The 69,677-nt window shown below is 36.9% G+C and overlaps 8 protein-coding genes across 9 annotated transcripts; 2 read left to right on the top strand and 6 right to left on the bottom strand.

Moving 5' to 3' along the window:
- Positions 1-400: 400 nt before the first annotated feature.
- On the bottom strand, positions 401-2,299 carry LOC21398660 (chlorophyll a-b binding protein CP29.2, chloroplastic). Its single transcript, XM_010111315.2, has 2 exons — positions 1,703-2,299; positions 401-1,006 (listed from the first exon to the last, which is right to left on the bottom strand). The coding sequence occupies exons 1-2, from the start codon at positions 2,201-2,203 to the stop codon at positions 644-646; spliced, it is 864 nt and encodes a 287-aa protein (XP_010109617.1). The 5' UTR covers positions 2,204-2,299; the 3' UTR covers positions 401-643.
- A 6,823-nt stretch (positions 2,300-9,122) lies between these two features.
- Positions 9,123-12,261, top strand: LOC21398659 (high mobility group B protein 1). The gene is made up of 8 exons (XM_010111314.2): positions 9,123-9,192; positions 10,442-10,527; positions 10,772-10,900; positions 10,984-11,041; positions 11,133-11,177; positions 11,485-11,565; positions 11,664-11,747; positions 11,953-12,261. Exons 2-8 carry the CDS (start codon positions 10,460-10,462, stop codon positions 12,013-12,015), a joined length of 528 nt encoding a protein of 175 aa, XP_010109616.1. The 5' UTR covers positions 9,123-9,192; positions 10,442-10,459; the 3' UTR covers positions 12,016-12,261.
- Positions 12,262-16,719: 4,458 nt separating this feature from the next.
- Positions 16,720-20,365, bottom strand: LOC21398658. The gene is made up of 5 exons (XM_024174258.1): positions 20,009-20,365; positions 18,678-18,828; positions 18,465-18,531; positions 17,699-17,936; positions 16,720-17,161 (listed from the first exon to the last, which is right to left on the bottom strand). The coding sequence occupies exons 1-5, from the start codon at positions 20,071-20,073 to the stop codon at positions 16,954-16,956; spliced, it is 729 nt and encodes a 242-aa protein (XP_024030026.1). The 5' UTR covers positions 20,074-20,365; the 3' UTR covers positions 16,720-16,953.
- A 9,533-nt stretch (positions 20,366-29,898) lies between these two features.
- LOC21398657 (dehydrodolichyl diphosphate synthase 2) lies at positions 29,899-32,025 on the bottom strand. The gene is made up of 4 exons (XM_024174249.1): positions 31,525-32,025; positions 31,168-31,235; positions 31,052-31,064; positions 29,899-30,942 (listed from the first exon to the last, which is right to left on the bottom strand). Exons 1-4 carry the CDS (start codon positions 32,002-32,004, stop codon positions 30,403-30,405), a joined length of 1,101 nt encoding a protein of 366 aa, XP_024030017.1. The 5' UTR covers positions 32,005-32,025; the 3' UTR covers positions 29,899-30,402.
- Positions 32,026-32,878: 853 nt separating this feature from the next.
- LOC21398656 (protein root UVB sensitive 5) lies at positions 32,879-49,261 on the bottom strand. Of its 2 annotated transcripts, none has more exons than XM_010111311.2 (15): positions 49,131-49,261; positions 48,964-49,035; positions 48,692-48,849; positions 47,972-48,072; positions 47,720-47,778; positions 47,431-47,477; positions 47,277-47,355; positions 47,113-47,185; positions 46,856-46,945; positions 40,695-40,754; positions 40,469-40,582; positions 34,281-34,341; positions 34,073-34,197; positions 33,649-33,741; positions 32,879-33,565 (listed from the first exon to the last, which is right to left on the bottom strand). In XM_010111311.2, exons 1-15 carry the CDS (start codon positions 49,259-49,261, stop codon positions 33,335-33,337), a joined length of 1,494 nt encoding a protein of 497 aa, XP_010109613.2. In that variant the 3' UTR covers positions 32,879-33,334. The 2 variants fall into 2 exon arrangements, with proteins under 2 accessions (XP_010109613.2, XP_024030029.1); XM_024174261.1 differs by having other exon boundaries at positions 48,964-49,023.
- Positions 49,262-51,112: 1,851 nt separating this feature from the next.
- On the bottom strand, positions 51,113-53,173 carry LOC112094120. The gene has a single exon (XM_024174248.1). It carries the CDS (start codon positions 53,171-53,173, stop codon positions 51,113-51,115), a length of 2,061 nt encoding a protein of 686 aa, XP_024030016.1.
- A 2,369-nt stretch (positions 53,174-55,542) lies between these two features.
- LOC21398654 (probable envelope ADP,ATP carrier protein, chloroplastic) lies at positions 55,543-60,431 on the bottom strand. The gene is made up of 10 exons (XM_024174257.1): positions 59,981-60,431; positions 58,855-58,911; positions 57,830-57,892; positions 57,673-57,729; positions 57,506-57,589; positions 57,248-57,316; positions 56,913-57,025; positions 56,642-56,811; positions 56,179-56,257; positions 55,543-55,973 (listed from the first exon to the last, which is right to left on the bottom strand). The coding sequence occupies exons 1-10, from the start codon at positions 60,353-60,355 to the stop codon at positions 55,859-55,861; spliced, it is 1,182 nt and encodes a 393-aa protein (XP_024030025.1). The 5' UTR covers positions 60,356-60,431; the 3' UTR covers positions 55,543-55,858.
- Positions 60,432-62,161: 1,730 nt separating this feature from the next.
- On the top strand, positions 62,162-64,382 carry LOC21398653 (60S ribosomal protein L27). Its single transcript, XM_024174247.1, has 3 exons — positions 62,162-62,167; positions 62,803-62,937; positions 64,257-64,382. Exons 1-3 carry the CDS (start codon positions 62,162-62,164, stop codon positions 64,380-64,382), a joined length of 267 nt encoding a protein of 88 aa, XP_024030015.1.
- The last annotated feature ends 5,295 nt before the right edge of the window (positions 64,383-69,677 follow it).

The raw sequence follows: 69,677 nt of genomic DNA, 5'->3' as shown, positions 1-69,677 counted from the left end.
CTATGAACCAAGCGCTCACTTATTGTCTGATCACGATCGCATTTCACAGTTTGACTAGGCTCATTCTATTATCATGCTAGTCTACAGCCTAATGCAATCTGCTCCTTCCCTACCGACTCCTCAGGTTTAACAATATTGTTCTTCTTTTGTCCCCTTTTGTGTTTCATGGTGTGTCATCATCTTAAAAAAAAATAAAAAGTATATTTCATCGAGACTTAATTTTCACTTCTCATGTCTCTATTATTGCCCCTTGAAATCAAATTATATTGTGTTTTAATGAAATCCTTGAATGAAAGTTAACATAACCAAGTTTATAAAATAAAAAAAAGGTAAGGTTGTGCATTGTTTTGCTAAATATGTCATATTCTCCTAAATTGTAGTATCAAATTTGGTGGTGGACTTTTGTAATTATACCTTATATATTTTTCTCCCGATTTATGTCCAATTTCAAAGTGGCCAAGAGAGGCTTCAAGTACCCACCACCTCTGTCCCATAATCCCATTAACAAGTAGGCAAGCTCACATGTTGTCCCATAGTCGATAGTTCTCCTTTCATCATCTTTACAAGACAAATGGAGATAGTAATTCAGCTAAATATTGTTTACATTCTTAAAAAAAGGGTTACAAAGATTCGCAATAGTAGCTCAAGAGGAGGTGAATGTATCGATAATAGTGGTGTGGAGAGGGTCACTCAAGTGGGTGGCCCAGTTGTTGAGTGGGCCTTTTCCAGTGACGGCGGCCTGGACGGCAAAGCCCAAGAAGGCAACCATGGCCAGACGGGCGTGCTTGATCTCAGCCAGTTGAAGGGTGGCCTTCTTCTCTGGGTCAGAGGCTAGGCCCAATGGGTCAAAGAACTTGCCACCAGGGTAAAGCCTCTTCTCAGGGTCAAGCTCAGCGTTCCTCTGGAACTCAATGTATCCAATCACTAGAACCTCAATCCAAATGAGTGTGGTGATGGAGAATGGGAGTGGTTGTCCGAGGTATGATGATCCTTCCACTAGCTCCACCTATAATATATTCATTAACGAAAAGGGGGAAATCTCATTTTAGCCTTTTTTAATTAAAAAAAAAAAATTACTTTTTTTTTTTGTTTTTCATTTTTTATTGGTTGGGTCCCACAACATAATGCGACCTTCTCAACTGTGGGTAAATGTAAGATCCACGTCAAGTTAATTTCTTGACTCAATTGGTTGGCGCCTTAAGAAATCAAGCGAAAAAATCTAATACTATCATGTGATGTGACACACTTTCTAACAAAAATCTAGGCCCTATAGTTAGCTGATGAACATCAACAACAACGTCAAATTATGTAAACAATTTATAACATATAGGAAAATTTTTTGTACATTTAACTGGTAAAAAATAAGTTTTTTTTTTTGAACTTATTTCACAGTAATTCTCGATCAATATAAGATACTTTTAAGACAACTCTTTCATAAAGGACCAAAAAAAAAATCAACTTTTAGATTCTGATCAAATTCCGGTTAGTACTGTTGCTGATCTGATCTTTTGTGTAGGTGACTAGAGATACATTACCAATAACACCAACCAAATTAACACTGATAATTATCATGTTATTTTCTTGCACAATCATTTTCAAAAATATGCAAATCCACAATTTATATCTATTTTTTTTTAAAAAGTATATATACGTGTAATTTAGTAAGCTTCGATATAGTTATATAGTGTCCGTATGTACGTACCTTGCCGGCGTCTTGCCAGGTGACACCAGTGAGCCACTCGACGGTGAGAGCGCCGAGAGTGGCCAGCATGGCCCACCTCCCGTGAATGAGTTCGCACTCTCTGAACCTCTGCAGCCCAAACACCTCGCTGTACGGCTGGAACGGCGTTGACTTCACGTCCGAAAACTCCGTCCTCGTACCGATGATAATTCCCGCCTCGTTCTTCGCCAGGTTCTGGTCCAGCGAGTCCAGCTCGAACTGCAAGTACTCCGCCGGCTTTCCGAGCCCAAATGGGTCGAACCCGTAGTCGCCAACCAGGCTCCCGTCCAGCCACTCTGGGGCCGTGGCTCCCGGGTACCACAGTGGCCGGTCCGGGCTGCGCTTCACCGACTTCTTAGCTGGGCTCTTCTTCTTCCCGAACCCGAACCGGGCCTGGACTCGGCCGGCGTTTGAGTAGCACGCCTCGTGGAGGCGCGTTCCGATGAAGGAGGATGTAGCTGCGGCGGCTGTGGTCGCGGCCATTTTTTTCTGTTTTTTTGCTAACGTGCGCGGGGTGCGTTGAGGGAGGAAGGTGGGTTTGGGATTTGGAGAATGGGTTGTTTGTGAGAGTGAAGACTTTATTTTTGCAGAGGGAGAGTGATGAATCTAGGCTTTGGTGGGATTATCCACGGTGACGATTCTTTGGCCGTTGGATTCATGAGCGTATCCATCTGACGGCTCTGATGGACTCGGCCTTATCTTTGCCTTATCTGATAGTGGGTTTTGTAGGGAGTTGGGGATGGCCCACGGAAACAGAAGTGGCTGAGGTTGCATGTTGCAAATGAAAATCTATCGGTTCCAAGGATGTTAGTATCACCCATTGTTGGTTAGGATTTTGTATGTTTTCTTCTTATTATTTTTCTACATCGGAAAAATAATTTGCAACTATAGAGGTTTGATTTTATTTGCAACTACAGATTTTTTTTTTATATATATAGTTTTATTTTCCATATTTACTTTATTTTAATATGCTTTTTTGTATTGAAAAGATAAAAGAGATATTTTTTATGCCTTAAAATATAGACGTGAGTTACTCAAAATGACGGTTACTGAAACTACATGACACTATTTTCATATTATCTAAATACGAGATACCTCTATAATAATTGGAAAGGTGTAATATTTTTAATTACTTTTTACTTATATTCCACCTCTTTTTAGCGTTTTACATTAGTTAGGGTCATATATTGGTCGTATGACCGTCTCCTTTTACCGTTTTACCTTTACTTGAAAGGGTATATTAGTTACATGATCACTTTTCATATAAAATACAATGAACTTAAATGTGCAACGTTCAATATAATTGAGGATTGCATAATACGTAAGAGTATCTCTAATATAATATTATAATTGATGTGTTAATTATAAATTTAGTATTTGAGTGTAAAAAAAATATTTTTTAATGCAATACTATTTGTTATGTTAAATTTCTCATATACTATACTTTGTGATAAATTTTTCACTAAATATAACACATGAGAAATTTAACATTTGATTGCTATTAGTTAAAATGTTTACGTTTTCGTGTAATCATTGCATCTTTTGCATTTTCTAATTATTTAAAAATAAAAATTTAATTTTACAACTTTCAAAATTTAATGATTATAAAAAAAATAAATTTAACATTTTAAATAATATTATGCATTATAATAAATAATAAAAATAACATATCATATCATCATTTTTTTTATGCTAAATATCCAATGGGCATTAGTATTTGTATTAAATATAGAGCCAAATTAGGATAACTGCTAATACTCAGAGACAACCAGAAATTAATCATTATTGTTATTGTAATTATAGTTTACATGAAAAGGAATTTCCATCATATTGACAAGAGATTTTTTTGGAATCATTGAGATTTTTTTAATCAAAAAATGATTTTAGCTATCCACATTTATTAACCAAAAGTAAGGACAAAATAATTTTAGATCTTGATATAGGTAGACATGTTAAGACTACGTTGCATGTATGATTCCAAGATATTTAATCATATTCTATGTATTTTAGAGACATGATGAAGTGAGTAGTTAAGAATATTTTTATACAAGATAGAATTCATTCATTCTTAAGAAAGAAGTAGATAAATAATTATCTTGGGGATTGATTTGGTATTTAGACTAGTAGGAGCTCTGATTCATGAATTTTTTTTATGAATCACTATCCATTAGACAATCAATGGTACTCAAGGATAAATATGTAATTAGAGAGGTTAACAGATTTCACCTAACTCTAATTATGAATTATTTATGCAGGATTGATCTATATGTAATAACTATATCAAATGGATACTTCATAGTTTAGAAGTAAATTATATCTATAATTACAAGAGTGTAATTTCAAATTTATAGTGGAGTAACTTTTAGAATTAATAGAATGAATGAATGAATTAATTAAAGAGTTTTAATTAATTATTAATTTTATTGGAGCTCAAAATTATAAGTTCATGAGTTTTCGCGTCGTCCTTGTAATCCTACAAGACACTAAGGGAAAAATGAGAATCTTAGAATTATGGAATTCTAAATAGAACATTCAAGAATAATTAATTGAGAATTAATAGTAAATTAAAAAATGTGATTATATAAATTTAAATTTTAGAACACACATGTGGAGGAGTCCACATGGTGTGCACACTGGCATAGTGGGAATCCCTTTGAGATTCAGTTTCTTGCTCTCTAAGTTATCTAATTCACTTATTTGATAAGTTGTCTAATTGAAATTCAAATTAAATTAAGTTTGACTTAAATTGAAATTTGAATTTGAGTCAAAATTGGATTGCAGTATAAAGGAGAATTTTTTCTCCTTCCCTATTGCTATTTGCGCCAACCACATGGGGGAATATGTTGGTTTCAGACTCGAATTCGGATGCAGAAGCGTGGAAACACGGATTGGGTCCGAACAAAAAATTTTCTTAAAACTTTTGTGAACGCTATATAATATATTAATTTATAATAAATAAATTAATCTTATTAACTTAGTATAGGAGTTATACCTGTGATTGATTAGGAGGATAACTCCAGTCTTTGACCACGAACAATCCAAGTGCTCCCGTTCCTCAGACTATCACAAGACTTTCTCGTCAATTCTTGTATTCTAAAGAGACTTTGTGTGTGGGCACACTTAAAAACACAATAAATGTTATCACTCATTTCACAAATGTTCCACAAACATCAACACATGCACGGTGTGTAATGAGAATGGAAAAACTTTTCTTCTTTTTTTCTCTCAATGTTACATGCCAACTGCTGTAAGGTTTCATGCTAACCAACTGCATATTACATGTCTACAATAGCCAAGTTACACGCCAGCCACAAAAAAGGGAGTGAAAAAAGTTACACGTCAGTCACTAGCATGTTACATGTTGTCTGACAGAATGTTACACGCTTATAACAGATATGTTATACGCCAATCACATAGGAGAAGAAGAATATTGTGTTGTACAATTTTCTATTGTCTCTTATTTATAGAATACTAAGAGGACCCTTTTGCTTTAACTTGAAGGCAAAGCAATAGATAATTGGTTATTACTTTATTTTAAATCTCATTTACAATATAGTTTTTCATTTAAGTTTAGAAGCAAAAAACTCTCCCCTTCCTTATTTATTATGGCTGGTCATACCACAGTGATTTCTCCTTATGGTTAGGGCAAAATATAGGCAGGAGAAGGAGAAAAGACTCCTCCTTTATCCAGTTTCTAATTTTGACTCAAATTCAAATTCTAATTAAAGTCAAACTTTCCTTAAATTTGAATTTTAATTGGACAACTTGTCAAACAAGTAAAATGATAACTTAAAGAGTAAGCAAGTGAATCCCAGTGGGATTTTTCTTGTGCCACATGCCCCCAGCACCCAGTGACTGGCATGTGGCCTATGTGGTCCCACCACATTTTGCTTTCAAAAATTAAATTAAATAATCACATTATTTAATATATAATTAATTCTTAATTAATTATTTCTGAGTGATATAATTTAGAATTCCACAATTTTAAATTTACTAGTTTACCCTTAGTGTCTCGTAGAATTAACAGGACGACGCGGAGACTCATGGATCTATAATATCAAGGTCTAATACAATTAATAATTAATTGAGCTCTTTAATTAATTAATAAATTTTATTAATTCTAAAAGTTATTCCACTATAAACTTGGAATTGCACTCTTGATATTATAGACAATTAATTACATTTGTGAAGCGTCCATTTGATATAGTCACTTCATATAGATCGATTTTCCATAAATAATTCATAATTAGAGCTAGGTGAAATTCGTTAACCTCTCTAATTGTATCTTTATCCTAAAGTACCATTGATTCTCTAATGGATATTGATTCATAAAACACATTCATGAATCGGAGCTCTTACTAATCCAAGTATTGAATCAACCCTCAATGGAATTATTTATCTACTTCTTTCTTAAGAAGGAATGGATTCCATCTCGTAATATTAGCATTTCCGGCTACCTATTTCTCCATGTCTCCAAGATACAATGGTAAGATATAAGTGTGTCAAGATTTTTACCGAGTAAATCAAAAGACACGAATCCATAAATAGGAGTCTGTTAATAATTCATGATTAAGATCATTCTACATATGACCATCGATAGGCTCAATTAGAATTTCTATACTTAACGGAAATCATTAGAAATTCATATGTGTCTGTGTCCTGATCCTACATAATCTCATTATGTAAAATACACTTATTCGATGTCTCTCCATATCAATGATGCGGTTAAGCTCATTCTATTTTTAATGGGAATGATATATATTAATAATGTTTTAATTAAAGATTCCAAAATTTAATTAAATTCATTACAGACTTATTTCGATTATTATTCTTAAACATTATCCTCTAGTGTATAACACTTATAAACCATATTTAAGGTTACATAAATAATCGTAGAACTTTCAATGATATTCATAAAGTATTCAATAATACATGCTAATAAATAATGAAAATATCTACTTTATTAATTAAATAATAAAATCCTTAATTACATCCTATGCTTTTAAGACACCATTCCTAGCAGAATATCCCTGTGGTGGCCGGCCCCTATAGATAAGAGAGAGAGAGAATTTTGTTTCTAAAATCAATTAGAATTGAGAGATAATTATCAAGCTTCATCTTAGAGATAAGGATAAGACTTCTTCTGAGAGTCTAATTACTACTCTATAAATAGAATATTGCAAAAAATTGGAAAGCACAATTTTTGCTCTCCCTAGCATAGTGTGGTGGAATTTTATAGAGTGAAGAAATGAAAAATTTTCTCCTTAATTTCACATCGTGCATGTGTTGGTATTCGTAGAATACTTGAGTGTTTATTTAGTAATCATCTTTTTTTTAGGTGTGCCTACACACATGTCTTCGTAGATTTAAGAAATTGACGAGGAAGATTTGGATATCTAAGCAAGCTTGGTGCGAGAAATGTTCATAGTCAAAGAACTCAAGTTATCGACTTAATTATTCGTTAGGTAAATTTATTCATAAATTAATTTGATTAATTTATTTGTGCATAAATTAATATAATATATTAAGTATCTCAAAGATTTTACTACGCCAACTTGCAAGGGAGAATTAAGGGCACAACTAATTGACAACTAAGCGATACTGACTATCACCAGTGGCTTGGACATTGTTCAAGTGGCAATGCTGTAATTAAGGTGGTATAATTGTACTGAAAGAGACATTTTATGGGCAGAAAATGATTTTAAAAAATCTCAAAAAATGGTTGATTTCTTGTGACTGAACGACAAGATAACATTAAGGGCTTGCAGGGAAACATTTTGGCATCTATAAAGTAACGCATCAATGAATAGTGATGCAGACCAGGTTTTTTCAATTATGACAAATTACACGTTTAACCCCGAATTATAGGCATTGTCAACAAATGACCCCCAAACTTAATTTTGTAACATATGTTCGCCATGAATTTGTGAATTTTGTAAATTCTCCCATTCTGTTAAGTTTTCAGTCTAAAATAACACGTGGCGTGCTTTTACATGAGGAGTTTGAGTATTGAATGTGCAATTATAAAAGTGTCATTGAGAATTTTATTTTAAACATCTATTATACCACAAAAGCATTTAAAGTAATTCTTAAATTCGTCTCAAGTTAGAATATCATATATAATATTTTACAAATAACAACAACTACATTGTTATAATTGTTATAGTAGTATAAAACGTGAAAATCATTATCATAATTATTATTATAATTTTTTATTTTTAAAATATTTCAAAGAGTAAATTGTGTTATTGTATTCTAAATTATTCATTTTTTTCGTGATGAATCATGAACTTTTAATTATAACAAGGTACACCTTGAACTTAAAATCAGTAACAATTAATGTCTAATATCTAAGGAACATTACCAGATTAACAATTAAAGATACAAGATTCACATATGAAAGTCAAATATTATCAAATTTTTTTTATATATTGTCATTCATAAATCTTCTGTTTTAAACTGTCAATTTGATAACGTCATAAGCTATTAAATTTTAATTTGCAATTAGTTTTAAAATTCACGATCCAATTTCTCAAATTTAAATGTTTAGAGTTCATTGTATAAAAAAACAAATAGTTAAGAGCGTGTATAGTGCAATTTACTCTATTTTAAAAGAATTACTATATATTTCAAATTTATGAGCAAATTATTTTTAGTGTTACCATAAAAACAAAAGGAAAAGGAAAAAAAAAAAAAGAGAAAATTACAGAATTTATTTTTAAAAATATATAAATCTAAATTTTTATTCATCATTCTTAATTAATATTTTTTTATTAGTATAATTATTTAATTAAAAAGGTTACTAATCTTGTTTTAAATAAAAAGTTACAAATTAATAATAGAGTGTAAAATTCTGTCTCGTATAATTTTAAAAAGGTATTTGTTTGTCTAGTTTTTTCGCAATAGAAAACAACGCATATGAAGTGGGATACTTGTTCATGTTGACACAACTTAAGCCCGAAATAAAACATCGTATGTTAAAGACTGGGCTCCGAACAACCTGCCACGTGTCGGCTCGTGCGGCGGGCCACAAATATCTGCCTTGTCTTTGCCTATATGGGATAATAACTTGGCGGTACTGATTTATTATCATTTATCATCAACACTAATAACTCACTATAATGATATATCATATATTAGTCCTCTTCGATATAATTCAAAAAATGGAAAATAAAATATTGACCTTTATTTGCGGAACCTCGGAAACCGGGTACAGCAGGTAAAAGCGCGCTCTACACCGACTCAAGGACCCAGGTGGCGGCGACAGTCTGTTCTTAGTTTTACCGGCTGGTCCGGTTGCCCTTTGTCAACTCCATTTCTCTCTCTCTCTCTCTCTCGCGGTCGTACTCTCTCCTTTTTCTCTGTTGATCTTTTGTTTTGATATTCCATCGCTTTTGATTCTTCTCTTCCCTTCTCTTCTCTTCTCTTTAAAGTTTCTCTGCGAATCACTATTTGCTTTCTTTTGTTCTCAGGTAAAGCTCTTCTATTGATCCTTCATGGTTTATTTTATTTTTTCCTTAACTTTTTCTTTTCATTCAAGCTCTGTTTGGTTGCTGAGAAAATTGAGGAAACGAAAAGAAAGTTTACTTTTTTGGTTCTCTCCTTTGGCTTTTTTCTTTTTTTTTTTCCCGTCATTTTTTTGCTATGTTTATTTAGTCCGTATTATATATAATACCGGTACCATGGAACCTTGATTAAGTATGAAGTTTATTATTTTTTTTTATTTTTTATTTTGCTTGAATACTAAACATCAAGTTGTATATGCTTGCAATTGAAACTCCTAGGTTTTCAAGATTTGTTTCTTCGGCAATTTTCCTACGTAACATGATGAGTAATTAAATTAATTCTTTGTTGAGATGAAGATATATATCATTAAACTCTAGCCGATTAAGTTTGATTAGGAGATGCTTAAACGCTTGAAAAGTGGTTTGAGTTAATTAAACATTTCTTGGTGCTTATGATTCTTGGTGGTTCGCATTCGTTTGCTTTTTTTTTTTCTTTTTCTTTTTTGGATTTTGTCCTTTGAGATTTTAGTTGTTAATATATTTGCATGTGGTTATATCCATATTCTTACGAAATTTCTTTATGTATGGCTTTTTCTTTTCTTTGTTTTTTTTTTTTGGATTTTTGTCCTTTTGAGATTTTAGTTGTTGATATATTTGCATGTGGTTATATCCATATTCTTACGAAATTTCTTTATGTATTGCCTTTTCTTTTCTTTTTTTTTTTTTTGGAATTTTGTCCTTTGAGATTTTAGTTGTTAATATATTTGCATGTGGTTATATCCATTTTCTTACCAAATTTTCTTATGTATGGCTATCAACTCAGCCTTATGTTCTAAGAGGTCAAAAAAGTCGTTTATGGGCTGTCTGTGTTTGCGTTGACTTTTGTGACTGGGAAGTCTGCGCTGACTTGTTGAGCTAGTGTAGTCTCTGTCTCTCTCTGTTCTTTCTTTCTTTTTTTATTTTTATTTTTATTTTTTTGTGTGGGGGTTATGGTATCTTCTTAAGCTCCGGTAGCGCATGTTTCTAAACGCTAGATCTAGTCAAAATCACATTAAAATTAAAACAAATATGCAAAACTTACAGAATTTTATACTTGAAAAGAAAGGCCTATTGGTAGGGTTTCTTATGCATTCATAGGATTCTGCTAAGAAGGAAGTAATGTTTCAGTTAGAGGAATTAATATTTCAATAACAGATTAAAATCTGATGATGAACAGACCCAAATATAATTTAGAATGAAGGCAGCTAAGGGTAAGGGGGCAGCAAGGAGCTCAAGGGAAGTTTTGAAAGTTGTGGAGGACAGGTCAGTAGTTCATTTGATTTATAGTTATTTTGCTCCTTACAGTTCTTCTATTTCTTAGTTTTTACATAACTTTGCAAGAGATAAAGAGTTTATTGTTTATAGCTATCTGTTTAAGGGTATTGGTTTGATGGCCATTGTTGAGATGATTGGTTCTTCCATATCTGATGTTATATGCTGAATGGTGTATACAGAGGTTACAGGAATATTGTTGTGACGGATCATGTATATCTCTAATTCTTTTCAGAAAGGTTGGGAAGCGAAAGGCTGCTACCCAGGCTGACAAGGGTAGCAAGCGGAAGGCCAAGAAGGAAAAAATGGCTAAGAAAGACCCCAACAAACCGAAGAGGCCGCCTAGCGCTTTCTTTGTTTTCCTGTTTGTGTCTCTCTCTGTATTATTTTATTTCTTTGAGAATTATCGTTGTCACAATTTGAAGTTACCATTGTTTAATGTGATAGTGAGGAGTTCAGGAAAGTGTTTAAGAAAGAAAACCCGAATGTGAAGGCTGTATCGGCTGTAAGTATACGCCTGCTATTGCCTCTTTGTGAAAAGGAATTCACTTTGGAACATTCAATTTACTAATCTCTTATACTCTCTGCCTTTGAAGGTTGGAAAAGCTGGAGGAGATAAATGGAAATCTCTGTCCAACGCTGTAAGTATTCTGTATGCTGTTGTTTTCATGTGTGTTGAGGGTCATTTTTCAGTACAAAATCATTTTTGGTTTTTTGTTTTTGGACTTCAACTTAACCATTTTGGTTACAAAGGCACTGTAATCCCCTTGCTTTATGGAGCCATTTCTTTTGGCAACTGTGCTCAATTTTAGGGTCGTTTTCTCATATTATTACTTTCTTACTGGTTTATATTATGTTAATGGGACAATGGATATTTAGCTAGACAGGATCTAGTATGAATAATTTCTCGTATATTACCAACTTTCTTTTCTCTACTTTTTATGAAAGGAAAAAGCTCCATATGAAGCCAAGGCTGCAAAAAGGAAGGCCGAGTATGAAAAGCAAATAAAGGCGTACAACAAGAAACTGGTGCGTTTGGTTTGTCAATTCTTATTAGAGGATTCATCTTAGTTTGGATTGTCATTGTTGAAATTATTCTTATCTTTAACGTTTCTTGTTGATGACAGGAGAGCACAGCGGATGATGGCGATGAAGAGTCTGACAGGTCAAAATCCGAAGTTAATGATGAAGATGACGAGGCTAGTGGGGAGGTATCCATGTATTCAATTGACAAAGGGATTAGTTAGGGTGTTTTAAATGATGCTGAGAGTTGATAAAACAAATAATACATCAAAGGGGTTAACATGAATTTATTTGAATGTTCCTTTACATTTGTTTTTTCAAATAGTTTCGAGTAGTTCTCTATTTTCTTGAATCACCCATGGTTTGAGTGAATATTTTCTCCTTCCATCTTAGGAAGGACATCCAGAGGAGGATGACGAGGAGGAGGAGGAGGAAGATGAGGACGATGAGGACTGAAATTGTATGCATTTTGGACTTGGGCACAGCAGTTGATATTTCAGGGACAGTATCATATATTTTGTATGTGCATACCTTAGCCTTTGGCTGCCTATGGTACTTTTTGAAAGGAACATTTGCCTTGTACTGCCACGATTTTATTATATGACTACAGTGTGTGTATAAACAAAGGCAGCTTTCCTCGTTTCTCGTTAGTGTTTTATATAATGGTAAATTAGCTCATCCGCAATGGGATAATCGTCTGTTCATTCATTCTCAAAACTTTTATTTTTGTGCTTATCAGACCTAAATTAGCTTATTTTCATGACATAGTTTTGCTGTGATGATTCTTGCACTGGATGCCTGAAACAGACCTCATAAAGATGATTTGGTCCAAAACTTGAAATTTAAGCAAGCAGCAGTTGTTGCTACTAAATTTTCAATATGCTTTCCAACAACTGTGGTACTCGCAGACCCATTATTGAAACGTTATAGAATCCTTTGCTGTCCAATTTGGTCGAAATGGGTTAATGTATGGATCTCCGAAAGAGGTGGTTGAAAGTAACATCTTACGTTGAATACCCCTGATTTTGAGCAACAATTTGGATAGCATTTTCCTCCAATTTGGACCTGAAGGGGTCCTATAAATTTCTCTCCAGGTTTTGCTATTTTGCTCTCTAGGGTTTTGTGAAAATGTCCATGAAATATTTAGCTTTGATCGGCAGTAGCAACAGTAAGGGAAGTAGGGACTTTCTGGTGTGTGTTTTTCTTGTGGCTTACATTCCGCAGTTGTAGGTGTTGTTTGGTATGAGGGTTTTGAATCCGGAACCATGATTCTGGTTCAGAATCAGTGTTTGTTTACAAAAAGTAAAAGTGGTTCTGATTTGACTCACACAGAATTAGTGTTTGGTTAGGATAGTTTTGATTTAAGGTTTGAATCCTGATATGATGTTTTAAATCATGAATCACCCTTGATTCTAAAACCACCCATTCCCTTGGTTTTGAGTGGTTCAAACCCCTGACTCTGGTTCTGATTTCAGAACCATAATTTGGATACAAAATTATGAATTATGGTTTTGGTTCTAAAATCAAAACTTGAATCACCATGATTTGAATCCTTTATGTGACTCGCACTGAAAAATGATATTTATCCTTATCAGGGTAAAATTTCATCACTCACAACACTATAGGTCCCGCTAGATAGGGTCTCACCTACCCACTTAATGAGACTCACTTTATGTGAGTAGTGAAGTTTTAAACCATCGAGATAAATAGAGATGTTCTATTGCACCCATTCGAATCCAGTTTGACTCAAAAAAAGTTCACTTCACCTAACACCTTTCTACAATGCAATTAATAACCGTGTTGATCAAATTAACCCAATATGGCCCCCTTTGGTATGCAGGATAAGATAACATTAGATAGGATAGTTTTAGGATAATGGATTGGACTGTATAGAAAAGGATATGATTAAATTATAGTTTAATCCAATCTTGTGTTTGATGTTATGTTATTAGGATAAGGGTGTTTCTGCAAAAAATTTTATAACTTGGGATCAAATTGTAATTTCTCAAAACTAGCGGGGAAAATATAATATTTTTAAAATATTTTACTCATATAAAAGTTGCATTTTGACCCCTCAATTTTTATAAAATTATAATTATTAAGATTTACAAATAGATCCCTAATGTTTTCACAATGTGATCTAGTTAAAAGTTATCCTATGCTTTAGCAGAGGATAGTAACATCCTATTCTAAAGGAATTTGAGCATGGGCTAGACAAAAGTTTATCCAATCCATTCTTTTAAAAATATACACAAAACATTGTATTAAAATTTAATCATATATAATTCTCCTTAATTTGCGCACCAAATGGGTCCTGAGCATGAAAAATTAACTTGTTTATGACCATTAATCTGATTAGTACAAAGTGATACAACAATTAATTCAAAATTAGTTAATACTAGTTAACTATGTGAAGTCTCTAAACTTTCTATGTAGCACATAGAACTAACAACCACACAATAGTATATGACTATATGTCCAACTACGTAACTTTATAAACAGGTCATTGTGTTATTACCGTGGCGTTTTAACATAAAAGTGTCACATTTGACTTGTACGTATTAATGCGGGTGGTGAGTTTTATTGATCTCTACCCCACCCCGGCCTCCATGCTCGTTTTTTTAGGTGTACACCGGAAAATCAACATCAAAAGTAAACGGTTACTAAACTCCCTACCACAGAATTTCACACTTTTTATTCTCATTTTTTAGTTCGTTGATTCAAATTTTTAATTCGAGTTGAAATGTGACTTTATGTGAGAGCTTTTTACTGTAGCAAAAATATTAGATGTGACTGTTTATGACAGCTTTTTACTGTAATAAAACTCAAATTTTAAATTCGAATCAATGAAATGATCGAGACCTATATTTCCAAGTCATCCAGAAATTGCTCGCCTACTTTCAAACAACTAATTATCCCTAACCTTAATCAATTTACAATTTTGTCCTCCTTTATATGCGCACATGGCACTCACGTCAGTGTTTTCCCTCCAAAATGGTACAGAATTGAGAAGCATGAAGGATTACGTAATATCTCAGTAGATGAGTAGGTAACAAATAACATAGCATTTTTGCTCCAAAAAAAAAAAAAAAAAAAAACAGGGCATTTAAAAGTTCTAGGGAAAATTGAGAACTATGGTCAAAGTTTGGGAAAGTTTTTTGAAACTAGCCCCTATAAAAATGAATGTTGATAAAAAAGAATCTTCCTTTTTTTTTTACTAGACTAGATTGGTAGAAAAGAGTTGAAAATTTAGTGATTGTTATCCTTGTTTCCGACCAAGCAAACAAAAACAAAAACAAGAGTAGACTTGTTAATCTGATATGATATCGGAGTCTAGCCTTTTTTTTTCTCCCTAAATAAGCATAGTAAATTTTTTTTTTTTTTAAGACTAGGTTGGTAAAAAAGAACTGAAAATTTAGTGATTGTTATCCTTGTTTCCGTCCAAGCAAACAAAAACAAAAAACAAGAGTAGACTTGTTAATCTGATATGATATCAGAGTCTAGCCCTTTTTTTTCAAATTTTATATTTTTGCCGGAGCATGCATCTTTTAAAAGGCAATACTTTGTATGCAGTGACGAAGTTAGAAATTTTTGTGAGAGGGAGCTAAAAATTACAGTAAGAATTTAAAGGGTATAAAATTATAGTTTTAATTTTTTAGAGGGGGCTTTGTTTAAATTTTTTAAAGATATTCTTATGTAAATATAGGGAAAAAAAAAGTTGGAAGAGAGAGGGGGGGGGGGGGGGGGGGGGGGGCACAATCGGTGATAACTTGGCTACGTGCCTTGCATGTATGTGATGAGTGAGTTTTACTCGCTCATTTAGTATTGTTTTACATTTAATATCTAGTTGATTTTTGAGGTTTTTGTTAGTTTTTATGTGTGTTTTCGTTCTTTGTTTGAAGGTTACGTGAAAATCTATGATTTGGAAGGTTTTGGGACAAATTTCGGTGGAAAAAGACAGCAAACATAGCGCTTAGGCGTCAGTCTGTAGCGTCTTGGCGCTGAAATCCGACGGAATCAGTGCAGTGGGGTAGCGCTTTGGCGCCCATGACAGCGCCACAGCGCCCAGGATTTTTACACAGTAGCGCCGCAGCGCTAGGAACTCAGCGCCGCGGCGCTACGACGCGAGAAAAGACGCGTTTTGAAGGCTAATCGCGAGAACACTTACCCGTTTTGATCATAATGCTCCGAAACATATAAATAGATGATTCTAGGGCAATTGGTGGGGGACAATTAATGTCTAGAGAGTGACGGCCAGGGATTCCTTCTAGCATCAGGCTCTTGGCTTCATCTTTTGTATTTTCTTTTCTTAGTTTTAATCATGTCCTTGAACAATTTTATTTTGATGTTTATAGTTTCCATTATGTTCTAACTTTTTCATTCTAGGGTGACTATGGATCCTACCATGAATTCTTAATTTCCCATTATCAATTCCAATTCTCAGATGTTTTAATTCAAGTGATTGTTCTATCTTGTTCTTAATGCGTTTAATTGATTTGATAACCCAATTAATCGATTTGATTATTCTTAACCAAATTGGAAAAGGAGGTTAGAATTGTGATCTTTGATAGAATAACATTGTTTGATTGAGAAAATAGGAATATACTCATGAGATTGATGCAGTATTCATTCGAAAAGCATAAATCATAATACTTCTTGCTGGTTCAATTTTGCATAGGAATATAAAAAATTGAGTCGGTGAGTTTTATATTGTTACTTGAATTGGAAGAGGATAGTAATAATCTTTAGGGCTTCAACTGTCACTTGATGAAATATTCGAGTTTAGGAATATAACTTTGGGGAATTAATATGGATTGAGAAGGTGAAATTTAATCCCTAGATTTTTCTTATATTAGTCCTTCATAATTTTATTATTTCCATCATTTAATTAGTTTAGAATTCATAATCACTCTTTGAAATCAATCTGTTAGATAAAATTAGAATTTCTATAATTTCAGTACTTAGTAGAATTTTAATTATGAGTCTCTGTGAGAATGATTCTGTACTCTATCACTTTATTACTTGTATGCGATATTGTGCACTTGCAATTTTCACATCAGTATGCCTCCCTAGCTGGCATATTGTCTAGACAAACATCTCATGGAAAATCTACTTTTACGACAACGAGGCAAGCCAAACGTAAAAAAACTACGCAACACAAAACGAAAAATTAGATGTTTCCCAATTAACACAAATCCCAGATGAGAAAATATATCATCTGATGTGTAACAACAGGACGAGGCCCAGTAACGAATAGATATTTACATCTTTGAATGTTTAACTTGAAAGGTTCGGGAATTTTATATACAAAGAACCACATATTACTTGCAAATTTTGTTTCATTGGGAATGAGAACACAAATCTTGGTAGTATGGGGTGTGTTGATGAAGCCACTCATCGAAGAGGATCATATGAAACAAACGCTGGATCAGGAACAATGCGAGGCAATTTATCAATGTACATGAGAAGTCTCTTCAAGTTCTCCCTGGAGATTGCAGACAAATCGACAATCTCAGTGCTACTGGTGTAGATCCAAAGGTCACATGAATTCACTCTTTTGAGGCAGTCCCGACAGAAGGGGCACGATTCAGAGCGAGCTCGCCTATAGATGAACGTTACGCAATTCTAAGCTAAATTAATATATATTTAAGGAATGGAAAAAAATAAAAAAATAACAAATACCAATTACAATAAAAAAGGGCAGTCTTTGATATTGAGCATTAGATAGGACTACAAGGTACAATGCAACAGATCCCCTGAAAATGAAATTTCCAAAATGATAACTCACTCTTGGAGTATGCATTTGATGAAAATGGCAAAGAAAATCATTTCATCTTGTGTTTTACAGCAAAACGTTAGGGGAAATATGAAAGACGAAGCAAAAAGATCATTAATAGTTCATATACAATTTGCATTTTCGTAAAAGTAAATAATAATAATAAAGAACACACACACACACACACAAAACTCTGTTCTGTTCTGTTCTTTCATTTATTTGTTTTACTTTTCTTTTTGCTCCGTTTATTTGTTTTCCCTTTTGCTCGGTCAATAATCTAAACCCCTATACTGAATATACTAGCCACTGACTGAAAAAATAACAATGGAGGTTTCAAAAGAAGCAAACATACAATTTACGTACCAATCTCTGTAGCACTTCATACACATTGAATGATTGCAACTGGGAAAGACGACCTTGCTGTTCATCTCCATGCAAATACCACATTCTTCTTCTCTCTCTAAATCAATTTCCGAGACCTTTCCCTTATCAGATGATTCGTCTCTTTTCCTATATTTTGAGGCACAAATTTCTTTCTGTTTCCTGTCTTCTACTTCTGTTATTCCTCTTTGAAGTTGCAATAAGGAGGGAAATATGACACCTGTTCTTGAAGGGACAAAACGTTAAAAATAGGATTTCTAAAACAGTTGGCATACTTCTCAGCCAGAAAGAAAAAAAAAAGGCATGAACAAAATTCATCAAAATTATCCGAGCAGAGAAGGAGAACACTTAGGACGCGTTTGGAACTCGTTTCAAAATGATTTTGTTTTTTATATAAAAATGAAAATGAAAACGTTTTCAATCTTAGACAAGAATTATTTTTAAAAATGTGTTTGGTAGTTTTATTTAGAAATTATTTTCAGTATAAAAAACCTATTAATATATATATATATATATATGTGCTTGAGAGAGGAGAAAACGAAAACAAAAAATGAAAAATGACTAAAAATCGTTTTTTATTTCTCTCTCACTTTACACTAAACCAAAAAATTGTTTTCATTTCCGTTTTTTGTCTTTATTGCGCCAAACGCCGTTTTGAAAACGTTTTCATTTTTTTCCTCGAAAAACGAAAAAAAAAAAAACGGGATTAATTCTAAACACGGCCTTAGTTTTCCTCGTGTTTACTTACTGTAGAACTCTTTTAGACTAGCTTTCCTTTCATGAATAGACATTGTGGTCTTCCCATTCTCATATGCCTGTAATAAGTCTAGTATTATCAGCCTGATGACAAGATAAACGAAGCAATTGTCCTAACCGAACAGAAATTAGATAGAGGGACTTGTTCTGATAGAACATACACAAACAAGCAAACACATATGGTACGGAAGAAAATGAAATTCACCTTATAGATGAAAATCCTAAGCAAACCCAAGGCAGCAGCAAGGTGACAATCAGTCCACTGAACAAGAAAGAGAAAAAATTGAGCAGCTGGGCTGTACGACAACCTCATCTGAAGGCAGCCGCCATCGTATTCCCTGGGATAGTCAGAAGCCCTGAATTGCAATATGCATTATCTTTTAGAAACACCAACATGAATCATGAAAGGCACGATTCAGTTCTTACAAATGCAAACTCCGCAGAGCTTCCCCATAAGGCTACTTGGCAACACTCTGACACACACACACACACACACACACACATTGTTTTTAAAAGTGAAAAGAATGGTGGAGGTTCTGTAAAGCAACATCTTGAGAAGATCTTCACCCTTCCTTCTCTTTGAAGAATTACCAAGTAAGGTCTAAGTGTGTCAGAGTGTGTGCATATAAACCATACAATCAGGCAATGAAATTCCCACAAGTTTTTGCTACAGCCTGTTCTCTCACATAATTCACTTTTTAACTCCAGTTGAAGGAAAGAGTCCTCAAGATTCCCATCCGAAATTCAGGGGAAACTTTTTATTTCCAGAAGCATAACACAATCACAGCGGATAGGGCCACATTAAAGTTCGAACAATGCATTTCTGTCTAATCCCGTACAAATTGTTTATTTCTCTAAATCATTGAACAAGGCCATAAAAAAAGAAACGACACTTTTTTCGTCGACATAATCTGATCATTGCAACAGGAATGTTTCATCATAATTGCATTAACGCTAGAAAAGAAAACACGTAAAAATAAAAGGACACCTAATGTGTTGAATCAACCGATCTTCTACAACATATTTACCACTCTGCCCCATGATCAACATAACCATTTTATAGCGCAGACAACAAATGTCCACACAACATAATAACCTAATATAGCAAAATGGCAATAAATAGATACGTCTATGTGATCACGCAGATTATGGATCCCAATAACAATTTACTTACAGTTAGAAATCATAGATATTTTCTCACCTTAACACACCTAATAATAAACTGTTAGCAAGTAAGAAATGTTGAATTAGATAAACAAATATAGAAATATTGAATTAGATAATAAATCTCTTATATCTAAAAGAAGGCCCAATTCAGCCCATAAGATTCCATTATGACAAAACTTTGAGTATTTCCTATTGGCTAACATGTATAACTACAAAGATAAATATACACATGAAACAGAAACAAAAAAAAAAAAAAAAGCAACTAATTGATCCATAAATCTTAACAAAAATTCAAAATAGTTGTTGAAAATTTGACATATTATGAACATGTATAAATGAGAATTATACAAGTAGAAAGAGAGATCTTACAAGGTATTGGCAAATTGAATATCAGCTTCAAGGGCCTTAAGTGAATCCTTGAAAGATTTGCGCATTTTTTAGCTTCTTTCTCTCTCTCTTTCATCAATAACGTAATCACCTAATTAATTATAAATCCACAAACAGAACACGCTTTTTTTTTTTTGGTTCTTTTCCTTGCAGAGATTTTCAACCCGCAAACTGCTCAGCTATCTGGTTCCAGAAATTCCTCCACTGTTACAAGCTTTTCCTAGAGAGAGAAAGTGATGATAGAGAGAGAGAGAGATGGGGCTTACTTGGCTTTCGCTTAGAGAGCACGTAAACAAACAAAGAAAATAAAGTATCTCACCATTTATATCATCAGCTTATTATATCAGCGTTCAATGACAAAAACGCAGAAGAAGATGAGTGATTAATTCTTCAATTACTAAATTACCCTAAAGTGTGTGACTCGTATTCTCACCCGGGGGTGAGATTCGCTTACTTTGCTTGCTTCGTCTTCTGCTCGGAGTGAAGTTGGTGCGTGCAATTTGCGAGTTGTGATCAAATACGGCGTCGTATCACGCGATGTCTGAGTGGGGTCAAGGAATTTATGTGCTTCCTTGGGGGTTAGAATCAGACAATGGGAAGCGGGAAATGAGGACACGTGTCGACGGTGAAAAAGGCCGCCCAACCGTGGATTGTTGTTGGTTGTTATATTACGCGTCCTATCTACTGACTGATTAAAACCAATGGACCCCACCAGAATCCATCCACGTACACGCCAGTACTGCTGTCGGCGGTACGCTCACCCCCTACTGTTATTATGAGTAAAAAGTGAAAATAGTTCCAATTGAAAAATGGATAAATTCCCACTATTCCTCATCTAAACTGGTCCCCATTTTAATTATTATTTTTTTCAATTGATTCAATTTTGAAATAAAGGTACGATATATTTTATATTTTTTTTAGTAAAAAAAAAAAAACAGTTAAGAGACGTTTGGTTCATTGATTATAATCATTTAATTAGAACTATTTTTGATTTACGTGTATTTTTTATAAGAGAAAACATTGTAGTGAACCATGAACCATGATTCAAATCATGGTTTGAATCCTCCAACTAAACATCCCCTTAGTGTCCTCACGCCACCAACGCTTATAGAATAAATCAACCTTAAAATTAGACTATGTTTATTTTATATATTTAAATTTAAATTATTAATTATATTACAGTATTTTTTCTTATAAAAAATTTAAATTTTAAACATTAAAATAAAAAATCACAGTTTAAATACCTTTTAAAATGCTTTTATTCTACACTCGTTTACAATTCAGGTTTTATCTATCCACTAGTAGCCTTTTATATTTGCTATAAGTAAACATTGTCACTTTTAAAACTGAAACTCTCTTTGTAAGGATGTGGAGATTCGAATCCTGAGCTATTAAACATGCGTTCTTGTCACCATGCTACTGCCATCGTTAATGAGACCCATTTTATACTAGTTGCGAGAAGTTTATCCTCTTGAAGAGTGTTGTTTTCCATTTGACCGTGAAGAAAAAGACTATTTTACTCTCTTTACATTTAAAATATAATAAAACTCTCATGTAAATCAAAACTTTATGATTTTTATCGATAAGACATTAATTTTTTAACGGTTTAAATCTGATATGGGTTACAAATAACACAAGACAATACAAGAACGGTGGGAGATGTGAGAATTACATGTAGCAGAGGAGGTGATGAGTTGATACATGTACATAGGGTTAGATTGAGAAAAAGATTTGTCAATTTTAGATTTTATTTTTTTAATTTAAAATCCATTTTATCTAAATTTTCTATATTGCTTTTTAATTTTTATTGAGTACTCACATCATGCAAAATCGGCACCTCAATAATAGAAATACCAAACTATAATTTATTATAAGCTTAAAGGTACCATCTTGATTTGTCCGAGCCAAAGTCTAATAATCACTATTTTACAGAGTAAATTTAAAATTAACCTCAATGAATAATACATATATAATATATATGTATACACACATATGCCTGCCTGGTGTATAATACAAATGATTTTACCTTAAAACATAAATTCACTTCTTTATTGGCGTGATACTTAGAGTAACTATAACCATACTAGCTATTTTATATTTTTAGTTAAAATGACTAATAGTTTCAATTATTAGTTAAATGATTAGCTATTTTAAAAAATCAATTTTACACTAATTAAATATAGCTAACAAGGAGGAGCTAGCCATTTAATTTTTTATATTATTTTATTCTTTCAAACCAAAATAGATGTAAAGATTCTTTCTAAATTTACTAAAGTTATTTATATTTTTAAACTCAATAAATATTAAAATAATCTATACTTTGTTAAAATAGGGATTATGATTAGAGTGTACCACTAAAAAATTATTAGCTAAAATAACTTTCTAATCATTTTAGTTAAAATTTAACTAAAATTTAGAGAGTTTCTTAGAGATGCAATTAAATTGGAATCTCTAACCCCTAGATTACCATATACTGTTATAAACAATTAGGCTTTGTTTGTTTCACGAATTTGAGTTTTAAATTCGAGTTGAGATGTGATATTTTTTTAGAGCTTTTAATTATAGCAGAAAAAATTAGATGTGATATTTTTTTAAGAATTTTTAACTGTAAAAACTTAAAACTGAAAACTTAAATCGGTAAAATGAACGAAACTTAGAGTGGTAAAAAGATCATTTCTTCATTGAGATAATAAATAAACAAATGAGTACCCCCAACTAAAGATTAGCTGACTAGGCGCTAAACTGATAATGTTTTTTTTTCCCTCTTTTTGCTGAATAATTTATAATGTTTTATCTTTTTACGTCATTTTTCTTAAAGCTGCCAAATTGATTAAATTAATTATTCAAGGGTAACGATGATTATGAAGATGAGAAAACGCTTCTCCCTCAATTTTTTTTGTCCTTTAGAGAAAAACGGATAAGCTTTTTGACCAAAATGCTTAAAGTTATCTTATGCTTCTACTATATTCTTATTTCTTTATTTTTATTTTCTCGTCTTTTCTCCTTTTCATACTACAAGTCTAATTTCGTGGAATATTGAAATAAGTATGCATACCAGAAATGAGTAGAGTATTCTACAAAATTCATCCACTTGGCTAAGAAAATAATGTTGCTCTTGGTACCATCTTGGTGAATAATAAAAAACCCAAAGGATAATTGTACTAATTAATAGTGACGATTCTTTGTAAACTAAGGGACAAATAGAAAAAAAAAAAAAAGACATAAGTTAAAAGGGAATGTTGTTGATGTGTGCGCTGCCGATGTAGAATCTACGTAATTAATACTTATTTAAAAGGAATTTTATAATTCCTAGTACGTTATTAACATATTTTTGATTGATGGGACGTTATAGTATATACACAAAACGTATAATAAATAACTGGTCACGTTACACTAGTTATAGTGTTACACTTGTCATGGTATAATATATATATATATATATATATTTTTTTTCTTTTTTCAGCAAAAAAAGGGCTTGATACTTGGTATATCAAAAAAAAAAAAAGGAAAGAAAAAGGCTTGATAATAATGTAGTAATTTTTTTTTAATAAAAATCTTGATAGTTGCATACTTGCATTTAAAAAATATAAAGGAAAGGAATTGATAATTGGTATTGATTTTTTTTCCTTTTCTTTTTCATAAACAATCGAGAGAGAACGACGGAAAGGCCAAAGAGTTTATAAATGTTTGTTGTTTTTATAGTGACAAAATTTGAAAGCCTTCTGGCCGACTCGGGTTAACATAAACACTAAAGGTCTGTTTGGTTTATAAATTAGAATAATGAGATTAGAATCATTTTTAATTTACGTGTGTTTTTTATGAGAGAAAATACTGTAGTGAACCATGAACCATAATTCGAATCAGAGAACGAATCCTCCAACCAAACGGCCTTTAATTCAACAATTTAGTAACACTACATGATCAATATAAACAAGGATTAAGCAACCAAATAAAATATGACGTGAGATGAAAATGATAGGCCAGCCTCCCTCCAGCGATTTATTATAAAGAAACAGTAAAACTAATTAGGGAAGCTATAATTTGCTTTTGCCTTGAGTTCAGAAAATTTAATAAGTTTTATCTTTTAACCATATAATAATAAAAGCCAATCTAGTACTCTTTTCTCATTTAATAATAAGGCATGGAGCGATTAGTTTGCAAGTAGTATTTGGTAGCTCCACTTCACCAATAACATGACAGGAAAGAAATGAAAGGTACTACGAAAGATAGTTTATTACGTAGACTAATGAACTTAAAATGGACGGACCATCACCAATAATTCTTCTATCCAAGTTTAATTCGTTTATGGGAACTGACAAATCTTTTATACTAATTAATGCTATTGGAATAATCCCTACGGCTCTGCCATTTCTGATTTGGAGTTTGATGGGAACCTGTTTTAATAATAGAATAGATGCCCATTTGAGCTGTTTTTTTAACCAACAAAAAATCTGACCAACAATATAGGAGAAGGGAATACAAAGGGAATTCACTCTATAGATGAATGCATATCCAGGAAAAGCCTTGCGGTAACCTTTTTGGGCTGACTCGGAGCTACAAAAAAGGTGAGTTTTCAGGTTCTGCTTCTGGGAGATCAAACTGAGCGCAATTTGTTTCCGCTGGATGATGAATGACTTCAACGTACTGCTTGCCACCTGCAAAGGCATATGAAGTTGGGTCATGGGTAACATCCGGTAAGCAGTTATCTATAACCGAATTGGAGTTTCAAATCGAGAAACCATGACCATGGCAAAGCTATTGACTTCCAATTGGCAACGAGTAGCCAACAAGCGTTCCGGTTCCACCTATAATTCCATATCAACAATTAACATGGGAGGAACATCCTGTGCAGGAAACGAGAGGCCAATAGCTTTTTTAAGTAGTGAGACATGAAAAACCGGATGTATCTTTGCGGATGCAGGAAGGTGTAACCGATATGCCACTGACCCAACACGCATGAGAACCTTATAAGGGCAATAAAACCGGGGAGATAGCTTTTCATTGACAAATTTTGCCAAAGAACGATAGCGATACGGCCGGAGCTTCAAGAACACTAAATCCCCCACCTCAAAGGACACATCCTAATGCTTGAGATCAGCGTGCATTTTCATGGAGTGTTGAGCCTTAAGCAAATGTGCGTGTAACTCATCCAGAATGGCATCTTGCAACTGCAGTTGCTGTTCCAGCAAAGAATTAGCTGTAGAACCCAACTCAAAATGGAGTAATTTGGGAGGATCTCGACCATATAAAGCCTTAAAAGGTGTCATGCCCGTGGAGACATGGAAACTGGTGTTTATACCAATACTCAGCCCAAGCAAGATGAGACCACCATTGGGTAGGTTTGTCGGAGACAAAACAGCGTAAATAAGCTTCCAAGCAGCGGTTGACCACCTCCATTTGGCCATCGGATTGAGGATGGTAGGCCGTACTGTGATGTAAGGAAGTACCTTGCAACTTAAAGAGTTCTTTCCAAAAATGGATGAGAAAGACTATCACGATCGGAGACAATAGTGGTCGGAAACCCATGAAGCTAAACCACCTCTTTAACAAGAGGGCAGCCACAAACTTAGCCGTATAGGGATGGCGAAGACCCAAAATGAGCATACTTACTCAACCGGTCGACGACCACCAAAATAGAATCATGACTAGCTGACTTAGGAAGACCCTCCACAAAGTCCATAGAAATATCTTCCCACATCTGTTTTGGAAGTGGCAAAGGCTGCAATAACCCCCCTGGAGCCAAAGTAGAAGACTTGTGTTGCTGGCAAACCTGACAAGCTGCAACAAAAGAAGCTACATCCTGTTTCATACCATACCAAAAGAATTCGGAAGACAATCGCTTAAACGTTTTTAGCACTCCGGAATGACCACCCACTTTGTTGCCGTGGAACTCCTCCAAGAGTATAGGTATGAGAGGTGATTGCCGGGAAATGACCAAGCGGTTCCTGTAAAGTAACATGTCATTGCACAAAGAAAATCCCTTCATCGCCATCAGATTGTTCAACAAAGCATCCGAATCATAGCTAACTTCGGGTCATGGAGAATTTGTTGGCGAATTTCAGCCCCATCGTAAATCGCTGATGTCATTAGATGCATCAACTCCAAACCAGAAGACTGCCGTGATAAAGCATCAACCACGCGATTCTCAAAACCGGACTTGTATTGAATTTCAAAATCATAACCCAACAATTTGCACACCCATTTTTGGTGTTCCTCACTAACCAGTCGTCGTTCTAACAAAAACTTAAGGCTTTTCTGATCATTTCGGACAATGAAATGCCGCCCAAGAAGATAATGCCGCCATTTCTGAATAGCAAGGACCACGGCCATCAACTCTCGCTCATAAACCGACTTAGCCCTGGCCCTAGGAGACAACACCTGGCTAAAATAAGCTATAGGCCATTGTTGTTGCATCAAAACCGCACCAATACCAAACCCAGAAGCATCGGATTCGACAACAAACGGTTGAGAAAAATCCGGCAATGCAAGTACGGGAACCGTAGTCATGGCTTGTTTCAACATTCGAAAAGTAGATTCAGCCTCATTCGTCCAATTGAAACTGTCTTTCTTTAATTGCTATGTCAATGGCCAAGCAAGATGACCATACCCCGTAACAAAACGCTGGTAATAACCGGTTAAACCCGAGAACCCGCGTAACTCCTTAAGAGAATGTGGAGTAGGCCAATCCAACATTGCTTGAATCTTGTTGGAGTCAGCCGAAACCCCATCCCGAGAAACAATGTGACCCAAATGCTCCAATTGACTCTTAGCGAAAGTGCACTTTTTTTTATTAACATATAAGTGGTTGTCTTCCAAAGCGGTCAAAACCAGATCAAGTGGCCAACATGTTCTTCAAAGTATTTACTGTATATCAAGATGTCATCACAAAAGACTAGCACAAATTTCCACAAAAAAGGTTTTAATACCTCATTCATCATAGATTGGAATGTGGCGGGAGCATTGGTTAGCCCGAAGGGCATAACCAAAAATTCATAATGACCCTCATGAGTGCGGAAAGCGGTCTTTGGAATGTCCTCCGCGCACATCCGGATTTGGTGATAACCCAATTTCAAATCCAAATTGGTAAAACTAATAGCCCTAAACAATTCATCCAAGAGCTCTTCGATCACCGTATGGGAAACTTATCCGATACGGTAGACCTTGTTGAGAGTGCGATAAACGCCAACTGTGATCTTTTTTCTTAACTAAAAGCACAGGGCTAGAAAACAGACTATTACTTGGTTGAATGACCCCAGCCGCTAGCATCTCACGCACCCAACTTTTCAATCTCATTTTTTTGAAAATGAGAATATTTGTAGGGCCTAGGGTAGTCCATCCGGCATATTCAAAACTCCTGGATGACGCTGCAATAAGTTGTTGATCTGGGTAGGAAGTGACTGGTCCAGTTCCTTGTTCACATCCTAGGCGTGTAATTCCAAGTAAATTCCTTGTCTCTCATGCTTTATAGTCTGAAACATTGCTTTAAGAGACACCATAATGGTATAGAGACTCATATCGCCTCGCAACGTGACCGTCTCCCCCCGAACCTTGAACTTCATCATTTGGGATTTCCAATTCACATGCATTCCCCCCAAGGTTTCCAACCATTGCATGCCTAGAATCACATCCACTCCTCCCAACTCCAATGGCAAGAAGTTTTCCACAATTGTTAATTGGGGTAAACTCAATGCAACCTCACGACAAAGGCCCTTTCCCTTAACCAATTCTCCCGTGCCCACTTGTACTCCAAACCCAGCAGTGGGAAAAATTGGTATAGACAATTTCTCAACAAGACTTAAAGAAACGAAGTTGTGAGTTGCGCCGGAATCGATTAGAACAATCCTCATTTTGAGCAATCATTCCATGAAGCTTCATAGTCTTCGGTGTCGAAAGCCCAACCACGGAATTCAAGGACAACTCAATAAGCTCGGGCTACCCTTCCTCCCAACGGCCTTAGGCATGTCAAGATCTTCCTCTTCACACTCCGTTGCATCATCATCGCTAACCAACATGATTCGGAGCTCTTTCCTCTTACATCGATGCCCCAAAGTGAACTTCTCATCGCACCTAAAACACAACTCCTTATCTTTCTTCTCTTGTAACTCGGAATCCGACAACTTGTGAAAAGGAAAGTCTCGCTTTTGAGTTGCTGTTTTGTCCAAAGTGGCTGGAGCTCGCGGTTGACGCTCTACTCCCGGCAATGTCCTAGCAAGAAATGTAGTGAATTAAGCCCTTGGACCACTAGAAAATTGTGGTCTTGACATTCTTGTTCCCGAGACCTCTCGACGAAGCAACTCATTCTTCTTGCAAAGATTCCTTTCAAAATTTCTTCCGGAACATCTTGAAGCGGAGCTGTAGAAACCTCAAACTGCCTACGATATTCCGCCACTGTTCCTTCTTGTCGGATCACCAAAAACTTTTCACAAAGATTTCCTTCCTGCGAATAATGGAAACGTTGTAAAAGCGACAATTTGAAGTTTGTCCAGCCGTGAAAAGGTCGGCGACCATTCTGCCACTAGAACCAAGATAGGGTGTCTCCCTCTAAAGCTATGCCGACAGTGATCAATTTTTCCCTTTCTAAGCAACAGTTGATGGAAAAGAAGTGCTCCATTCGAAACACCCAGCCGTTGGGGTCATCGCCGCTAAAAATTGGACACTCTACCTGCTGCCAGCGGTAAGCAGCCCACTCCTCATTCACCGGCAACTCCTCAAGTACGCCTCTGCTATCCCAGCCCTCCTTGAACCGTACTCCTACATTAGGAATTCCTCCTCTTTTCACTCCTCGATAACCATCCCCACCAAAACCATAGCGCCAATCACAAAATCCATGGTTTTCAAATTCCACGAAAACGCCACACCCCTCACCCCGACACCCAGTCACGTTTTCCCCTTGGGCACCCATCAGAACCTCTCTTCGGAAGTCACGCTCGTCCTCCCTCCCTTCACGACATAGACCTCGCGAAACCCTGGGGTCCGCCGGTCGATCTCCTCCTTGCGCACGCAAACCAAAAGTTCCCGCCAATAACGTCACATTCTGCAAACCCCTAGGGTCCGTCAATCGCTCATCGTTTCGCGCGCGTAACCTGATGATTTCTGCCATACACGACCCCGGTCGGAAACACCTGGCGATCTTCGTCTAGCACGGATGTCGGAACGCCTGTCTTCTCCGGGCCGCGAACAATTTCATCTGTTCTTCCATTAGCCGACAGAGCTCAGTAAGATTCTGAGTTAATTCCTCCTTAACCTCCCCGATTCCCTTCTCTATCTCACCGATCCCTTTTTCCATCAAAGCCCTAACTTCCTTAATCTCCTTCTCTACGGATTCAAACCGCTCATCTGATTCCTTACCCGCCATTACCGCCTAGAATTATAGCTATGATACCAAAATGATAAAAGCTGAGTAATTTCTACAAACAGAAATGAATCAAGAAGAAAGAAAGTATGATCTTTATTGAATCACCAGAATGAATTACAAAGCAGTTCTTCGAGGTACTGCAAAACCTCCCATGTTTAGCCTAAGCCAAAACTTCCTCAACAAGACTCCAGTTCTTTCCTATCCTAACACTTGCTCTCTGTTTCTATTTATTCACTCCCCTCCACCGATCCATCCCTTATTCACACTCTCTATTTCCTAACTGCTAACAAACTAACAACTAATATATCCCCACAACCATTTATTCTCTCCTGCCCTTCCTAACAAAAACCTGCCTAAGCAAAGGCTTAGTCTTATCATTGGGAAGGAAAGAATAATGGAAAAGTAGAGGGGAAGGGTGGGGATGCGATGGGATCCTAAGAAAGAGATGCAACATATTTGAAACATGTGACTTACATGATAACAACTAATAATTTGAAAAGAGCGTATCTATCTGGTAACAATATGTGTAAACAATTGGACAAAGATTATGTTATTCAGCATTTCTTTTTCTGTCAAAATGGTGTAGTCGTGTAGCATAATGCGTGTACCTGATACTATACATATCATTTGAAGCAATCTGGCAAGCTTGGTGCAGTTCACTCCATCCCAGCAATTTAGCTGATGCTGTTATCACGGGCTTAGGTACAGAGAGCACTTGCACTCTGGAGACTGAAGTAATATCAAGAAAAGTACATGCATCTTCGGATGAGCTTGCTCGTCTTAAATTGTTAACAAGATAAACATGAAAGTAATATTTCAGTACCCAAATTCTCCCAGGAGAAAGATGCAGCTTTCTTCAGACAATTTTCAGAAAACTCCAAGGCAGTTTGCAGAGTCAGCTCTTGTATGTCCCAATGAGAAACTCAAGTGGTTATTGGAACTTGCTTAGTGGACGTCAATAGTTACTATTCTATGTTCCTCCTTTCACAAAAGAACAAGAAAGAAAGAGAAAAATAACTAACTACTCAATACTCTTTACTCCATAACGTCGTTGTCTACATTGGAAGGTTCGTAAAGCCTCTAGAAAGTCAAATTTTCCAAAATCAGGCCAGAGGGATGGTGAAAAGAACAGTTCTGTATATGCCAACTGCCACAAGAAGAAATTGCTAATCCTAAGTTCACCACTAGTCCGTAAAAGCAGATCGGGGTAGGGGAACTTTGTACAACTCGTCACAAGTTCCTCTTCAACCAGAGACTCAGTCACATCGTCAGGAGCGAGAACACCGTCCGTTACTTTGATGGCAATCTTTCTGCAAGCTTGAACAATGTCATACTGCCCACTATAGCTCACTGCAACAACCAGTTGGAGACGAGAATTATTCTTTGTGCTTTCCTGTACATTGGCTATCAATTCCTGCAGTGAACTTGGGAGCTTAGTCGTATCCCCAATTATAGAAACTCGGATGTTTTCCCTGTTTAGTGAATCAATCAAGTACATTTCATTACAATTGTTTCTAGCCAGTAATCCCAAAAGCAAAATCCTAAATTCCACATAGAAAAGCTAACAAATCTCATCCCTTTGAACTATGACCACTTGGGTTCATCCTGGATTAGAGGACAACTGTATAATCTGAGATAAGAATGGTTCTTTTGTGAAATCGGATTTTCACAAAGACTATTTTTCTAATTTGCGAAATAAATGTTGAAATAAATACATATGTAAACTAACAAAAACTACTTCTTCAAACTACAACCAGAAAATCTCAATCAGTTCCACAACGATTACTGGAGAAAGCTTCCTAATTCATTTTTTACTCCTTGTTCGAATAGACTCATCAGGAACTCAACTTCCACCTGCATTATTGAGATTACAATTTGTCTATCGAGTTATATATTTTCAACAGTGATTTAAAGAAAGTAACGATTGACAATATGGCCAACTTTGTAATGTGTCCACTTATCAAAACTTCAATTGATTTAAAAAAAAAAAAAAAACCCTACGATTACACTATCAAACTTCAAACCTGTTACTTTGAATTCGTCATTGTGGTGCACTATTAACTGCTAAATAAATAATTAATTCTAGAAGCTTCGAAAGAGAATCTTAAATCTGAGATATTACACGAAAGAAGAAGATACTGACTTTCGGACGGAACCAAATGTCAATCGAGAAGGCGAAGACGGTGAGAAACTCAATGCCTAATTTGCAACAATGCTCAACCACCGCTCTCAGTGACCGGAGACCCGCCTCGTAGCGCGAATCCACCGGCAAGTCCCTGAGGCGGGCCCAGCGGCGGTTCCCGTCCATGATAACCGCCACGTGCTTGGGCAGAGACTCTCGCCGGAGACCGGCCGAGAAGAGATACGAATCGTCGGACTGTTTCCCATCCGGCGACGGGGTTTGGAGCCCTAAAGGCTTCTTCAAGTTCCCAATGTCACCTCTCTCCTCGGCTTCTTGTTCTGTGATTTCGCGCTGCACGGAGACGCGGACAGGCGCGTGAGGACAAGGCGGGAGGAGGAGGTGCCGCGCGTGAGAGTTTGGGGGGAGGGGAATGAGGTTGGGTCGAGGGAAGAGAGGGTTCGCCATTAGTGAGGGAAGTGAGAGTTGGAGAGAGAGAGACATTTTATGAGAGAGAGAGAGACATTTTATGAGAGAGAGAGAGAGAGAATGGGAACGAACGTTTTGGGCGGGTTTAAGGAAGAAGTCCTCTTTGATTATGTTTGATTTTCACATATATTTTTGGCGCGAGATTGTTTTTTGTTTATTTATTTATTTTTAGGAAAGTAGAATAATTACATTTTCTATAAATTTTTTTTTAAAATTTTGGTTTTCAACTCTTAAGCGTGTGAATTTCACTAATTCATTTACATTATTAACTTCAGAAATATTCTTAAAGTTTAAATATTCTGTTACCATAAATTGATGGAACAAGACAAGAGGAGCAATAAATTGAGACAAATGTTTAGAATTTATGGACTAAAAATGTGGCAGAATAATGCAAGAGAAAGAACAACATTTTGTGTCCGGTCCGCCATAGTTTGGAAGACATGAAATTAACCTTCGTTTTTTTTGTTCTTTTTTTCTTGGTAGGAAATGATTATGCAAATTAATCTTACTAGTTTAGATTATCAAAGAATGCAGTCATATAAAACTTTCTCAATGGAGCTGGAGCCACTAACTCCACTATTGTTATTTATAATTTTTTACATCTGTAGATCATAAATCAATATTTATTTAAAGTAATTATAACATTTCCAGTTTCAGGGAAAAAAAATGCAAAAATATGAGAACAAAGCCTTGCCTTCTTTTCTAGCTGATTTTCCTTTGGCGAGTCTAGTTTGATCACAGGGCTGCTAAAACCCATATATTTCTATGTGACAATTTGTAATTAACTCTTAAAGTTAAAAATCATTATAATAGCTACCCAAAAAAAGGGAAAAAATGATTATTCTAGCATTTCAGTTTTAGGTACATTTCTTTAAACAGAAAATGGCATTCAAATCCATGATGTTTTGTCTTCCCAAGATAAGAATCCTTTGGGAGAGTAGAGTCGTAGACCTGTGAATTAAAAAGGACAAATCCTTTTCTTTTCCTCTCGTTGGACACCTCTTCTTCTGTTAAGGGGTACAATCCAAATTGGCAAAACATAAATGCCGTTAATGGTAATGCAAAAGTCCATTTAAAAGTCAGAAACTACTACAACCAACTCTTCATGAATGCAATGCCCAAGTCCTTGTAAGCAGATCATTATCATCCCAAATAACCTTGCAAGCCCAGCTACTACATTGTTGAACACTGGCACATGGGAATCCGTACTGATAGCAGCACTTCGATGGTTAGTATCTTTGCAATCTGTATCGATCCAGCCATATCGGACCACCTTTCAAAAGGCACGGAGTAAAAACTCAGTCCCAAACCGATCACAAAGACATTTTGAAAGACTTTCGAGCAATCAAACAGGATCCATTTGGTAGATTAAGACTTCCTTAGGAACTTTAAGTTTGATTTCATTTATATCCCATCCAGTCTGATTTAGCTGTTGGATGAAGTCCTCATAGCTATCTTCCATCTTTGACAGGCTGCGTGCTATCTGGTCCAAGGCATTATCTTGACGGTTCCAGTTCTCATGTAGCCAATAAGTCTGCCACACACTTCGCAAGACCGAGACACTACTCGCCCCGACCTGCATTGGCACTCAGGACACGAAGATTAATAGAGATAAGAATAGTTGGTTTCTACAGTTGCTGCAAATGATGTATTTTATACCTTGAATGAAACAAAGACCTCAAAGTCCCTTTCTTGTTGGTTCACCACAAGAATATATTTCTCCTTCTCATATAGTTTCAGAAGCGACTTCAACTGTAAATCAAGAGTGAATAGTAATAACAACGAGAATTACAGGATACAAGTTTAAATCTACTTCTTAAGCATTTTGTAATACCAAAAGAGGTCAGATAATTATATTCAACAACAACAACAAGCCTTAATCCCATCAATTATGTTCACATAAAAAAAAAAATTTCCTTGAAAAACAATGGTGCTCTAAGCATTAATAAGAATCCAAACAAAATAGTATCACATCAGGTTTTATTATCTTTCAGAAATTGAATATGAAGTACATGACGGCTCCATCAAAATTTCCCTTTTTCCCCCCTTTATATCCAATAAAATAAGGAATTTTAAGGATTACCGTGGAAACAGATCTCTCAGCAACAGCACCCATAAATTCTTCCAAAGGCACGCCAAAAACAATTCGTGGCTTCATGAATCTTTGCCACAATAATATATTTTCTTCCTTATTGCAATCAACATATCCTGTAAGGAAGCTGTCAAAAGGGTGTTCATTGGTGTCACATTTTTGTTTTATTTCATATGAAAAACAATAATTTGAAATCTACCTGGAACCGTAGAATGTAATACATGTGATTTTACTAGTATACGGGCACGCTTAAGATTTATCTGTCAGGAAAATAGAACAGAAAGAAGAGTTCGTCAATGAATCTAACATATATAAAAGAGGCAAAGATGTTGCTCCTCTTTTTGCCACATGTCAACCTCTCATTTCTCTCTTTGGTTTTTATTTTTACATTTTCTTATTTCTAATCTTTCTTTTGTCTATTTTTACTTTTTACCAAATACTTCCATTATCTTTTTTCACTTTACTCTATTTAAAATTAATTTTATATGTAACCCATAAATAATTTATTATGTGATTTTTTTCTTCTTTTTTTTTCCTTTAAATGTGCTCTACTATTTTTTTTTTCTATTTTATTAAACTCAATTATTAGGTGAGTAATAAATAAATACAACTAAATGTTAGAAGAAATTATAGATTTTCATATAAAAAGTATAACGAATGCACGCGCGCGGGGCGCATACTTATAATTAATTAACAGAATAAAGACGCAGTCATTATTATTGTCTTAGTGTTTATTATTATTGTAAGACCCGTACTGAAAAACGTTTACACTAGGAGAGGTAAGAGTGACAAAACGACTAGAGTTGGGGGCCAAGGAGTAATTTAAGAAAGTGGCTAGACAGGTGACGTGGCAAAGGCAAGTATGAATCAGGGTATTTGGGGGGTAGGAAAAGGTTAGGGCAAGGCAGTCGAATTCTCTTGATTGTCTCTGTGTTGTTCCCACCGTCGGTGGCTAGGAGTTCCGGAGTACTCGAAATCTCCGGGTTTATCTTGTTAGATTGTCTACTGTAATTAATCGTTGTTTGCCGGTTGAATTCAATAAAAGCTACCTTGATTCCTTTCAATTTCTTCTCGTTGTGCATCTGTGTGAGTGAGTGTTGTGTGTTGGGCTACGATTAACCAGGTTCCTTACAAACTGGTATCAAAGCTGTACGATCCATGGTGCCCAAACCGGCAGAGACATAGAGGCTGGTCGCGGCAGAGAAGGGGCTGACGGTGGTGCAGTCCCTAACGTCCGAGCAGATCCCGTAGATCCGGGAGGAAAACGATGGGTTGAGGGAGGAAAGGAGAAATCAGATCGGCGGGGTCCACGAGGTACTGCGCCGGCTGGAAGATCTCATGGGTCGCCGGCCAACTCCGCCGGAGCAAGGGTAAGTGCTCCAGCGTGACCAAAATGGCCCGAATCCAGGCGATCTGCGACGGGGAGGTCTGATTGTCGCCGACCCAGTCGCAAACGAGGTCGCGCCGCCATGGGATGGAGGTCCGGAGGTCGGACGACGGCCGCGCGAGGCAGCGGGGGTGGTTGGACGCGGCCTGGACGAGAGAGGAAGGAGGCGTGGTCCTATTTGGCCGCCGGATCTGGGTTGGGAGCACCATGCCGACCCAGTTAGGGAACCTCCGAGAGAAAGTGGTGGACGCCTAGACCGGGAACCCAGCCTCGATCGGGGACCCATGGGGGCACGACGGGTTAACCACTTCAACCTTGGAGTAGCGGGGAATGGTGGAAGAGTTGGCGGGGCACCTAGCCGTCGAGTTGGGGAAGTTTGGGAGGAGAACGAGGATGAACCTAGGCGGGCCAGGGGAGGACAGTAGTGGGATTGGGAGCGGGGACAGCGGCTCGAGATGCCGGAAGGTCGGGAAATAGGGGAAATACGTGGAAGGAGAGTGGAGATGCCGAGCTTTTCCGGCGAGGACCCTTATGGGTGGCTATTCCAAGCTGAGCAATATTTCGATGTGTATGAGGTGCGGGAACGAGATAAGGTGGCGGTGGCTTCCATGTGTATGGAAGGGCAAGCTTTGAAATGGTTCAGATGGACCGATTCTCAAGATCCGTTCAGCGAATGGTGGGACTTGAAGGCAGCGATTTTGAAGAGGTTTAGTAGAGCTAAGGAGGGGGATCCGATGGAGAGACTTATGGCCTTGAGACAGGTGGGGTCAGTGGCGGACTACCTAGACCGTTTTGAGCTGCTGTTAGCACCGGTGCGTGCCGAGTGCTTTTTACAAGGGTGTGTTTCGAAATGGACTTAGGGAAGATGTGCGCGTCGAGGTCAAAATGCATAAGCCGACGGCACTCCAAGAAGTTATGGAGATGGCCTAGCAGATCGAAGATCGGAATGAATCGGTGGAAAGAATGGGAAGATTTTTTGAGCGGCCGCGTTGGGGATTTGGGACGGTCATATTCGTTCAGCGAGGCCCCTAGTGGCCGCGGGCCTTTTGTGGGGAGCTCCCTTCGATCCAATGCCGGAAGAGAGGGAAGGGAGATCGGTCGTGGACGGGCCACGGCATCTGCTTCCAATAGTCCGGGGGGAGGAGGAGCGAGTGGCTATAGGAGCTTGTCTGAGGATGAAGTGCAACAACGAAGGGCAAGAGGACTTTGTTTCAAGTGTGATGAAAAATACAGCCCCGGGCATCGGCATAAGAGCAAGCAGCAACTTCAATTATTGCTGGCCACCGAGGACGAGTCGGATGGGGAAGGTGAACCAAAGGAGGAAGGGAACTCCGAAACTGAACAATCAGAAGAGAAGGTAGACCTTTCCCTTAACTCTATGATGAGATTTAATTCCGCAAAAACTATGAAAGTTAAAGGCACAATTGGCTCCCGAGTGGTGGTGGTGTTGATTGATAGTAGGGCGTCTCATTGCTTTGTGTTTGAGACGATTGTGAAAGAATTAGGACTACCACGTGATTTCGACCAAATGCGGGGTGTAGGTCGGCAACGGTATGTGTTTCAAGCAACATGGAGTATGTAGGGGAATGGAGTTGTCCATACAAGGGATCACGGTGGTAGAAGATTTCTTCCTATGTGATTTAGGAAGCACGGAAATTGTTTTGGGAGTTACATGGTTGCGGACCTTGGGAGAAGTGTGGGCAGATTGGTCTCGGTTCACCATGAAATTCAAGGTGAGGGACAATTGGGTGAGTTGGATTAGGGATCCCGCTTTATGCTGTACGCCAGTGAGTTTTCGTTCGCTGACTCGAATGGTAGGGGGCAGACAAGTGGGGGTATTGTTGGAACTCTGTGAGGTGGTAGGGCGGAAGGATGGTAAGCAATCAGTAATCGTACCGGGGGATTTGCAGGATGTCATAGAGGGGTTCAGGGATATTTTTGAGGAAATTAAAGGGCTGCCCCCAAAACGGGCGCGCGACCACCGGATTGTATTGAAGGACGGGGCTGATCCTCCTAACATTCGGCCTTACCGCTATCTGCACTTCCAAAAAGGGGAGATTGAGAGATTGGTGGCCGACATGATTTCTTCCGGGATCATTCGACCTAGTAGCGGCCTATTCTCTAGTTCGGTAATCTTAGTGAAGAAGAAGGATGGGAGTTGGCGCTTCTGTGTCGATTACCGGACTTTGAATCAATAGACCGTGCCGGATAAATTTCCGATTTCAGTCATCGATGAGTTACTAGATGAGCTCCACAGAGCGAAGGTGTTTTCTAAGTTGGATTTGAGAGCGGGGTACCACCAAATACGGGTTCATGAAGACGATGTAGAGAAAACCGCCTTTCGGACACACGAGGGCCACTATGAGTTCTTGGTGATGCCTTTTGGCCTTACTAATGCACCGGCGACGTTTCAAGCCCTTATGAACTCGATCTTCCGCCCATTCCAACGCCGACTTGTCTTGCTGTTTTTTGATGACATCTTAGTATATAGTCGGACCATGGAAGAGCATCAGGGCCATTTGGTTAAGGTATTAGAGGTGTTGAAGCGAGAGAAGCTGTTTGCTAACTTGAAGAAATGTGCGTTTGGCCGCCATAGCTTGGAGTATCTCGGCTACATCATTTCGGGCAAGGGGGTTGCGCCGGACGCTTCGAAAGTGGCCGCCATTAACTCTTGGCCGACTCCTAAGAGTGTCCGAGACCTGCGGGGGTTTCTTGGTTTGACCGGTTACTATCGTCGGTTTGTGCGGGGCTACGGTGAGATTGCACAGCCCTTGACCAATTTGCTCAAGCGAGGTGGTTTCGGTTGGGAGGAAGAGGCGGTAGGAGCTTTTGCGTCCCTTAAGAGGGCCATGACCACATTACCGGTGTTGGCTATGCCAGACTTTAGCAAGACCTTTGTGATTGAGACCGATGCATCGGGGGCTGGCCTAGGGGCTGTCCTTATGCAAGAGGGCCGGCCCATTGCTTTTTTTAGCAAAGCACTATCGGAGACAAGTAGGCTGAAGTCGGTTTATGAGAGGGAGTTGATGGCAGTGGTGTTTGCCATACAAAAGTGGCGTCACTACTTGCTGGGACGACGCTTTGTGGTCCGCTCCGACCAACAAAGTCTCCAGTACCTATTGGATCAGCGAGTGCTTCCACCGGAGCAATTGCGATGGGTTACCAAGCTTCTTGGGTATGATTTTGAAGTGTAGTTCAAACCGGGAGCCACTAATAGAGTGGCGGATGCGTTGTCTAGAAGGGGTGATGAGCAGCCCATTACTTTTACAGCCATTTCCATTCCACAGCTGTTGGATGTGGGGGACATTGAAGGGGGCAGCGGGGGGATGACCAGTGTTCGGGGTTGCTAGCAAAATTAATGGCCGGGGAGCAAGTTCGGGATGGATACAGTGAGAAGGAGGGGTTGTTGCTCTATAAAGGACGGGTGGTTTTACCGCATTCCTCACCATGGATACCTTGGTTGTTGCACGAGTTCCACGACTCAGTGATTGGTGGCCATTCGGGATTCTTTCGCACTTATAAGCGGGTGTCAAGCAATGTGTTTTGGCCGGGCATGAAAGAGGAAATATGGGACTATGTGGCTCGGTGCAAGGTTTGCCAAAGTGCCAAAAGCGAGGCTATGCTTCCGGCGGGGCTGTTGCAACCCCTTCCAATTCCTAATAGGATTTGGGAGGACATTTCCATGGATTTCATAGGCGGCCTCCCTAAATCGGAGGGGCAGGACACAATCCTAGTTGTGGTGGATCGGTTGTCCAAGTTTGCACATTTTTGCCCCCTTGCTCATCCATTCACTGTGAAGTCTGTGGCAGAGTTGTTCGTACGTGATATAGTTCGGCTTCACGGGTTCCTCGTTCAATTGTGAGCGATCGTGATCCTATCTTTATGAGTTCATTTTGGAGAGAGCTCTTCAAACTCCAAGGAACTCAGTTGCACACAAGCTCAGCCTATCACCCCGAGTCCGATGGCCAAACCGAGCGGGTCAACCGCTGTTTGGAGACATATTAACGGTGTTTGGAGACAAGAAGCGTAATGAGAAGTTGGCTCCTCGCTACTATGGTCCATTCGAGATTGCCGAGAGGATTGGTACCGTTGCATACCGGCTCCTGCTTCCGAAAGACGCACGTATCTACCCGGTCTTCCATGTTTCGCAGCTCAAGGCTTTTCGGGGGACACTCTAGCAAGTCAGCCCCTGCCGTCACAGCTTACAGAGGAGCTCGAGCTCTTGGTTCGACCAGCAGCCATGTTGCAAGCACGTTATTCTCACGTTGGAGAACCTTCTGACTTGGACCTCCTCATTCAATGGGAGGGGCTGCCGGAGGGGGAGGCTACTTGGGAGCCACTAGACTCAATTCCTCGCCAATTTCCTGACTTCTAGGGACAAGGTTGATCTCGAGAGGGGGGGGGGGTATTGTCAAATGCGTACTGAAAAACGTTTACACTAGGAGAGGTAAGAGGGACAAAAAGACTAGAGTTGGGGGCCAAGGAGTAATTTTAGAAAGTGGCTAGACAGGTGACGTGGCAAAGGCAAGTAGGAATCAGGGAATTTGGGGGGTAGGAAAAGGTTAGGGCAAGGCAGTTGAATTCTCTTGATTGTCTCTGTGCTGTTCCCACTGTCGGTGGCTAGGAGTTCCGGAGTACTCAAAATCTCCGGGTTTATCTTGTTAGATTGTCTACTGTAATCGTTGTTTGCAGGTTGAATCAATAAAAGCTACCCTGATTCCTTTTAATTTCTTCTCGTTGTGCATCTGTGTGAGTGACTGTTGTGTGTTGGGCTGTGATTAACTAGGTTCCTTACGATTATTATTTTAATTCACAGAATATGCGAGTATATAAAGTCAATACTCAGATAAAATGACCTCGATATAGCACACAGAAACTGATTCATTCCATTCACCTACTTTAACCTTAAATAAGTTTTTCCACATTGTATTGTCTTTCATGTCACAGACAGAATAAGTGGAATGTCATAGGAAGAGGAATTCGTTTTACAATCTTCTTACTATGTTAAACTGTAGAACTGAAAGTGATTGATAACGTAGCCAAAGGTGCAGAAGCCTCATCCCAAACCATGTAAGAGCTAGAACAGGGTATGCCCGTACAAGGCTGGGTGTATCCTGCATTCATTATTGCAAAATCATTAAGATGACACATCAAGAATGTTGTCTGTTAGCAAAAGGCTGTTCTGTGATGAAAATACATTATTCCTAAAAGTTCCAAGCAAGATACCAGTATAAGTATGCCCAAAGCAAGGCCAAGCAGCTGAGCAGCTACTTCCCAAACTTCCTCCTGAAATCTTATATCAATTAATTGTGAAGTTATGAGGTAATTAGTTCTCTTCAAGAAGAGGTTACATAAGATTGAAAATGGGTAGGTAATGATCAACATGTAAATCAGAAACTAGATTATCAGAACTTTAAATGATTTTCTGAACTATTTATGACTTCGCCAAACTAAGACACATAATTTCTTAATGTGATAAACAACTAAACCAAAGTTACTCCACTATATATATATATATATATATTGGAAAGCCAGGCTAATTCAGGACAAAACACATACTGTACAACATTCTAATCTTAGGTGGGCAGCAACAATAAGCTCACTAATACATCATCCAAGCCAGCCAACTGAATTTTCCAGCTTCGTAATAAATAATATATGAAAAATCATTGTAAACTGTAAATTTTTGTAAGTTTCTGAGGAAAAATATAACTCATTTCTTGATTTAATTGGTACAAAACCGGAGTATATATAGGTTACAAAAGACCTAGGTCCCGTGGCTAACAGAATCGGGAAACTAGGAACCCCAATAGGATAGAGAAACTATCCTCAAGATATTCTTAGGATCTTTCCTAAAAAATAGGAACTGCCCCCTAAACTAAGAAAGATATGCGATATCTCCTAACTTAAACAATATCTCCTAATTAATTAATTAATTAATGTACATAATTCAATACTCCCCCTCAAGTTGGGTCATAGATATCTTTTAAACACAACTTGCTAATACAAGAATCAAACCCTGGTCTAAATAACCCCTTGGTTAAAATGTCAGCTATCTGTTGAGATGTTGGCAAGAAGGGTAAACACACAGTTCCGGATTCCATTTTTTCTTTGATGAAATGCCGATCTATCTCCACATGTTTGGTGCGATCGTGTTCAACAGGGTTATTAGCAATGCTAATGGCAGCCTTGTTGTCACTGTAAAGCTTCATTGGAGCTTCTATTGTTAGTTGAAGATCTCCTATAATCCGCTGCAGCCAAATTAACTCACATAGCCCATTAACCATTGCTCGAAATTCTGCCTCTGCACTGCTACGGGCAACAACACTTTGCTTTTTGCTTCTCCATGTAACTAGGTTTCCCCACACAAAGCAACAGTATCCAGTTGTAGACCTCCTGTCAGTCACGGATCCAGCCCAATCAGCTCTGTATAGGCTTCAATTGTTCGGTTGTCATGTTTTCTGAACATTAATCCTTTTCCTGGAGAACCCTTGAGATATCTAAGGATTCGATAGACAGCTTCCATATGAATTTTCTGAGGAGAGTGCATAAATTGGCTTATCATACTCACGGCAAAAGCTATGTCTGGTCTAATGTGTGATAAGTAAATCAACCTTCCAACCAACTTCTGATATCTCGTAGTATCAACCCTGTCACCCTCACTAATCCCGAGTTTTACATTGGGATCAATAGGAGTATCAACTGGTTTGCACCCACTCATTCCAGTATCTTCGAGAAGATCAAGTACATACTTCCTTTGGCTGACCATTATTCCTTCTTTAGATCTTGCTATCTCCATACCTAAGAAATATTTTAGGTTCCCGAGGTCTTTGATCTCAAATTCATCTGCCAAGCACCTTTTCAATCGGGTCGTTTCTAGAATATCATCTCCTGTCAAGATAATGTCATCCACATAGACAATAAGGATGGCAATTCTTCCTTCCTTTGATCTTCTAAAGAAGAGTGTGTGATCTGCCTGAGCTTGAGAATAACCTTGTCTTTTTACCGAGCTTGTGAATTTCTCAAACCATGCTCGTGGTCATTGTTTTAGCCCATAGAGAGATTTCCTCAGTTTGCACACCTTTGAACCAAACTTATCTTCAAAACCGGGTGGAGGATCCATAAAAACCTCTTCTTCTAAATCTCCATTTAAGAATGCATTCTTGACATCTAACTGTTGCAACTGCCAGTCCAAGTTTACCACGATTGAGAGAAGAACCCGTACAGTATTTAGTTTAGCTACTGGTGCAAAAGTCTCAGAGTAATCTATGCCATAGGTTTGAGTGAAACCTTTGGCCACTAGACGTGCTTTATACCCTTCCAGTGATCCATCAGATTTGAACTTGACCGTGAATACCCATTTGCACCCAATAGTTTTCTTCTCCTTTGGCAAATTTATAACCTCCCATGTTTGATTCTTCTCCAGAGCCCTCATCTCCTCTAAAACAGCCGCTTTCCATTCGGGTACCTGAAATGCATCTCTAATACTCTTCGGAATTTCCACATGTGAGAGTTGAGTAACAAAGGCAAGGAAACACGGAGATAGCTTTTTATAAGAAACAAAATGGGACATGGGATATAGAGGACGCCTAGTGCATTCTCTAGTTCCTTTTCTTAGTGCAATAGGTACATCAAGCTCATTTGAGAAATTTTCAGCGATTGGACTCAAACCTGAAACTTCTGGACTTGGTATCGAGGTTGGTTCTTGACCATGCTGTAAGTTATTGGTTAATCCACTTGACTTTGGTTCTCTCCTTGAGAAAACTTTCCCAAACCTGTTTTCAGTGTTATTTCTTGTTCTAATTGGACTAACACTGGAAGGAGCCAAATTTTCATTATTTAAAACATCTGCAGAGTTATTCTCTTGATGATTCTCTTCAGAATTTTCGGAATTATTTAAGTTTTGCAAAAAATCCGAATTTTGAAGGGCAAATTCTGATGAAAAATTTTCAAAAAAAGATTCACCTTGATCATGAAAGTCAAAGACTATCTTTTCATCTCCCCCTAAAGCCGTATCGCCTGTGTGTGCTCCCCCTGAAGATGAGGCTGAAAAAATGATTGTTTTTCAAAAAATTGCACATCAAAGGAGACAAAATATTTTCTTTTTTTGGGATCATAACACTTATATCCTTTTTTACTTGGAGAGTAGCCTAAGAAGACACACTTAGTTCCTCTAGGATCAAGTTTTCCTAAGTTTACATCTTTATTGTGGATATAAACAGTGCACCCAAACGTTTTCAGTGGCAGAGTTGATTGAATTTCTGTTTGGGGAAGAATTTTGGAAAATTCACTTATAGGAGTGGCAAAATTCAAAACTTTCGAAGGCATTCTATTTATCAAAAAAGTTGCTGTTAAAACTGCATCTCCCCAACAAATTTTTGGTACTTTATGTGTAAATAACAATGCCCGAGCCACTTCTAATAGGTGCTTATTCTTCCTTTCGGCAATGCCATTTTGTTGAGGCGTGTCAACACAAGAGCTTTGCTGAAAAATGCCATTTTGTGAGAAAAAAACACTCAAATGTTTTGTGAAATATTCACGACCATTGTCACTTCTTAAAACTTTGATTTTTGTTTCAAATTGAGTGTAAATCATGTTATAAAACGTTTTAAAAATGTGTTCCACCTCAGATTTTTGTGTCATCAAGTAAACCCAAGTCATTCTTGTGTGATCATCTATAAAGGTAACAAACCATCGTTTTCCCGAAGGAGTTGATATTCTTGAAGGTCCCCATATATCACTATGCATAAGAGAAAAAGGTTGGGATGGAACATATGGACGAGGGATATATGGAGATCGATGCATTTTTGCTAAAGCACAAATTTTGCATTGAAAAAGAGATGGATCTTTATTTGAGAATAAACTAGGAAACAAATGTTTTAAATAATAAAAATTTGGATGACCAAGCCTAAAATGCCAAAGCATAATGTCATTCTTACTAGAACTAGAAATAACACCCAAGCAAGTATTTGAAACATAATCTTTAGGAAGTGATCCATCGTCAAAGTAGTAAAGTCCACTTAATTTAGCATTGCCAATCATCTTCCCCGAGGCCATGTCCTGAAATTCACAGTAAGATGGAAAGAAATTAGCATGACAGTTTTGGTCAAGAGTTAATTTACTGACTGACAGTAAATTGCATGACAATTTTGGAACATGTAACACATCTTTTAGTGTTAAACATGGAGAAATTTTGATGGAACCCGTCCCTGCTATGGCTGAAAACGAACCATCAGCCACTTGAATTTTTTTATTTCCTGCACAAAGTGGAAAATAAATGGGAACAACTGGTCATATGATCTGTGGCACCAGAATCTATGATCCATGGGCCAGAAATATTTGAGGAAGTGAGGGTAGAAGGAGCTTGATTACCTTGGTGAGCATAAGAGGTAGAAAGAGAATTAGAAATTTGTGAAGACTTAAAGAGTTTTAGAAGATGCTCAATTTGTTCCTTGGTGAATGGAGGCTATACCGAGGTAGATGGTGGCTCTAGAGTAGTCTCAGTCACAATGTTTAACGCCTTGCCTCCCTCCTGTTTCTTCTTCCAATTTGGCTGCCAATTAGGTGGTTTCCCATGAAGCTTCCAGCAGGAATCTTTGGTGTGCCAGTGCCGTTTGCAGTGGTCACACCACGGCTTCTTTTTCTTATCTGGGTCGCCTTCATTGCCACGGACTGCTAAGGCTGAATTTTTAGGCTCTGCTGGTGGCAAGAATGAACCAGTCATGACTCTCTTTCGTCCTTCTTCCTGCCTAAGTTCAGAAAAAACTTCACGGATTGTAGGAAGAGGACGTCTGCCTAGAACACGCCCTTTAACATCGTCAAATCCTGCATTAACCCCTGCTAAAAACATAAAAACACGATCAATTTCTTCCCTTTTTTTAAACCTAGCAAGGTCTTTGGGATTCTCCCATTTGTCATTATAGCAGAGGTCTAAGTCCTACCAAAGTGCCAACATCCTGTTGTAATACGTAGTGATATCTGCCTCCCCCTGCTTGGAATTCCACAGCCGAGTCTTCAATTCAAAGGCTTGTGAAAAATTTTCCAGGTCCGAGTAGGTTTCACGCACGGCCTCCCATACTTCTTGGGCTGACATGAACAGATATGCCTTCCGGATTGATTCCTCCATGGAATTGAGAAGCCATGTAGTGATGAGTGAATTTTTAGACCTCCACTTTCGGAATGAAGGATCAGAATCCTTCGGCTTTGGTTCCTCCCCTGTAAGAAACCCTAGTTTTCCTCGGCCATCTATGGCTAGTTTTATTGATTGGGCCCATTCTAGAAAATTCCTTCCATTCAATCGTACGGTAGTAATTTGAATGGAAGCATTAGGGTTGAAATCAACATTATTAGAAGAGGCAGAGGGTACGGTTTGGGTTGAAGGAAGGTTTTTTGGATTCTTAGCCATGGCGGACAGAGATAAAGTCCTAAACCAGGCTCTGATACCATGTAAGTTTCTGAGGAAAAATATAACTCCTTTCTTGATTTAATTGGTACAAAACCGGAGTATAAATAGGTTACAAAAGACCTAGGTCCCGTGGCTAACAGAATCGGAAAACTAGGAACCCTAATAGGATAGAGAAACTATCCTCAAGATATTCCTAGGATCTTTCCTAAAAAATAGGAACTGCCCCCTAAACTAGGAAAGATATGCGATATCTCCTAATTAATTAATTAATTAATGTACATAATTCAATAATTTTCAATCAACCAATTTGTTACAACCCTTGGGTAGAACTCATCCCCAAAAGTTAGCTTGTAGGGAGAGGGTGCCCAAGTGGTTATAAACCCACATGCTAAGCCCATACTTAAAAAATGTGGGACTCAACTAGGATCCTAACATATCACCACGCTTCTGACACCGACGTCCACGGCGGCCCACTCTGGATGGCTCATTCTGGCCTTTCCAGGTCGCCCCTCCCCAGGTCGCCCCTTCCGCAACGTAAGCCCGAGGTGGGGCATGCTCTGATACTAATTGTTATAACCCTTTGGTAGAACTCATCCCCAAGAGCTAGCCTGTAGGGAGAGGGTGCCCAAGTGGTTATAAATCCACATGCTAAGCCTATATTTTAGCAATGTGGGACTCAACTAGGATCCTAACACAATTACTACGGAAATTGTTACCCTCACTCTACTCATCAGCACCATTGATCTATAAAACAACTCAAGGGCTTGACATTAAGCCTTGTTGAGATGAGTGGAGCCACTGGACAAACTTGTGGGCAGGGAATGGTGAAAAAAAATAACATGGATTTAATAGTAGGATACAAATTCTTTTTTCCCAATCTCAAAGTTCAAAATAAACAAAAAGGCGTCTTCATGAGACAACTGAGCTGACATAAACATCGTTGAAGACTACCATCATGCTCAGAGATGTATTAAGAATATACCTTTGCAGCCACCTCTCCCAGATTTCCTGAGATTGCAAAATGATTTTGTATCACGCGAAATGAAGGATCTTTCAGCCCTCTTGCCACAGCCTGCTTGAATACGAAGCTTGTTATACTAAAAAAAGTTTATAGTTTCAAAATATAGATATCTTATTCACTACAAAATGATGGATAATAATGTTGCACTTATAGTCATAAAATTCAAATAAAATAAAAATAAATAAAAAGAGAGACTATTTGTGCTGAGTATATAATGCCTTTGCAAGATTCCCAATGGATGCCAGTGGCAGGAAATAGGCAGGATATAGTGGCGTTGCAAGATCAAAAATGCTGCACAAGAAATTAGCAAGGAAGATGGCGCGTTACTTCTATTATGATTTAATTTATCTGTCATCATCAAACAAAAAGCTTGATAGACAACCTTCCGGCACTTCCAATAAAGTCAGCATACAAACGCCATTGTTTTGGATCATCATCAAAGAGATTTCCAAATCGGCCACCTGTAAAACAGAGCAACAGTCACTGAAAAGCCTCAGCAGTTTAGCCTTATGTTCCTTTAGCTGAAAGTGGCAGACCGATGAATAAGCGCCCAACAGCTCCAATGCCATCCTTTGATACCCATCTGCAGAAACAATCTTATAACCTAAAGTTCAATCCAGGGACAGGCTAGTTTGAGGTGGTAATGCAAATTTTAAATCCCTATAACACTTTGGAATAAGTTCTGAAAATAAAACATTCATAAGGGATGTCCCATATTTTAATCGTGGTAAGATCCGAGGCTTACACTGAGTAGACTAGGAAACTAGAGCTGCAAATTATAACGGATCAAGGATACATGTACAGAAAGCAAAAATAAAAGTTCACCTGATGGCAGCAGCAGAAGCAGCCGCAGTACTTCCTGAGAATAAGCCAACACCAACAGCCTACAAGTAGCACACAATAAGCAGAACTGTGAATAAAATAGTACTGCGAATTAATGGATAAGTAAGTTCTGAAACTAAATCTCTATTATCTGAATGTGATGTTTAATCCCACATTTTTTTCAGATATTCAAGTAGTGAAACTAGGATGTCAAGCTAGACAATTTAAAGTTACGGACCACAGTTATTAACCAACCTTTAAGAGACTCGACGTGACCAATGTGTGACATATCCATGCAGTAACATTGGTAGGAAACTGTAACAACATGTACTGCAAATAATCATCTGACACGGATCCTGCATCAGACATGAAGAACAGCAAGAACTTGAACAGTAAGACGACTAAGCTTTGGTATCTGACTAAACCAAATTACTAAAAACAAGATTTTAGTCACAGGCCAAATATAATCTTTTTCACTTTTTGTGGTAAATTTTGTTAGGAATTAGACCCTAATCCCCAATACACGAGAGCAATAATAAGGCAAAGAAAATGATAACCGAAGCAGACATAAGATTTATAGTGGTTCACAGTTGATGTGAGAGCCACGTCCATTTTCTTCACTGCAGATTTTCACTATATAAAGTGTTCAAGATGATCTTACACCTCTTAAATCGTCCTACAAGATGTCTCATTCCTCTCTCTATTGATCAAAGAAACAACTGCCCTAAAAAGCCCCTTTCATAGCACAAAGATTTTGGAAAACTAATACCAGGTCGATCTGCAGTTGGCCTTAGGCTCCATTTAACTCAAGAATTTACTCATAGACCACATTTTTTATCAGCCCTTTTTCTGTTTGGAAAAGTTATCCACATATAATAATGTCTAAACTCATCCAACTAATTTTAAAACAGAGGATAGAATTTCTTTTTTTATTATTTAAAAAAAGGACATGGAAAAGAAACGATGTTTAGTCACCTGGGAACCCTGCAGGTAAAACAAAGTCTCTGATAATATCCGGAATCCAATCCAAAAATGTGTTGGAGAATTCTGATCTTTCTGAGTTTTTAGATATTGGTCTATGACTATGTTCCTCAAGAAAAGTTCGTAATTGCAAGTCATCATCCACAACAAACCTGCTCCAGAAACCACAGTTGAAATGAAAGAGCTCAAGAATTGAACATTACAAACAGTAGATGAATAAAAAAAAAAGGAGAGAAAAAGAAAGAAAAAAGTTTCCAAGTAAGAACCTCTTAGCAGTACCATTGCCGTATCTCTCCACCAGTATCACATTCTCGTCTTCATCACACCTAAACCGAAAACTCAAAACAAAACGAGACCAAAATTAAACCAAACGATTGAAATTCCAATTTTCACATTCTTATGATTTCTCGGCAACCAAAGAGAAGAATTATACCTGCGACGATGAGGCCGATTCTCTCCTCCGTTTTGGAGATTGGATTGCGGGCGGCGAATTGTTCTTCTGCGACGACAAATCCTTGTGGAGAGTTCAAAAGCAGACGTAGGGAGTTGCAGAGAGGAAGCCATTTTTGCCCCAAGTAGACTGGTTTGAGTTCAAAAGGAAAACGATACTAAGGGGGACACGTGTCGTCCATCCAGGGGGCTCGTGGTTCCGCTGCCACCACTCAAAATCTACGGCAATTTATTACTGTAGATGAATTAAAATGGTGCCAGGAAACGGCCCCAAACGGATAGCGTATGAGAAGCTCAAAACGGCATCGTTTCAATGAATAGTTGTTGGTGTGCATGTTTTGCACATTTAACCCTGAACTGAACTGGTGGAGTTTTGCAACTTTCTCCTGAATTTTTAATAATAGTAAATTGGCAACTTTCTCCTTCTACTAGATTGGTGACGAAAAAACAAGATTGACGGAAAATTCATTCAGATCGTGACACAAAGTTTTTAATGCTTTAGCTTTTGATCTCTTAAATTTGATTAAAAAAAAATAGAGAAAGATTGATAAACGTGGGCATAGTGCAACAGTTTTGCAAGTTTGATAAAAATTAAAAATTTAAGGAGTAAGTTGTCAAAGTTCTACTGAGTTCAATAGGCAAATATGAAAAATACTTTAATTAATGAGAGGTCTCTCATATTGAAATTGCTTATCAGGATCGGTCCCACATCCTACATCTCAAATTCACTATTCGTCATCCTCTCTCTTCTAAATCATGGAGGTTGTGCAGAGCCGGGTCCATGCTAGGCAGGTAAAGGTCCATGCTAAGGCCTTATTTTTTCCAAAAAATAGGCCTATATTTTAGCCACTATCATATTTTAAAAATTAAATTCCATTCCTTTCATACAAAAAATTCCACTTTTAAGAAGGCCCCAAATTTTTTAAAAAAAGTTAGGCCTAATCACTATCATATTTTAAAAATGAAATTTGTTATTTATTATAGTCCTCTCCTTTTTTTTTTTTTTGACAATTTTCATCTCCTTATTTACTGGAAAGCTTCTTTTTTTTTTTTCCCCTCTCTCTCTTTAAGTTTCCGGGCTGTTAGTGAGATTTTTAGGAATTGGGAGTATCCCAACATATGTATTTGTATTAAGGAAAAACATTAAAGAAAAAAGAAACTGAAGAGACTTATAGAAAAAAGAAAAAAGAAAAAAATTATAAAAAAAAAAAAAAACTCAATCGTCACTCTACTCCCCTTTCCTGTTCTTACGTTTTATCTTTGTCTAAAAAAATTAAAAAAAAATACAGCTATTCTTCTTCACATGGTATCTCTTCAATCTCAAAACAAAAATCTTTTCTTTAAGATCTTCACAAGGTTACAATTGCTACTATGTATCTTCTCAATAAATCTCTAGGTTAAATATCTTTCTTACTCATTTCTTCTTTACTCGCTAAGTATTACTTTTTTATATAATGTTATATTAGCTATTTTATTTTTTATTTTTGTTGTTTTGTGTTGGTTTGTTTTTTAAACATATCTAAGTTAAGAATAACCATGTCTAATAAAAAATATGCATCGGGGTATGATCGAGAGAAAAAAAAGAGAAGAATAGAAAGTTTGATTAAATCCCAAAAAGGAGCTCTAAATAAAAGAGGTTTTTTTTTTCTTATTTCAAAGTAAAATGTTTAATTAAAAAAGCTTTTTATTTGAAAAAAATGATAAGCTCACCGACAATCGCAATCGCAGAACAATTAGAATGTAATTATACAAGAATTATGCACACAAACTCAATCTTACTCTTGAATGCTATTATTAATGGCGGAAATGTACAAAATCTAGGGATTGAAAATGAGAATATGTATAGGGGTGTTCGAGTGACCCCTTGCACTCCCTAACAACTTGTCTAAGAAGTTTATAAGAAAATGATCGAATGCCTCTCCTAGCCTTGACTACACTTATTTATAGAATTCTTATATTCAGTAACTAACTCCCCTTAACAAACAATCTAACTTCCCCCGAAAATGGCCAGCTCAGCCACTGAACATGCCAGCTCATCTTCTCCCCGAGTAATAACACCGCACCCACGCCAAATCCAGAAGCATTCGTTTCTAGCACAAAAGGTCTTGTGAAGTCAGGAAGAGCTAGAACCGGCACAAAAGACATAGCACTTTTTAAGCAAGCAAAAGCCCTTTCCGCATCCTCCGTCCAATGAAAACCATCCTTCCGGAGTAAATTTGTCAAAGGTCCCGCTATTTGACTATACCTAGCAACAAACTTTCTGTAATACCCTGTCAACCCCCAAAACCCGCATAAATCACGCAGCGTAGTCGAAAAGGGCCAATTCAACATCGCGTCAATCTTGGTTTGGTCGGCTGACACGCCCTTACTCGAGACAATGTGTCCCAAGTATTCCAATGACTGCTGGCCAAAATTGCACTTCTTCGCATTAGCGAAAAGATTGTGCTGCTGTAAAACCGCCAACACTTGGTCCAAATGATGTATATGTTCCTCCAATGTCCGGCTATAGACAAGTATGTCATCAAAGAAAACTAAGACAAACTTACGGATGAATGCTCGCAACACCTCATTCATAAGTGATTGGAACGTTGCGGGAGCATTTGTGAGCCCAAATGGCATCACTAAGAACTCATAATGTCCCTCATGTGTGCGAAAAGCGGTTTTTGGTCCATCCTCTGGTTTGACTCTAATTTGATGGTAACCTGACTTAAGGTCTATCTTGGAAAAAATGGTCGCTTCATGAAGCTCGTCGAGTAGTTCGTCAATGATAGGAATAGGAAAACGATCTGGCACCGTCTCCTTATTTAAAGCTCGATAGTCCACGCAAAAGCGCCAACTCCCGTCTTTCTTTTTGACCAAAAGCACGGGGCTGGAATATGGACTCACACTAGGTCGAATAATCCCTGCAGCCAACATTTTCCCGACTAATTTCTCAATCTCTTCCTTTTTAATCAGAGAAGTTCCTATTTTAAGCACGATCGCATGATCCTTCGCGCGCTCCGGAGGCAATTCGGCGGGCATTTCAAAAACTAATGCTCTCCGGTCAAGCACCCCTGTTAATTCTTCAGGTATTTTGCAATGACTTTCTAAGGTACCCAATTCCACGTGGTTCCATTCAAGCCAAATCCTCTGCCCTTCTTTGTTAAAAGCCTTCTGCAAAGCTTTTAAGGACACTGAGGTCCTATTCATTCCAGGGTCTCCTTTCAATGTCACTTGTCGGTTTCCCACCATGAATTTCATAGTCAAACTTCTCCAATTCACCGTCATAACCCCTAAGGTCTCTAGCCACTGAATTCCCAGAATTATGTCTGAACTTCCTAGCTCTAGGGGCAGAAAATCCTCCACTATCTCTATATCTTGCAGGGAAACCACAATTCCCCTGCAAACGCCCTCCCCTTTAACCGATAATCCAGTCCCCATGACCACCCCGTAATCACCGATTTTATCCACCGTTAACTCCATTTTTCTCACCAAATCGACAGAAATGAAATTATACGTGGCACCACTATCTATTAAAACTGTTACCTCTTTTCCCCGCAGCACTCCTTTAAGTTTCATGGTCTTTGGTGAGGTGAGTCCAACCACCGAGTTAAGGGACAGCTCCACCACTTCTTCATCATCCCCAGGCTCTGCTCCTTCTTCTTGTTCCTCTGCAACCTCTTCTTTTTCAAGCACAAGGAGCACTTGCAATTCTCGGTTGGGACAACGGTGCCTAAAAGAGTACTTTCCGTCGCATCGGTAACACAACCCTTTCTCTTTTTTTGTTCGTATCTCTGCATCGGTGAGCCTTCGATACGGCGCCGCCCCACCGTTCGAAACTGCGGCCTTCTCAGAATTTCCAGAAGGTCGCCCTATCGCCACAGAGTTGTTTGTCGTTCTGGATCCTCCACCAAACGTCACTCCATTCCTTAGCCTAGGCCCTTGAGAACCCGAGCCAATCTTATTCCAGGAATTAAATGAAGCCATTTGGGCCTTGGGCCCGCGTACCAGCTGATTACGCTCTTCTACCCGTTGGGCGAAGTCCATGATTCGGCACTAACCATTTGGTTTCAACATTCGAATCTCCACCCTTACTTCAGGTCTTAGACCATTCACAAAGGCACTCTCCAGCACTTGCTCCGGGATCTCTGCTAGCGGCGTTGCCAACGTCTCGAACTGCCGGCGATACTCCCTCACCGTAGTCTCTTGGTGCAAAGACAAGAACTTTTCACAGAGAGTCCCCTCCTGTGTCGAACGAAATCGCTCTAACACCATCTGTTTTAGCTCCATCCAATCCCGGATCGCTCGTCTCCGATCTTCCCACTAGAACTAGTCAAGAGCTTTTCCTTCCAAGCTCACCACCACCATATCCAGTTTCTCTCTCTCCGAGAGTCTATTCATGGCAAAATACCGTTCTGCCCTAAATATCCAGCCATCTGGATTATCACCATCGAACACCGGCAACTCCACTCGTTGAGTACGAAATTCCGAACGAAATCCCCCTTCTCGCCAGTCGGCCGGTCGGCCATCAGTTTCCACCGTCGGCGCCGTCTGTTCCGCCAGAATTCCATTATCTGTTTCTGGTGACTCTCGATGTTCAGAATCTCGCTGCTTCAACAACTCATCCATTCTAATCAGCAATAACTCGAGCCCTTGCTCCAACCGCGGTATTTTTCCAAGATCCTCACGCATGGATTCTACTTCCTTCAACAACTCTTCTTACTTACCTCTGTTCTCTCCTTATCGCGATCATCCGTCCTCTTCGTCATCCCGGGAAAGAGCTCTGATACCAATTGATAAGCTCACTGACAATCGCAGAACAACTAGAATGTAATTACACAAGAATTATGCACACAAACTCAATCTTACTCTTGAATGCTATTATTAATGGCGGAAATGTACAAAATCTAGGGATTGAAAATGGGAATAGGTATGGGGGTGTTCGAGTGACCCCTTGCACTCCCTAACAACTTGTCTAAGAAGTTTATGAGAAAATGATCGAATGCCTCTCCTAGCCTTGACTACACTTATTTATAGTATTCTTATATTCAGTAACTAACTCCCCTTAACAAACAATCTAACTTCCCCCAGAAATGGCCAACTCAGCCACTGAACATTCCAGCTCATCTTCTCCCCGAGTAATACTTTGCTGACTCGTATCCCCACTGCCAGTCCTTGCACCAGCCACATTTCTCTCTCTAACCTTCCTCCGCACGTAAGTAAAACGTACCGGAGGCTTATCAAAAAACCCTTTTAGAAACTTCGCTTAAGGCTCCAAAACTAGTTGAGCCGGCCCTGAGGTTGTGCCTAGAAGCTCGGGAGCAATTGCAATCATGGTCATATTAATGTTTACGTTAAGTATTTAGGAAGTCCTTGCATGTTTGAGGTGCCAAAAGGAGCAAAGTCATTGCATTGCATTATACAAAGCTACGCGACCTGATAGACAATTCTTGCTAAGTTGGTCGCTATGCTACCTAATTTTGATCAAACGGGTTGCTACCAACAAGTTGCTCATCATAATCTTGGAGTCCTCGTTAGGGACCTCTTTGTCTTCTTGATGATCTCAAATCCAATGGCTTGACTTCAATTTCGCGTGTTGATCGAAGTTGCTACTACGTTAGCTAATTCATCTTTCTAGTGACCAACCTAGACAAATGGTACAGCGACCACCCTTAAACACACTGATTAGTGGTTAGTATAGCGACAACTTGAGGTTGTAGGGCCGCTCGCCTTTTGAGTTTGTGGGTCGCTCACTGCACGAGTAGCCTTTGAGGCTGTTGAGCTGCTCGAATAGCAAGCAATTTGAGGTCGTGCGCTGCTCACCATGCAAGTCATCTTGGAGGTTTGAGGGCGAGACTTAAGAGGCCGAGGACTTCTTGTTGGCTTGGTGCCTCATTCGACCTTACCAACTTCTTATTATATGAGGTCTTTAATAACTTCATACCCTCCATAAAATGCTCGAGTTTCTTCTACACATACATGAAAAAAAAAAAAAAATTTTACCGATAGAATACAGACCAGATTAAAAAAATGAAAATTTAGCCAAATTAATGCCCTATCAAAAATTTAATCAGGAAAATTAGTTGGTAAGGTATCAAAAATTTAATATACCAAGTAGAACTCAGATTCTAAACACCGGGTCTTTATAGTTCTGTTAAAAGCCTACCAGATCGCTGGTTGTATTGGTCAACCAATCAAGAATGGGATGAACAGTTCCAAAAGAAACGTTCATCCATACGCAAATACATTTTTTTCTTCTATCCAGGATGGAAAAATTGCTTTTGGAATTTCCAGATACTAATGGAACACATTTTCATAAAAACAATCCAAATGCTCCAATGCCTTTCACAACTGTTGGATATCTCATATCTTGCATGTTTTAGCTTCATCAGCATGCACAAGAAACGGAATTGCCACGGGAAAACTATCAAGTGAAGAACTTTTAACTACCACGATTAATTTTCTTACATTAACAAAACTTCCTCGGAAAAAAAAATAAAATAAAAAAATAATACAAACTCTAGCTATTTGGGTACAAGGTGGAAGACAAATTCCACAAAAAGAATTAGCAACCTAACCAAATCAATACACAACATGGCCCAAGACAAGGATTCACTAGGCAACCAAAAATTTTCATCGCTAGTCCTACACTAGACACTCAAGTGGAACCCGAGCTCCGCCAGAAAAATTGGGTAAAACAAATTGGTAAAATGAAGCCAAAGTTCAGATCATTCAACCGCTAGCACTTTGATGCTGTTTGTCGCGATTTTCCTCCATAATTTTTTGTATCTCTTTTTCACTGGCCACAATTAGACGTTTGACAAAATCATAGGTGGTAAGCCTAATGCTGCAATGGAAAAAATGGAGTGGATAATCAGATAATGAAAGCATAGGAGCTGCAGCATTAGCAGAAATCCACACATTGTAGTAAACTAATGATAAGAGGGGGAAAAAAATGCCGTGAAGATAAAATGCGGAAAAAGTCTTTGACAAGAACAAAGCCATCGACACTACATAAGTTGAAGGAAAACGAAACACAAAAGATGTAAAACCTGCTATTAGGTAGAGTTTTCAAAGCATTGGGCAAAAAACCTCGATATAAGCCTATCCATCCATCTCGAGCCACAATTCCTGTATGACCAAGACCAAGACAGACACAAGTTATATTAACTACTGACTTCTTAGCAAGAAAAGTTCTGGAACTCTTAACGCCAAAACTTCTATTTGTTCTATTAAGTAACACCTTAAGGAAACACACTGATTCGACTGTACACTCACCAACATTGAGTTGATTCAAAGAAGTAAAAAGTTTAAAATCACACATGCAATTTCTGAAATAAACTACATTTGGGAAAGAGAGAGAGAGAGAGAGAGAGAGAGAGAGAGAGAGGTTCAATCACAGTTTTCCTACAAAGTCACAAGGAGACCATCATAGACAGGTTTAGTAACATGGTAAAATATGAGGCTTGTATTCCAAGATAAATAAATAAATGGCAATTAGTGCCTAAAACTTGCCTGTAAAGGCATCTAAAACAGTCTTGTAAGGTGTGCCCTTCATTTGCATCTGTCTTCTCACAGTATCCAAAGGATAACATGTGAGCGTGGCAAGAGAAGCTGACACCAATGCTGTTACAAGAGAAGCTTCAGCTTTCTTTTGAAAGTTCTCTGGCAGAGCTTTCTTCACCCTGTCATCAACATAACACAACAGTATATGCCAACTTATATTATGTTTTTTTTTTTTTTTTTATTTCAATATAAAAGGGAAAGTAAGTGTAAGTATACTCACAAGTCGAAAACACAAAAGTTGACAGCAATATATGGAGCAATTCCAATTAGAGAAGGCCCTAGACCATAGTAAAAAGCTGCTACTCCTTCCTCTCTTAGCATGTTCAATGCAATCTGAAAAGAGGCCATCAGAATTCATCCTCTTTTCTTTTATTTTATTTTCTTTATTTTATTTTATTTTTCTTTTTCTCTTTTTTTTTTTTTTTTTTTTTTTTTTTTTTTTTTTTTTTTTTTTTTTTTTTTTTTTTTTTTTTTTTGTTGCTAAAACCATCAGAATTCATCCTTATATGGACTATGGAGAGGTCATCTTGTAATTATAATGTCTGTAAATCATACCTCAGACATGGTTCGATATCCTGGTTCAACTGCTAGGCGTAACCTCAGAACATCTAATGGGTACGTTATCTACAAACGGACAAACAACAGTGAATACTTTAGGCATGTATCACAGGTAGAATGATGTACAAAGTGACGGTATCTAAACACAAAAAGAAACTTGTTCCCAAGTAAAGCATGGGCACGTTCCCCCGGAACCAAATAGGAAATAAAAGTCATTTGACTAATAATTTTGGATCCCATTGCAATAGTACTCACAAAAGTGGATGTCATGCCCGCACAAGCACCTGCCGCAAGCCTTCCAATTACAGAGAGCTCTCCATCTTCCCCCCTAAATAACTTCTGTAGACTCAAAAGTTTATGTAATTTAATTGCAGATGCATATAATTCGTACTGAGATTTTCTTGAATGTGGTTGAAAATTACCTTGTAGGTTTCATAGGCAAAAAGTTGGACGGCACTATAAGGTATGATCCGTATCACCTGGACAATTCAAAAGAAATTCTTAAAAATTGATGTAGCTGAAAACCATAATCAACATTACCTGGCAAAATAAAATTTGAAATTGTCAATGGAAATTGACCTGAGGGAGGTTGCCTTTCCAGTACCCTTTTATACCCTCTTCCTTCCCTATCATTGTTATAGCCTGCAGGGAACACACTGTTATTTGACAAGAAGAGGTGAACCAAGAGGACAGTGTCAACTACAGATGTCAAGGAAGATGTTTTCTATCCATACATACTTAGCGTCCATGTAAATCGAGAAATAAGGAATTAAATATTGGCAAAACTAACAAACATAAAGAACATAAGCAAACTACTTAATTTTTAAGCAAGGGATTATAGTTAATCTTCTCTCTCCTCAATTGTTATCATCTTCAGAATCTTCCACTATGGCACTGCCTAAGCATATACTTATTTTCAATTTGACATATGATAAAGCCAAGGACATGAACGTCAATGGGCACTAATCCACTATGAACCTCTCATATTAAAGAATTCCGCAACATTGCAGTCTTTTCGGCAAAAGACAAATAGATGAATCAGCAAGAAAGTCTCAAATTACTTTCCCCACCAGGATAAAGTTGAAACACTCAATGGAACACAATATTAAAAAACAATAGAAGCATCACGCTACCATGTAGAAGGATGATGCAAGGAGTACAAATATAACATAAACTCTTTTCAAGAAAAATGGCTCAAACATTTATAGGGATCTCAACTTTTGATACCAACTCCCGTGCCAATGAGTTGTCATCTTTTTTCACTGGTAGATGCAATCATTCAACATTAATTGAACTGACAAGTTTTTGAACACCTACCAATAAATAAGTGACAAACTCACATGCCATGTAGGTTGGTATTAAAAAGCTGAGATTGGAGTCACGTCCCCAACATTATTCTTATTTCACTCATTTTGCTTATCCTAATTATCAGTTTTCCAATGAAATCATGAAATATTGTACAGTAATAAAAATAACGATAAGATCACTCGGAATAATTTATGTCTAAGGTATAGATGATGATAAAAGCTAGTACTGTCATGGAAAGCTTGATTGTAGGACAAATTTATACAAATCAAGGCCAGAAGAAAAGAAGCATAACATACCTCAATGAAACCAATCGCCTTCTTAGCACTTTCTTGTCCAACTCGTACCCCATGAGTCTGCAAAACAGATCAACTTATCTATTCAATTTATTGCTAAGCAATTTCCAAGCCATACTCATTGCTTAACATTGGCAAAACCAAGCAAATTTGAGAATACTCAGCAAAATCACAGTGCATTAGCACCTTCGCTAAAAGACTTAACTATAAGGGAAGACGTATTATTCAGTTGATCTGGCCTATCACATCGTTATGCAGTAATCCACAATACAATGGTACATCTACCAAAATTTTAAACCTCATGAGATGTTTTATGAATTACCCATTTTGTTTTGATGAATAAGAATTTAGAAATCTTCACATCTTGTACAAACAACACAAGCACATAAAAGGAGATGGATACAGTGAAAGTGGAATACAAGGAAAGGAAAAACATCAGTACCAAGAAGGTCCAACAGATTTGTATTCATATTGAAAACAATAAAAATAAAGATAACAAAAGGAAAAGGAAACGAGTCATGTTTACGTGTAATGTTGATCCCGCATTACATACATGGAACAGGTAGAAATAAAACAGCACCAAGATGGCCTGATTCCCAAGCAAATCTAATCCAATAAAGTTCACATTAGAGTGACAAAACAATACTTATTTCCCAATGATATCTAATTCAAGATTCTGAAAGTGTATTAAAGAAAAATGAAAACAGTGCACATCCAAGATAGTTCAAGGATATCTAATATAAATCAAAATCAGAAATGAAGAACATAACAATCAATATCAACACTTTCGCCCAGACGTTGGTACCCAAGAGAATACAAGAAACATGAAATTCAAATCGCAGGTTTTTACGTGTAATCCGGCCATAATTAGGAAATCAGAAATCATTATTCATTTAACTTAGCAATAATGAAAGTCAAAAGTTGAATTTCGAAATCCACAAAATTCATCAGTGTCGTTTTCATCGTACATATTCAGAAAACCAAATTACGCCCCGCATTTTCTCAGAATCCAAAAGGAAACTCAACAGAAGCACCATGCGCACCAAAATTTCAAAATCGAAACATAAAATTCCGAAATGATACACCGTAGGCAAAAGAATTGAACAAATACGATAAATCAAACGAAAACCTGCATAAGGAGCTTGATGCGGTCGAGCGGAGCCGTGACGGTCTTAGCGGCGGCACCGGCAATCGCTCCGGCGGCGAATAGCGCGGCGTCCTTGGGCACCAAAGCGAGTATCGCCAACGGATGCTTCACGAGCTGAGCCGGCGAGGGCGCGAACTCCTTCTGTTCTCCCTTTTCCACCACCGAAACGCACGCGAAATTACAGGCTCTTCGACTGCCACTGCCACGGCCTCTCCCACCACCATGGAAACCGAGCTGCGTGTTCTTCCTCCAGGGCGGTTCGTGGTCCGTCGTCTCGAACGGAGTGCAAGAAGAGGATGCCTTCAGGCTAGGGATATTCCGCCATGAAAGCACGGGTTTGGAGGTCTCTTCGGTCATAACTGGGAAATTGGAGGTGCGAGGAAAGAGATAAGGAAAGGAGGGAGAGGCAGTTGGAGAGAGAGAGAGAGGGAAAGGAGGGAGTGGCAGTTGGAGAGAGAAAGAGAGAGAGAGAGAGAGAGAGAGAGAGAGAGAGAGAGGGCACAGAGTGCGAACAGCACTTCGTAAGTCTCTGTGTGTGGGCGGGTATTATATATGAATAGAAATATCACGTTCCAAATTGCCATTTCCTTTTGAATCCGTTTTAGATTAGTTTTTTTTTTTTTTAGGAATAAATAAATGGGAAGTTACAATAACTTGTAGATATTTTTTTATTAAGTTAGTTAATAGCGGTGAATTTTAAATTTATCAAATTTAATTGATGATCAAACTTATTAAACTAAGTTTTGGGTGCGTCTATTTACACACTTTATTACTTTTCACATACTTCTTTTTAATATTACTAGTTTTATAATGTATTTTACGTGTATTATCATGTTAAAAATACCTAAAGAGTTTATTATTTATTAAATAATGAGATATTCATTTATATAACTATTTAAAGATTTTTAAATTTATTTTAAAAGATAATATATGTAAAGATAATAATTAATAAAAAAAATTAAATTGAGACACATTTAAAAAATATATATATTTTAACTAACCAAAAATAAATTAAGAACACATACGAAAAAATTACTCTTATAAAAATAAAATAAGCAACAATATATTTTTTAAAAATATAAAAAAATCAAAAATGTAAACAAATTCATAAAAAACATAAAGATAATAAAGTTAAAAAAAGAATAAAATAAGGGGAGCAACTGCCACTTAAAAAATAACTAAAACTTTTTTATTATGTATTGTTAGATTAGGGTAAAACACCCATTAATAAAATTACTTTTATTAACTTGCGGGAGAATCCTACCTCTATAGAACTACCTGCACTAGCTGGCTGGCACGACAATTGGAGACAAATCAACTGTGGAGGCAATATTTTCCGATTTGGAAATATAAAAGACCCGTTTAGTTCGTTAATTTGAATTTTTAATTTGAATTCAGATATAACTTTATATGAGAGTTTTTTATTATAGTAAAAAAAATTAGATATGACTGTTTTAAATGGCTTTTTATTATAATAAAACTAGAATTTTAAATTCGAATCGATAAAATGAATGAGGCAAAAAAAATTTCGTTCTTTTACTCAAAAATTGTGTTGCAGCCTCAATATCAAGTAGCGAAGTTAATGAGGTAAAAAAAAAAAAAAAAGAAGTTGATCAGTTGAAGAAATGTGCTTTGAATGTGCCAAATACATAATCACATTTAAGCATTTAGGAGCTACCTATTAGTTAAATTTTTTCTGGTGTTGAAGAACAAAATTGACATAAAAAAAAAAGAAAAGGAAAAGTTTGATTGGTGGGTGGATAAAAAAGGTAAAAAAGAAAAAAACTACAATTTAGTTTTAGGTATTTTTTTTAAAATTTTTAAAATGGGTGTAACAAGTAGAGTAAGATGTTGGGAATAGTGTCTTAAAAGTATGAGATGTGATAAGATATTTAATAAAAGAGTTCATTTATTATTTAATGTGCATATATTTATTAATATTTTATGAATATCAATGAAAATTTCATGATTATTTATGTGACCTTAAACATTGTATATAAGTATTATATATGAGAGGATAATGTTTAAGAATAATAATCAAAACGATGTTCGTAATGAATTTAATTAAAGTTCAAAATCTTTAATTAAAACATTATTAATACATGTCATTCTCATTTAGAATAGAACGGTGTTATCCGCATTGTTAATATGACGAGATATTGAATGAGGGTATTTCGCATGATGAGATGATGTGGAACAAAGGCACAGAAACAATATGAATTTCTAATAATTTCTGTTAAGTATAGAAATTCTAATTGAGTCTACTGATGGTCATATATAGAATGATCTTAATCATGAGTTCTTAACAGACTCATATTTATGGATTTGTGTCTTTTGATTTACTCGGTACGAATTCTGAGATCCTGAATCTTATTCATTGTATTTTGGAGACATGATGAAGTATGTGGCCGGGAATGTTATTACACGAGATGGAATCCATTACTTCTTGAGAAAGAAGTAAATAAATAATTCTCTTGAGGGTTGATTCGGTACTTGGACTAGTAGGAGCTTTGATTCATAAATGTGTTTTATGAATCACTGTCCATTAGAGATTCAATGGTACTCAATGATAAAGATGTAATTAGAGAGGTTAACGGATTTTATCTAGCTCTAATTATGAATTATTTATGGAGGATTGATCTACATGCAGTGACTATATCAAATTGACACTTCACGGTTTTGAAGTAATTTATGTATATAATTTTGAGAGTGCAGTTTCAAGTTTAATTAATTATTAATTTTATTAGAGCTCGGGATTATAGGTTCATTAGTCCCCGCGTCGTTATAGTAATTCTACAAAAAAGTACCCGAGCAAGGTCATCCCCAAGGACTCAGCCAAGAAGATGGTGAAGAAGTCGCACATGAAGGCTTTCGTCAAGCTCGTCAACTACCAGCACCTCATGCCGACTCGCTACACCCTCGACGTTGACCTCAAGGACGTCGTCATCTCTACAGGCTATGTGTTCACACTTGCAGGAGGAGCTATGAGCTGGATTTCGAAACTGCAGTCAGTTATAGCATTATCTACAACAGAAGTAGAATACATGACGACTACATAAGCTTACAAGGAAGTAATTTGGACTAAAAGGTTATTGGAAGAGCTTGGGCACAAAGAAGAGAAGATTATTTTGTTTTGTGACAACCAGAGCGCCTTTCACATTGCAAGGAATCCAACCTTTCATTCCAAGACGAAGCACACAAGAGTTCAATTTCACTTTGTTCGTGAAGTAGTGGAAGAAGGAAGTGTGGATATGTAAAAGATTCACACAAAAGAGAACCTAGAATATGCGTTGACTAAGCCATTAAATACCCACAAGTTCAAATGGTGTAGATTCTCACGTGGTCAAGCAGAAACGTAAGCAAAATAATAGTGACAAGGTAGAAAGGATGGTGTAGAGACATGATTGACTCTCAATCAAATCTTCAAGTGGGTGTAAGCGTTGCCTAATAAGTCAAATGCAGCCATAACTTTTGAAGGAAATAAGAAAAAAAAAGGAGAGAGAAAGGAGAAGCCAGCACCAAATTCGGTGCTGACATTGATAGAAGAGCTAGTTCTCAAGAGAGCTCAGCTATAAATAAAACTCACCCCTTTCTCAGTTTCGCATCACATTCTCACCATTCAGAGAGAATTCCCATAGTGTAAAAGAAATTTAGGATGCGTTTGAAACTCGTTTCAAAATGATTTTATTTTTTGTATAAAAATTGAAATGAAAACGTTTTCAATCTCAAACAGAAATCATTTTTGAAAATGCGTTTAGTAGTTTTATCATGAGATTTTTTTCAGTATAAAAAAAATCCATTAATGTCTCTCTCTCTATTCGAGAGAGGAGAAAATGAAAACAAAAAATGAAAAATGACTAAAAGATGTTTTTCATTTATCTCTCATTTTACACTAAATTAAAAAATCGTTTTCATTTCCCTTTTTTTGTCTTTAATTGTGACAAACGCCGTTTTGGAATCGTTTTCATTTTTTTTTCTCAAAAAACGTGAAAAACAAAAACAAGAACAATTCCAAACACGACATTAGTTTATCCAGTTTTTCTTCTTTTGTGAGGTGTTTCTCCTATTTACGTGAAAGAATGGTTCATATTGTTCTCTTCGTGTAATTTAGAGAGAATGTTGTAACTTTTATTTTTCATAGTGAAAACTTTCTACACTTGTCCTGTGATTTTTACCCTTCTCCTTTGAGGATTTTTCACATAAAATATTATGTGTCCATATTATCTTAATTTTTACTCATTTCTTATTTTACTGACAGATTTGCCAACACTCCACTCTCCAGTCCAAGGATAAGGTCACTGCCTTGAAGGAGACCAAAAAGTGCCTCGAGGAGAGGTTCAAGACTGACAAGAACATGTGGTTCTTCACCAAGCTCAGGTTTTGAGCTCTCCGATGAACGATCTGCAGTTGTTTTCAGAAGTTTTTTTTTTTTTAGATTTGTTCATTTGCACCCAAACTCAAAAAAAAAAAAAATTTGAACTTAAGTTACAACTTTATTCAAGTTCATGTTCTTTTGTAAAATTTGAGTTTGAACTTGAGTTTGAACTTGAATTTGAGACTAAAATCTGAGTTCAAATTCCCATTTAAACTAAAGTTTCTAAACTCAAATTCAAGTTAATGAACAATATTTTTTTTTAAAAAACGCCATAATGTTTTCGTTTTAATTCTGATTGAAATGATTTTTTTTCTATGCGTTCACAATAAATAGACGAATAAAACTCACCCATATACCCTATTAAAATTTTTTATCACTATTGATTTTTTATTAAAATATTATTTAAATTTAAATTTAAATTTTGACCCACTTAAATAGATTCTCAATTCAAATCTTAACTCAAAATGTACACATCTAAATACAAACACAAATTAAAATTTCAACTCAAATTATATTCAAATTAACATATGAACCCAAATCACCTGAACTTAAAAAATGCAAATGAATACTTATTAATGGCCTAATTAGTGGTTTTGTGGAGACATTTTGTGGTTGTGTTGCATTTTCGTTGTAACACTTGATTGAAACCTCTTCTCTCTCGTAAGAACTCAGACCTTTTTTTTTTGTTAGCTCAACATAAAAACTCAGACCTTATCTATGGGTGTGGTCAGTTTCCATTTCAAACACAAGAACCCAATCATCATCAACACAACAAAATCATCAAATTCAAATTCAATCCCACAAAAACATACGTGTATACAAGCAATTCAATCCGAGCTATCCAAAACCCTAAGATTAGAATCCCCATTTTTCAAACCCAAAGCCCAATCAGAGCACCCTCTCGAGTCGGACCAAAACGAAGACGTAACAGAGAGATTCATGACTTGGGTTGCGAGAGGGCGCAAAGGGGCAAATGTGAGTTGGGGCTGCAGTGATGCCTGGGTTCGCACGAGGATGAGGACGAACGACGGTGAGGGTGGCAGGGTCTGGGTCGCACAAGGGCGGGGTCGAAGGGCCTTGGTAGGGCGGCGGCCGGAGGGATGAATTTACTGATCTGGGTTTTTATTTTTTGTTTTCTTTTTAATTCGGGTTTTTCTCTAACATAATTAATGTTCTCATTTGCAGGTATTTGAATGAGATTTGATTTGGATATGTTTGGGTTTATTGTTTTGAAGATGTTTAGCTTTGGTATGTTTTGGGGGCAGCTATGTTCGTCTGCAACACAGGAGAAAGAAAACTTTTTTTTTTTTTGAAAAATAATCAATTGTTTTATTTATTTTTTAATATTTAAGTCTCTTTCACATTTTTAATTTGAGTTAAGATATAATTTCATATGAGAATTATTAACTGTATTAAAATGATTAAATATAATTTTTTATAAAATTTTTTAATTATAATAAAATTAAAATTAAAAATTTAAATTAATAAAATGAACGAAATCTGAGGATGTTTGGTAGATGGATTCGTTCCTTGATTCAAATCATGATTCATGATTCGTTACAGTATTTTCTCTCACAAAAAATTCACGTAAATCGAAAATTGTTCAAATTACATGGTTTGAATCCTCCAACTAAACGTGATTGTTCTTTAATAAAATGTCGTGTCAACAGATCTGTCGGAGTTATAGCCGGAAGCAAATAGTGAGGACGTTTTGAACTACTTTTTTATACATTATGAGGTGTTTTAAACTGTTTTTAAAATTTAACAGACATTTTAAAATATGATAAATGAATCAGAGATAATTATGAAAATAATTCTATGTTTTATTACGATAAAAATTCCAAAAGTAGGTTATTTGTTACAAACTTTCTTGGGCTCGTTTGGACTTCAATGGTGACCCATTGCCCCAAGTCAATAATTATTATTATTTTTCGGTATTTTTGAAAATATGCTTGAATTCATCACCTATTTGATGTGCTTTTTTTTGGGATAATTTCACGATAAATTTCTTTTCTTTCCTTAGAATTAGTTTTATGTCTTTATCATTTATTTTATCATTTATTTTATTGTAAATGACGAGGTGCGGAAAGGGCTCCACCCCACCTTTTATCGGGTCGGATTCGACCCACATTAGACAAGCGATGGGGTAACTCAGTCTAAATACGTAATAGAATCGAGTAATCAATTGAAAGTAATAGAATGGAGTAATCAATTGTAAGTCACTAATATTAATGTGCAGTGTCAAATGAAGCATAAAATTTAAGTTTAGCGATGATTGTTTTACGAGTATAATATCGAGTGAGTCATAAATAAAATTTAAACTACATGATTGTTTTAATTAAAATCTTGTAGGTTAAAAAAAATAATGTTCTTAATCCCGAGTTTACTGAAAAAGCTCTTATCCTTAGATTTTACAATTTTTAAATTGCTCAAGAATAAGAATTTATTAAATAATTCTATAATTTCATAATTTGGAAATGTGGAAAGAATTTATTCGATAATTCAATAATTTGTTAATTTGAAAATGTGAATCTTTGGTAATGATTAATTGATACTATGACATTGGAATTTATGTCTCCGTCAGGAGTTAATAATTTCACTTAACTTTGTCTAAGTAATTGATCACTTGAATGTTTAGCAAAAGTAGTCTATTTAGAATCAACATTTCTTAGTGTGCCATGAGTTACACTATGTGTGCAAAATAAATTTTATTTTTTATGAATTAATATATTATTTGGAGTCAAATTTCAAGTCGTTAATAGAGTGACCTCGAAATGTCATTGTCCGGTGTGATTTTATATTAAACTAAATATTGAAAATCAAATGATATAAGTTACTGAGATCCTTATAGTATCTCTTATTATGGTACAAAAATGAAAAATAGATAGAGAAAAAAAAGTTATTGTTAGGGAAAAATTTGAAGCTAATTCATCTTTGAAGAAAGTTGAGTGGAGGAAACGACTAGACATATAACAACTTGAGGAGCGAATCGACTGTAGACTTGTAGGGACTATCGTGGATAAATTAGAAAAGGAGCATCCTTAAAGTCCACGAAGATCCAAACAGTTAAATTAAGGAACGAAGGCATGGATCAAATTAAGATGGTAGAAGAAGCTTCCCCAAAACAATTAACGAAACAAGTAACAAGGAAAGTCAATTGAAACCAAAAATGAAAACTGTCTATTCTGCCAGTCAACAACTGATTAGCTTGAGGAAAAGGCAACTTAAGAGGCTCAAATCATCTCTTATAAATATGGGATTGATACCACATTGTATATCCAAATCTCACCCTAAATTATCTCTCTTTCTAAATTCTCTCTCACCATTATAATTGTATTTTTCTTATAGTATAGTGAAATCTTGAGACCGACAATAGATGCGGTCTTCACATTGAAGGTGAACAACTATGAATTTATGTGTTCATTTATTATTTTGCACTTCACTTTCTCGTTTTAACATTTGATCAAGTTGAGACTGATCAACCAGTCAATTCTTGATCGATGCTTAAAAGTCGTTGGCACTCTAAACAAATTTAATTTTAGAGTTCACCATCTAAAGTTATAGATTTTAAAGAATAATAATAGTTATAGACTTTGTATTGAGATGTTTACAGTGGTAGAATAAAAATAGGTGAAGATCGACTCTTATCACATTCCGTGGTAGAATAAAAATAAAACCAAAAAGGCTAAAGTACCCACAAATAAATAGGGTTTTTCTGAGTAGGATTTTTTTCTCCTAAGTGATCTCTTTCTCAACTTTGTCGCTCTCTCTCCTCATCTAGGCACTGATTAATCAACTTGAAAGTCGCCGAAGACTTTTCTTGTCCTCAAAAGCTCCCGGATAGAACTCATCGTGGTCAGATCCACTGTGGCGCCTCTACCTCCGTGAGATTCCGTTGGCTTCAAAGAGGGACAACGCGACGACCACACAAAGACCGTCATCGGTGCATCACGGTCGCCTCTAAGGTATCCACCATCGTCGCCCCTTCTCTCACCGCTATCCTCTTACATCATCTGTGTGAGACCAAAGATCTCCCTTATAATGGAGATCTCTAATTAGATCTGAATCTGACAGCAAATAAAAGAGCTCTCGTACTTTTTTACTATAACAAAACTTAAATTTTAAATTTGAATTAATAAAATCAACGACACTTTATTGATTTTTAAGGATTTTTGTGATTTTATTTTATGTTTATTGGTAAAAAATGGTTGTAGTATGTCCGGCCGTAACAGATGTCAGCAGTAACGTCGATTTTTTTTTGCAGATTTGACAATTATCAGCCGATAAATCAATTGGTTACAAGCTGGTAGCTCATATCACGATAGATATCAATTGCTATCGTGGCAGATACCCATTAGAATCTTCGGTAACTCGGCGGTTATAGACTAGTAACTGGTATCACAGTGAATACAAGACAATATCATTACAGATACTAACTAATATCTTAAGAGTATATTTGATGCTTTAAATATAGTGGGATGAATGATTGTAACATTTTCTGCAAATAATTTTTCCCCATGGAATAAGTCAATCCAAACCTTAAATCTTTTGGGTATTCCTGTAAAGAGCCTCTTTGTATATATTTTTGGGAGAAAGAAGAAAATATGCAAAATTTAAGATGAATTAAAATTAATAGGCCAATAGTTTACATAAATTAATAAATAGGTCAAATTACTGTTTTCGTCCATAACTTGTCTGGTTATGAACCATAACTTGACAAGTTATTGTCCATAATTCACGATTTTTGTCCATAACTTGTCTGACTATGAACCATAACTTGACAAGTTTGTCCATAACTTATCTGATTATGAACTATAACTTAACAAGTTATGACCTATTAATTTCTATAACTAAAAATTGGCCTATATACTTTCTTAAGCTTTTCATATTGGCCTATTTTCTACTATTTTCCTATATTTTTTTTTGAGACCTTGGACATTTTGGTGGTCTAGATCTAGGCCCAGTGCGGCATTATTAAGCTCAATTAATTAGATAATGTATAATTATCAGAGAAAATCAAAATAGTTGATTTATTACAATATTAAATATAAAAATTTGAAGACATAAAATCTAATTTCAAATAGTTAGTTATTAGTTTGAAAAAATCTATAACAAACAATAAAGTTGTTTTTATTTATTTATTTAGTTTAGATAAGAATAAACAATTAAATATTTTGCTTGAACTAACTTAAAATTATAAACAAAGCGTATATATTGTCAACACTCTGACAACCAGACTTAAGGGTGTGTTTAGTTGAGTGGAAAGAAAATGAATAAAATGGAATGAAATTCAAGTTTGATGTT

Source organism: Morus notabilis, unplaced genomic scaffold, assembly GCF_000414095.1.
Source record: "Morus notabilis unplaced genomic scaffold, ASM41409v2 Scaffold751, whole genome shotgun sequence".
Classification (NCBI taxonomy): Eukaryota; Viridiplantae; Streptophyta; class Magnoliopsida; order Rosales; family Moraceae; genus Morus; species Morus notabilis.
The sequence above is the reverse complement of the archived record's forward strand: the minus strand, read 5'-3'. Positions and strand labels throughout refer to the sequence as shown.

What these genes read in the sequence shown, in the direction of transcription:
- LOC21398659 (XM_010111314.2), top strand. Translation starts at nt 10,460, where the DNA reads ATGAAGGCAGCTAAGGGTAAGGGGGCAGCAAGGAGCTCAAGGGAAGTT. An exon ending in ATGTGAAGGCTGTATCGGCT is followed by an intron (nt 11,042 to 11,132) that starts GTAAGTATACGC and finishes CTGCCTTTGAAG; the next exon opens with GTTGGAAAAGCTGGAGGAGA. An exon ending in AGGCGTACAACAAGAAACTG is followed by an intron (nt 11,566 to 11,663) that starts GTGCGTTTGGTT and finishes TGTTGATGACAG; the next exon opens with GAGAGCACAGCGGATGATGG.
- LOC21398657 (XM_024174249.1), bottom strand. Translation starts at nt 32,004, where the DNA reads ATGTCTCTCTCTCTCCAACTCTCACTTCCCTCACTAATGGCGAACCCT. An exon ending in ACATTTGGTTCCGTCCGAAA is followed by an intron (nt 31,236 to 31,524) that starts GTCAGTATCTTC and finishes TCAATAATGCAG; the next exon opens with GTGGAAGTTGAGTTCCTGAT.
- LOC112094120 (XM_024174248.1), bottom strand. Translation starts at nt 53,173, where the DNA reads ATGGACTTCGCCCAACGGGTAGAAGAGCGTAATCAGCTGGTACGCGGG.
- LOC21398658 (XM_024174258.1), bottom strand. Translation starts at nt 20,073, where the DNA reads ATGCGCAAATCTTTCAAGGATTCACTTAAGGCCCTTGAAGCTGATATT. An exon ending in TTAGGATTTTCATCTATAAG is followed by an intron (nt 18,532 to 18,677) that starts GTGAATTTCATT and finishes GACTTATTACAG; the next exon opens with GCATATGAGAATGGGAAGAC. An exon ending in TAGTCTAAAAGAGTTCTACA is followed by an intron (nt 17,937 to 18,464) that starts GTAAGTAAACAC and finishes CTTCAAGAACAG; the next exon opens with GTGTCATATTTCCCTCCTTA.
- LOC21398654 (XM_024174257.1), bottom strand. Translation starts at nt 60,355, where the DNA reads ATGACCGAAGAGACCTCCAAACCCGTGCTTTCATGGCGGAATATCCCT. An exon ending in GATATCGAACCATGTCTGAG is followed by an intron (nt 57,026 to 57,247) that starts GTATGATTTACA and finishes GCCTCTTTTCAG; the next exon opens with ATTGCATTGAACATGCTAAG. An exon ending in AACTTTTGTGTTTTCGACTT is followed by an intron (nt 56,812 to 56,912) that starts GTGAGTATACTT and finishes TGTTGATGACAG; the next exon opens with GGTGAAGAAAGCTCTGCCAG.
- LOC21398660 (XM_010111315.2), bottom strand. Translation starts at nt 2,203, where the DNA reads ATGGCCGCGACCACAGCCGCCGCAGCTACATCCTCCTTCATCGGAACG. An exon ending in CCTGGCAAGACGCCGGCAAG is followed by an intron (nt 1,007 to 1,702) that starts GTACGTACATAC and finishes AATATATTATAG; the next exon opens with GTGGAGCTAGTGGAAGGATC.
- LOC21398656 (XM_010111311.2), bottom strand. Translation starts at nt 49,261, where the DNA reads ATGGCTTCCTCTCTGCAACTCCCTACGTCTGCTTTTGAACTCTCCACA. An exon ending in AATCGGCCTCATCGTCGCAG is followed by an intron (nt 49,036 to 49,130) that starts GTATAATTCTTC and finishes TTTTGTTTTGAG; the next exon opens with TTTTCGGTTTAGGTGTGATG. An exon ending in CCATTGGGAATCTTGCAAAG is followed by an intron (nt 46,946 to 47,112) that starts GCATTATATACT and finishes GTATTCAAGCAG; the next exon opens with GCTGTGGCAAGAGGGCTGAA.
- LOC21398653 (XM_024174247.1), top strand. An exon ending in TCGACGTTGACCTCAAGGAC is followed by an intron (nt 62,938 to 64,256) that starts GTCGTCATCTCT and finishes TTTTACTGACAG; the next exon opens with ATTTGCCAACACTCCACTCT.